This window comes from Pistacia vera, unplaced genomic scaffold (assembly GCF_008641045.1).
Source record: "Pistacia vera cultivar Batoury unplaced genomic scaffold, PisVer_v2 Contig29, whole genome shotgun sequence".
NCBI lineage: Eukaryota > Viridiplantae > Streptophyta > Magnoliopsida > Sapindales > Anacardiaceae > Pistacia > Pistacia vera.
This window is the reverse complement of record NW_022196101.1, coordinates 1-72,089: the sequence shown is the minus strand read 5'-3', so window position 1 is coordinate 72,089 and position 72,089 is coordinate 1. Positions and strand designations below refer to the sequence as shown.

Below are 72,089 nucleotides of genomic sequence, written 5' to 3'. Positions count from 1 at the left end.
TGCATATATGGTGAGATATTATTTGACAAGTCTTCAAATGACTCCTTTTTTATTTCAATTTTTCATTTAGTTGTGTTAACCAAAAAAAAAAGCCTCTTTGTGACTGCATGCATTAATATCGGAGTTTCCATGTATTTTTCCCTCCTATATTAAAGATATGCGATTATTTAGGGTTTCATATTAGTTTAAATCTTTTGCGGTTAATAGTTACTTAATGTGAACGATGGATTAACTTGTGTCGGTGAAGATTTTTTGTTAGAAATTTGAAAGATATTTGGTCCTTGTTGTAGTTATGTGGACCACCGTACTGTAACTTCACGAGATCTTTCGCATAATAACACCAAATATCATTTTGGCTTCATAAACTTTACAAGCTCTAGTTTTGCCATAGCAAGTGGGCTTGTTAAAAGTCTCATTTTGGAGAATCAGATTTACTGTTTATTTTCCCCATCTAATAAATTCATCAATCATTGTTGTTATGAAACTCAAAAGTTGTGGGCATAATGTTATTGACTATTAAAGACTGGTTTGTTTGTTGCAAGTATTGATGTCATGCTTATCCAGTTTCGTCTTGATGAATGATATAATTCTTACGTGGTTGCCTTGTTAATAGGTCTGATGGTAAAGAAGTGATGGTGGATAACAAGTTTCTCAAGGCTAATGATCCTCTTCTGGTAATTTATCTTATTATTTATTGGGTTTCTTTCGCACTGATCAACTTCTTTTTTATACTTAATTTTTCTCCTTAATTGCCAGTTGATCAACTTCTACGAGCAACATCTCAAGTACAGTCCACAATGATTTGATGGGAGTTTTAGAAGGAGTTTGTGAGTGTAGCAATATTTGCTTCAAGCTAGATTTTGTTGTATACAGATGTTATTAGTTCTCTAGTTGCAAGAGATGCCCTAAGATGAAAAATACCCTTTTGCTCCGGCAAATGACAGAAAGCTGAGTGGTAATATTGTAGTACCATTTCTACCTCTATTTGCCTTTTGTCTAATTAGGTGTCAGATTTATCTACCAACTGCATGAGTATTTAACTTGGAGATGTTTAGAGATTCATTAACTCTAGAAGTATACATAGTGTATGAACGATCATTTGTAATGAAACTTATCTTCATCGGATATCTCTCCTCAAGTAATGACCAAGTATTATCTTCTTTATTGCATTGCTTTGATCATCATTGAAATAGTAATGGGTGTACATTACTTTTATAATTATGACTTCGGCTTCATTATGATTCTGTTTTAGCAAATGTGATTGCTCTCTATTCACTTCACCATTTTCTACAAATTTCTAGACTTGAGCCATGAAGCCCTGATATATTGAATTGCTTTTCTGTTTTTGAGAATTTTATGTGGCTGATTCTGCAGAAGTAACTGTTGGCAGATTTGGACATAATTCATGCTCTTTATCTTGATATCATCTCTCACTAATAATATTAAATATATCATTGTTATTCTCATATATAAAATTGTCAAGATTCTTCTAAGTATTGAAGACAAATAGATGATTTTCAATAGTGATAAATTCTCAACTAAACAAATATTGTTAAGTTTTCATCCTGCATAGATAACTTCAAGACAACCTTGAGTTTATTTGTTATTGATTATCTTAATTAAAGTTGGTTGTGGTTGGCCTTCTTCAAGCCAACCTCTACACCATTAAAACAATTTTTGCTTAAAGAAGATAAATTTAGGTTAGCTAATGAATATATAACCAAAGAAAAGAGTCAGAATGCTTCTAAAAAGTCATCTCCATCTGCAACAAACATATTCTTTATCACTTTCACTCCTTTAAATATCCTCAAGGTCGTGGCTCATCCCCCAGGAAGGTGAGACAAAGAGCAATGAGGAACAGAGGGCCATCACCATTAGTACCCTCTTTAATGGTGGTAGTTTTGGGTTCTGTGATCTTTGGTCCTAGTCTGTTATCGATGATGGAGTTTTTTTCGCCGCTGTTTGAAGTTTGGGACTCAGAAGGCACCCTTGTGATTGTGCTGCTTCTGCTTTTAATGTTACTGCTCATACATTTTCTCTCTACATTTTTTCCTACTCTTCGCTTTCCGTCGCGTCGTGGGTTTCATCAGACCAGCAGTTCTGGTTTTGACACTGATGGGTTTGGGTTAGGGTCACTACTTCTAGTTGTGCTCTTCTTTGTTTTATACTTTGGCCTTAACAGTTAGCTTGTGTTATACATGCTTGCTTTTGTAAAATGTTTGTTGTAAAGAAAGGTTTGTGTATGTTGATAATAGTAATAGAAGGAAGATATGTCTAAAAAAGGAGCTTTGAATGTACTAGTAGAAATTTTTGCCCCAACCAAGTGATGTCTCTAGGCTCTTATGTAGTTGTCTTCTGATGAGAGAATGCCCAGTTTCTGGCTCTGGTTATATAGAAGTTGCTATGAGCTCCATTTTATTAATTTGCAAAGCAACAAACGTTTGATACAAACAAAGACGTTCAATAAATGACCAGCAAACTTCAACACAAACAGAAAACAAGCAAACCAAGTTACAAGGCTAAAACAAGCAAGGTTAGCCATGTGCCATGTCCAAGACTGATTACAGAAAATGCATGCCTGCATTTTGTTGAATTCACTATTTGAAAGTATTAAGACATCTTGAGGGATTCAGTCTTCTTCGGATGGTAAACAAAAACAGAATTAAGACACCATAGCTTCCTTCCCTTTAATTGCGAAACCAGAAACATCATCTTTTCAGGCTGAAGCTGAAGATTCGGCTGCTTCATTCCCTTTTAACCCTGCAAACATTTTAAAGCTTTAGAATATAAACTACTGGATGGATCTTGAAGATGAAGTATCACAATTATGAAAGTTATATCTCTATTATACTAACCTCCACCACGAATGAATACGCGATACCATGCTTTATTTTTTTCTTTTGGCAAAGGTGGAGCTTTGATGAAATCAATCTCCAGGTCAGGAATGTGACTGATTTTTTCCCATTCTGGACCTTGTTCATCCTCGTTGCCACATTGTTTCGTCAGTAAAGGACAATTTTGAATGAGCAAATGTTGAAGAGAGTTGGGAAGTCCGTCTTCAGGAAATGACTGGAGGAGAGGGCAGTCCTCAATGTAAAGGTCCTTCAGTGAATGGAAACTCTTCAGCGTCCCAAATGTGCCAAGTGACAGCAAACTAGAGCATGAGCCGATCAATAAACACTCAAGTGCTGGTGGTAGCTCTTCATCTTGAAATTTTACAAGCTTTGAACACCCTTGTGTAGACAGCAGCTTCAGAGAGGTCAAGCTCCGCATTGATCCTTCTCCGGACAAAGCCACAAGATCTTTGCAATCTCTGATGTACAAAGCTTTGAGCCCGGGAAGATCAGGCCATCTTGGAAATGAAGTTATGTTTGAGATGGTGGAAATGACCAGAGAATACAGAGAACTGGTACTTGGTATGGCCTTCACTAATGTTTCATCATGACATGAACTCAAAGCTAAATGCTGAAGACGTCGGCTCATCTCTGGGATAACTAGGGTGCTGAATAACGGACACCCACTTATCTCCAGTTTCTGAGGAGCAAAGTTTGTCGGCAGGTCCTGGAGCTTGGGGCAACCGATGACTTTCATTTCGAGAAGACTAATAAAGGAAAGTCGTTGTTGCACTACTTGTTGCCTTCGATCATTTATGGAAATGAGTTGCAGCATAGCCTCGTTCCAATTTTCCAGGACAGGATTGTCAACAAGTATTAGAAACATCAGAAATGCTGTCACTGGAAGAGCCTTTAACGAGGAACACTTCTTGATTTTCATAACCCGAAGGTTTGGAATGAATTTGGGCAATTCCCTTAGCTTGGGACAGTTACTAATCTTCAGTCTACAGAGAGAATTGTAATCCCCATTTTCCCATTTCTCCAACTCCAGCATGCCTTTAATATAGAGTTCGTTAAGGTGGGGTAGCTCACCGAGGGAGGAGAGGATTCTGCAGTTACTGCAACCCTTTAAGGAGATACCCACTAAGTTTCGGAGCTGCCCATTTGTCATCCAATGTGGAAAGCTATTACCCAAGTAATTGAAAATTTGGAGCTCCTTCAAAGCGGAATGAGGTTTCTAGTAGCCTCTCCTCGTCTGATAAATCATGTGGATTGGCATCTCTGTTGCTCCATTCCAACACTAACTTATGAACACTCTCCTTCTCGTTCAGCTTTGCCTCCTCTGCATTCTCTGCATTTTCGAGCTTCGAAATGTGCAACGTCCCGGTAAGATATGCCTTTTCCTTCAATTCTTCAATCCTGTTTCCACTCTTGCAGCCAATCGGAAATGCATGCAAATTTTGCAGCCTGGTTAACTTCCCTATTCTTGGAGGCAATGTGGAAGACTTGAACCAGAACATATCATCTAGCTCAAGGTTTTGTAGGTTAACCAGGTTTCCAAGGTCCTTGGGCAATTGGGTTAACCAAAGACACCCCAAAAGTTTCAGTGTTTTCAAATTATAGAGGTTACATATCGAGTCGGGAAGTACCTTGATTTCAGTTCGGGAGAGGTCAAGGTAACGCAGCAACTTCAACTCTTCAATTGAGCTCGGCAATACCTGGATTGTGCTAGAACTCAAATGTAACAGCCGAAGATATTTGAGTTTGTGGAAAATAGTTTCAAGGGCCTGCCCAAAGTTCTTCAAGAACTCACTTGGCAATAGAAGTGTGCGCAGCTTCTGAGAATTATCAACAATACTCAAAGCAGGCTGCTCAACATCTTTGCAAAGAAGTGACACATGACGATATTCTTTTGATTGCTGAGAGCTACTGCAGGATTTGTAATCCTTAACTTGGCAACAGTGGCGCATTGAAACTGATTGTGCCAAGTCATGAATAAGATCGTGCATCCGGTATCTCACCTTGTTATCAATACTGGAACGTTGAAAAAAAGTCCTCACCAATAATTCATTGAAGTATTCGATTCCAGTCATGGCTTCTGTTTCTTGTGCTCTAGTTTGAACGTATGCTTCTGCAGTCCATTGTTTCACCAACTCCTCCTTCTCGAAATAATAGGCTTTTGGGAAAATGGAACAATATGCAAAACAATCTTTAAGATGAGAAGGAAGATGATCATAACTGAACTTGAGTGCAGGCATGAGCTTGTTATTTCCGAAACTCCCCTCTTCTATCTCCCATATGTTACTGCTCAAGATTTTCTTCCATTTGTTTACGTCATCATCGCCGCGCAAAAGACCAGCCATTGCTCTTATTGCCAGAGGTAATCCCTTGCATTTACCCACAATATCCCTCCCAATTTCTTCTAGCTTTGGCAGATCTGGGCATGACAAATTGCTATGATTTAATGCAATTTTTTTGAACAATGACCAACATTCATCTTCAGGTAAATATTCCAGAAGATAAGGTGATTGTGTGCCAATCTTCTTTGAAACGTTTTCGTGTCGACTAGTAACCAAAACTCTACTTCCCTTATCTCCTTGTTTCAAGAGATTCTGAAGCGGTACCCATTCCTCGTAATCTTCAGTCCACACATCATCTAGAATAAGTAAGAAACGCTTCCCGACCAAAAAGTCGAGAAGACGGGACTCGAGCAGGTCTACTGATAAATTTGAACCATATTTCATCTTTGAATGAAATTCTATCATCTCTTTAAGAATCCTCGTGAGGTCAAACTCCATCGTGACGCATACCCACATTCTAGATTCAAAATGGTTTTTTACTCTCTCGTCATTGAATAGGAGTTGAGAAAGAGTTGTCTTGCCCAGGCCTGCCATCCCAATGATGGGAATAACACATATATTACCTTCAACATTTGATTCATCCGATAGCAAAAGATTTATTATCTTTTCTTTGTCAGCATCTCTTCCGAAAACATCGGCAGTGTCCACAGATTGTCCTGTCCGAGGGCGGTTTTGAGGCCTCCCATTAGCAACATTGATATTGAGATGAAATTTTTGCTTTTCTTCAGCTATGATATCAAGTCTTGCTGAAAGATCCTGAATCTTATGAGCAACTTTAGATTTATAGGAAATTTTTTTGGCACTGAGCTGTTGCTTTCTCTTAGAAAGAGCAGCTTCAGTCGCGAAAGTGTCGAGTATGTCCTCAGCATCATAGACTGCATCTTTGAGCTTTCCGAGCCAGTCTTTTAGCTCATGGTGATCCACTTGCCTCTTCTCTGCATCTTCCAGCACGGCTTTGATGGCTCTCAAATTGCTTGATAACTTTTCAACATGTTTCTTGACACCACGTACAAGGTCGAACTCTTCTTTGATCAAGGAGCTAGTAATTTCGATAACTTTATCCATAATGGCAGTAATAACAATTGAACCTGGATCCGACATGGCTAAGAATTAATGTTGTTTAGAGAGATTTCAAAAAAGAAAAAAGAAAACTGAGTTTAAGTTAGTTTGATTATCATTTCAGATTTTAGACCCATATTTATAAGGAGATTCGTTGTACAAAAGTATCACCGGTAATTGATTAGAAACTGACTTAGTTAATGTCAAGTTATTATTTGTAATCAACAGAAGTTTCCTCGTACATCAGTGACAAATGTGAAATAGTATTTTATTAGAAGGTTCTCTTGCTGAGTCAAGTATGGAATAGTGGCCGTTTGGTTTTCTAAATAGAGATTCTTCCATCTAGAACATCCTTTGGATTGATTGGGAATTAAGTTTCCTTACCAATTCAACTTGGTTGTACTCAAAACGACGTGGCGCCTACTTGTGTAAATTGACTGGAAATTTCTCTTGTACAAGAGGGAAAATTAATTGCATCTTGAATAGACATAAAAATTGAGTCATCAAACTTGGTCCACACGGTCTTAGAATATATAGTATCCGCATCTTTCTGTGCATCTTCCAGCACGGTTGACTGGGAATTAAGTTTCCTTACCAATTCAGCGCGGTTGTACTCAAAAGGAGTTGGCGCCTACTTGTGTAAATTGACTGGAATTTTCTCTTGCTAAGTCAAGAATGGAATAGTGGCCGTTTGGTTTCCTTACCACTTCAACGCGGCTTGTGTAAATTGACTGGAAATTTCTCTTGTACAAGCGGGAAAATTAATTGCATTTTGAGTAGACATAAAAATTGAGTCATCAAACTTGGTCCACGCGGTTTTAATATATAGTATCCGCATCTTTCTGTGCACTTTCCGAAGAAACTTGTCCTATTCAATATATAACTGAGAAGAATATGTGAATGTTGGTTTTGTATAAAACTCTGGTTTCAAACAATCATGAAGTTGAAGAAAAAGGCAACAAACAACACTGAGGAATTCCTTGAACACAAGAGAAAGGTTGCTCTCCATCTGGGATCAAATTCATGCATCTTCTTTTAATTTTTTCTGCTTTGTTTAATATTGTGTGGCTTTACCATTGTGCAGAAGACATGGGTGGATAAGAAGACAAGCTGCAAATGCTTTATGATATATCCAAGGTCACTCTATATCACTTGGGGTAGTCTTGAATATTGGACTTGGAATTACTTCAAAGATACAAGGTGAACTCATATTTTCATTTTTCAATTAATTGTTTGCTTCATCATTTGAATATAATTTTGTCCTAAATGCAGTGATGAAAACATAGAAGTGGCGAAACTAAGCCATGTTTGTTGGCTTGATGTAAGAGGGAAATTCAAAGTATCAGATCTTTCACCAGGGGCGGTTTATGAAATTGTTTATGTGGTGAAGTTAACAAAAGAGGCGTCTGGGTGGGAACTTCCTATCCACCTTAAACCATCACTCCCTGATGGCACAGTGAAGCAACGTCAAATTAGCCTTTTTGAGAAGCCAAGAGGAGAATGGATGGAGCTCAATCTTGGTAAATTCTTAACAGAAAACGGAGAACAGAATGAAGTTTGCTTTGATCTTTTTGAGCATGGAGGGCATTGGAAAAGAGGACTTGTGATTAAAGGTGCCATTCTTAGGCCAAAAACTTAAAACCTCTTTCAAATTGGGTAATTACTAGTTTGATTGGTGTCATAATGCCCCATTCCAATTTACTTATGACTTACTGGTTGATTTCTTATGTGTGCATGGCCAGGATTATTTCATTTTGGGATGTATCTTTTAATTGTATCCCTCCTATTCCTGATTCAAATATCTTCAAAGCGATTGATAATCAATGTAGTTATCATTCATATATTATTTAGTTTGAAGTCACATACTGCTCGAGGAATGAGAAAACCAGAAAACAAGTTCCACAAGCGTAGGACATAAAAATGGTAGCTATTTGGTGGCTTGGCGTCAACGCCACAACCATCATCTCCTACAATGTGAAGTAGATAAGGCACATGATTATAAAGTAGAAGAACATGAAGAATTTTCTCCCCTGCCACTCGGATCCAATCATAGAGTAGAGGATAAGAGTGTACATGATAGTTTGAATTAACACACACAGTATCTCTATGAGTACCTGGAAAATGAGGGAAAGTAAATTAGTCAAGTAGTATTCAATGGCTTCACATGCATTTTACCTTTTGACGACGTAATATATAATATTAGCTTTTCAGGTTTGGGCTTCTAAAGGAATTTTCCTTGATTATTTGATTCAGTTTCTAATTTGAAAGAAATAAGCTCCTGTTCAATGTTCCATTAGAAGGGGAAAATACAAAAACAAATGTAACTTCAAGAGATGAGATTGTTTACTTGAGCGAATGCATAAGGTAGAGCAGAACACATCCTAGCTAACTGTCCTCTCAATATCAACAACGAACTGCACACCAGTAGCAGCATGCACAGCTCCTAAAAAGTCAATCAGATCTTGCTGATTGGTTCTGTACAATAAATAAATCAAGGTCCAAATAAACACCAAATTATTATATTTTCATCCAGATGAGGAGTAAAACAAAGGCTTCCTTTGTTTCAATTCTCATAATACTACTTTTAGTATTCCCAAAAAAGTTAAACAGTAAAATACCCAAAAACTTTGATTTTTGGGAATACTACTCTCAATATTATTCAACTTTTTTTAAACCCCTTAAATTTGATAATTTAATTAAATACCCCTAAATATTTTTTTAAAAATTACAAAAACACCCCAGTAATTCATATTTACCAGATTCCGGCCACCACTGCCGGAAAATGGCCGGAATCTGTTAGGATAGCGCACTACCGGCTGAATCTGGTCGGTAGTGCGCCAATCTAGCCTTTTCCGGTCAGATCCATGGTGGATCTGACCGGAAAAGGCCAGATCTTTGGCCGTAACAGTTTATAACGACGGCCAACAAATGGTCGTCGTTGACCATCAACGATGACCGTTTGTTGGTCGTCGTTGACGAGCAAATACGGCCAGATCTGACCAGCAAAGGCAATATCGATGCACGACCGGTAAGATCCAGTCGGTCATTCGTCAATACGGTGAATCCGACCACCCTCCGACGGTGGTGGCCGGCTGTCCGTATTTTAGGTTGGGGGTGTTTTTGTTAACTTTTAAGATTTTATTATAGGGGGTGTTTTGTAAATAAACAAATATAAGGGGTATTTTATTAATTTATAAATCTTACATCGTAATACCCGTCCAATTCAACTTTTTTTTTTAACTTTTTTCAAAAAAAAATTTCCCAAAAACTCTCAATTGTGAACCAAACGAAGCCAAAGAAGAACTATGAAAAAGAGAGGATGCTTTCATCCGTTATTTCTTTCAACAAGCAATATACTTGAATCTAACTGATTATTATACAAAGAAATGTTATTGTTGGCTAAATGAATTGTATGATAACATCTAAAATTCTAAAACATTATTTATAGATTTTTTTTTGGCTGGCCCTTTATGGTAACCAATAAATTAAACATAAGGGAAAAGTTAACTTAACGTTTTTTGACCTTCGTCCCAGAAGACAAGACCAAAAAGAAGGCCAATACATAAAGTTAGGATAAACCGAATGATGATATTATATTCAGGGTGTCTCCAGTAAGACCAAAATTGTTTCCAGAAGCAAGCTTTGCTCTGAGTAAAAAAGGGTCGTGAGTATTTGGTTGGTAAGAAGAGATCATTAGAGCTCGGAGCTAGAGTACTAAGCTCTTTGATAAGTTCTTGATTCCTCCTGAAAGTGTGCCAAGAAAGAAATTATTTAGAACAATACTTAAAATTCTAAGCCATATTGAAAAAGTTAAATAGTGGTAAAACTATGTATTGATACACTCAGATTTACTGATATAAAGAGGAGTTGGCATAGATTTCAGCAAAATCCACATCCATTTGAGCCTCGACCGAAGGAGCAGTGACCTCAAGCATCCATGTAGCTGGATTGCATCCATCCTTAATTTTAGGAACCCCTGGGGCAGCCTGAAATAGGTTATAAATATTAGGTCTCAGTGCAATTTCAAATCCACGAATTCATTAAGGATTTTCCTAAAATAAAATGAATAAAACATGTGAGGGACATGAAATTAAAATGATCAGAGTCTATTCTTTGTTTATTTGCTGTTAACATAATCAATCATACAGACAACGAAACATGAATTATTCACCTCAAACTATTCTCTGAGTTTGTGAGAATGGCGACCAAGAGGTCCTGTATAAATGACTTGTCCACCTCGTTTCATCAATAGTAGCTGTAATAACCACAATATCGTGTTGCATGTTAAAAACATGTAAACAAAGAAGAAAGCATAAAACAAAGAAAACACCAAGGGAAGTCTATAAAAGTTGAGCATTACATCGTCAAAGGCTTCAAATATGTTGATGCTAGGTTGGTGTATACTGCATACACAGGTCTTCCCGTATCCGCTGTATTTCTCACCATACGCATGACAATGGTAGCTGCTCTAGCATCAAGACCAGATGTTGGCTCATCCATGAAGATGATAGAGGGGTTAGCAGCCAGCTCTAAAGCTACCGTCAACCTCTTTCTTTGTTCTGTTGAAAGACCATCTATTCCTGGAAGCCCAACTAAAGCATTCCTCAATGGTTTGAGCTCAACCAACTCCATAACTTCTTTGACAAACATCTGCATGATACATTGAGCTGAATTAAATTATAATGGCAACTTTAGCTAATAGTTCAAAGTATGAAGATAGGGAGAAAGTTCCATCAGAGTTAGGAACCTATTATTATACAAGAATTTCAACATACCGTTCGTGATTTTGTATCTATTTCCGAAGGAACATGAAGCCAAGCTGAGTATAGGAGTGATTCATAAACAGTAACCACTCACACGTGCAAATGTTTCTTGGTTCTTTGGGTAGCCAGAAATGCTAATACTTCCTTCAATATACCCTCCGGTCTTCCTTCCTGCCAAGACATCCATCAGAGTTGTCTTCCCCGCACCACTAACACCTACTAGTGCCGTCAATATCCCTGGTCTGAAAGCACCACTAACATCCCGTAGCAGTTGAAGACGATCTTATTCAATCCCTTGGGTCTTCATTCCCCGGTAAGCAATGATAATTAATTCATTTCAGCATATGCTTGTGAGAATCAAAACATTTTCAACAAGATCATTCATTTAAATGCGTCTAACAATTTAAAAAAAAATGTTTAGTTACATGATGGACTTAAAAGAAGCCATTCTAATTTTTCTAGAGGTGGTAAACCGAAAATGAAAACGTTGTACAAATGACAATACATACTGTTCTCGAATGATCTCCTAAATTCCATGACTCTATGCTATAGCACAGAAGAGATCTAAAGGTCAAGCAACCTAGTTATTAGTGTTTATTTCATTGCTCATGCTGGTTTTTGGCACAGATCATCATTGACTAGCAATGGTAAGTGTTAATTCTGTTGTGAAATGATAAGATTTCCAGGCTTTCAACGATATGGAAATTTGGTTATGGTTTCGGAAATGTCAATAATCAGGGAAGCTTCTAGGACAAAAAAAGTCTATTTAAACACTAAAGATAAATATATGCTTCGAGGTGAATGACTTACAACAGGCATATCCGCGTAGTAGTTCACATGGTTGAATACAAGTGAGTGGGGTTGGAAAGGCAAAACCATTCCTCTTTTAGAGTCAGCAAGGTCTGATGAACTTCTCATTGCCAAGTTAATACCTGCAATTGTTTGTCAAAGTCAACGTATTTAGACAGATATAATATCAATGGACTTTACACAGTGCATGAATAAGAGATTTTTCTTCGGCGCATGACATAACAATCTAGAAGATAAGTACTGTTCCATACATGCTTTGGAACGTAACTATTTATATGTTCATCATATCAGTATATTTTTCTATTGAAATCTTAAAGAGGTGGATGAGGGCTTGTGGAAAAACGCTGGAATACGATTCTGATAGAACCTGACCTGCAAATCCACTGACAATACCAACAAGCTATTCCACAACACACAACCAACACTCACAATCAATAAAGAAAATAACCTGTTGTATTAATAGCCACACAGATCATTACAACCAGTGAAGATACATCCAGAAGCCATGTCCTATCAGTACTCAATAAGTAAATAACCTGAGAAAATAAGGCAAGTACACTAAGAAAATGATAAACGAAAAACTTTCGAGCGTCAGTCACCTCCACAAATACTGACTTCGAGGGTCAGCTGCCTCCCTTCCAATTTACTTTTTAATTCTGGATATCCTGTTTCTCTCCCCTCTCTGTTTTTATTCTCTCCTGACACCTTTTGTGATCCTAACCGAATTCCTCCTACATCCACTCTTATCAAGCCATCTGTCCTTCCTAACAAACTCTAACCTTCTACACAACAAATGTCAGCAATTATTCCCGCAATTATTCCTCTACTCCTTACCCCTGCCCTTCCTATGGTATACCAGCCCCATTGGGTGTTCATCATTACCCTCCCCAAGGAGAATCACCTTGTCCTGAAGGTGGAAAGAAGGAAATTGGTGATGAATGGTGTCAAAATCCTCCCACGTGTTTTCTTAAGAAGGTAATCCTTTCCATTGAATCAGCACCTCCCACTATCCATTCAGAAGTTTCCTTTTCTTAAGGACTGCTTCAGGTTCAAGTTGTAAAGTTAAATCCTCGTTGAGGGCTGCCGGTAGAGGTTGGCTATTGGGAATTGGGAACGTTGCTTTCTTCAGTTGCGAAACATGGAAACGTCATGAATACAAGCTGAAGAAGGTAGGGTCAGTCTGTATGCCACGGCCCCAATTCTGTCCGTGATTACAAAGGGACCGTAAAACCGTAGGCTCAATTTCTCATTATAGCGATGAGCTAAAGATCGTAATCGGTATGGTTGTAACTTCAAATATACAGAGTCCCCTATCTCAAATGTAACCTCTCGGCGATGGCGATCAACATACACTTTCATGCGGTTTTGAGCCTTGAGAAGATTTGCCTTTAACTCCTCAATAATATGGCTTCGTTGCTGAAGTTTCTGGTCAACTTCTTCAACTGGAGAAGCATGGTCCGCATAGCGTAACACTGTTGGAGGTTCACGGCCATAGAGAGCTTTAAATGGACACATTCCCGTGGAGCTATGATAAGTGGTGTTGAACCAAAATTCTGCCCATGGAACCCATTTTGGCCACTTTTGTGGGTGGCTATTGACAAAGCACCTGAGGTATGTCTCTAAGCAATGGTTTACAACTTCTGTTTGACCATCCGTCTGTGGATGGTAGGCTGAACTCATGTGCAAATGGGTCCCGGACTGTTTGAATAATTCAGCCCAAAAGTTGCTCATGAAAATCCGATCTCGATCTGAAACAATGGTTCAGGGAAACCCATGCAACCTGACCACTTCTTTGATAAACAGATCCGCTACCACTTTGGCTGTGTACGGGTGTTTAAGAGTGACAAAATGGCTGTATTTTGTCAAACGATCGACCACCACCAGAATAGTATCAACCCCATTCGATTTGGGCAGCCCCATAATGAAATCCATAGAGACATCATCCCACACATGGTTAGGAATCGGTAATGGTTGAAGCAAACCGGCTGGACTTAATGCATCGTATTTATTTTGTTGACAGACGCGGCAAATAGCTACAAATTCCTTGATATCTTTCTTCATTCCCTCCCAAAACACCACATTCGAGATTCGCTTGTATGTTCGAAAAAATCCAGAATGGCCCCCAATAGGTGAAGTATGAAATTCCTGTAATATTTGATGGATGTGAGGCCCTGATTTAGGTAACACTAACTTGTTATGGTACAGCAGATGGCGTCCCACCAATCTGAAAGGAGAATGGCTGTTCGGGTCAATCAGGAGTTGTTGTATAATCCTACGTAATCTGGCTTCTTGCTGGATTGCATCTTCTAAACTGTCTAGTCCCGAAAAACAGCCCACAGAAAGAACATGATGCTCGACCATATCAGGCATCCTGGAAAGAGCGTCTGCTGCTTTATTTTGCGGTCCAGGCTTATATTGCATACTGAAATCTAGTCCCAACAGTTTGATAACCCACTTTTGTTGACTTTCACTTAATAATTTCTGGTCGGTTAAGAAATGGAGACTCCGCTGATCTGTCCGAATAAAAAAATGTCTTCCCAAGAGGTAATGGCGCCACTTTTGCACAGCCAACACTACAGCCATTAATTCCCGCTCATAGACTGATTTCAGTTTAGAATTGAGAGACAACCCTTTGTTGAGAAATGCGATAGGCCGCCCCTCTTGCATCAACACAACCCCTAACCCTCTGCCCAAAGTATCGGTCTCTATAATAAAATCCTGAGTGAAATTTGGCATCCGCAGGACAGGGACACTGGTCATGATTCTTTTTAACTCTTCGAAAGCCCGTTGAGCTGCTGTATTCCATACAAAAGAGTCCTTCTTTAATAGGGCAGTGAGTGGAAGAGCTATTTTACCATAATCGCGCACAAAGCGACGGTAGTATCCTGTCAGCCCAAGAAATCCTCTGAGTGCCCTGATGTCCTTTGGTTCTGGCCATTTAGTGATGCTGTCTATCTTTGAAGGATCCACGGCCACACCCTTAGCTGACACTACATGTCCCAAATATTCTAACTGGAGCTGCCCGAATTGGCATTTCTTCTGATTTTCCACCAACTGATTCTCCAATAATACCTGCAAAATAATGCTTAAATGCTTCGCATGTTCGTCCATCTCCTACTGTAAATCAGTATATCGTCGAAGAATACCAATAAAAATTTTCTTAAATACGGCCTGAATACATCATTCATGACTGCTTGAAAAATTGCCGGTGCATTGGTAAGGCCGAAAGGCATTATGAGAAATTCATAATGCCCTTCATGTGTTCGAAAAGCAGTCTTGTGTGTGTCTTCTGGTTTCACTCTGATTTGATTATATCCGGATTTCAAATCGAGTTTAGAAAATACTGTTGCCCCTTCTAACTCATCAAACAATTCGTCGATAGCGGGAATCGAAAATTTATCTGGAATTGTCACCTTGTTAACTGCCCGATAGTCTATACAAAATCGCCACCCTCCATCCTTCTTTTTCACCAATAAAACAGGGTTGGAGAATGGATTGACGTTCGGTTTTATAATTCCCGAAGCCAACATTTCCTTGACAATACGCTCTATTTCATTTTTCTGATAATAAGGGTACCGGTATGGCCTGAGGTTTGGTGGTTGTGTTCCCGGAACTAACTAAATGGCATGGTCTTTTGACCTGGCAGGTGGTAACCCCGGAAGTGGCTCGAAGACTCGGCTAAAGTTTCTCAAGACCTCCAGTAGTCTGTCATCGATACTCCCAATTTTTTCACACTGAGTCTGTATCTGCCAAAACTCTATCAAACAGCCCTGTCTTTCACTCTGCAATGCCTTAATCATCGCCTTGAGGGATACCATGGTTTTGCTAAGAGACGGATCCCCATGCAGACCAACTGTCTGGTTTCCCAACGTGAACCTCATAGTTTGTTTTCTCCAATCCGTAATGGTCTCGCCTAAAGTCTTAAGCCATGCAATACCCAGAACTACGTCAGCACTGCTCATATCAAATGGGAAAAAATTTTGAACAATCGTCATCCCTTGTAACTCCATACACACATCCCGACATTCTCCTTCACACCTCACACTATACCCATCACTTACTCTGACCCCGAAAGACTGAGTCCCTACCACTGGTATTCCTAATCGTTCAACCACCTTTGAACTAATAAAATTGTGGGAAGCCCCACTATCAATCAACACAATCACTTCCTTACCTTGGATTCTTCCCTTGAGCTTCATTGTCTTCGGACCTTGAATTCCTACCACTGAACTAAGAGAAAGCTCCACATTTTCCTGCTGTTGCTTTGTTCTTGTTTCGACAGTATCTCCACCCCCAATAGGATCTGAATCATGTTCCTCGTCGTCAATCAAAATGATCTGAAATTGTTTCTCCCCACATTTGTGCCCAATCGAATATTTTCCATTGCACCTAAAGCAAATCCTTTTCTCTCTTTTCCTCTGGATCTCCGCATCTGTCATTCGACGGAAGGGAAATTCTCGCCGTTGGAAGTTCTGACGTTCGAACGGTCGGAAAGATGTCGTCGGTGGGTCGCGAGTGGAAAAGTTGGTCGAAAAGCCTTGCATGGACGATTCTGGTGATCGACGATTGAAATGGGACGTGAAATTAGTGTTTAGGGATTCGGCTGAATTGGGAAATTTTTGATTAGTTGGGTTATGTTCAAATCGGGTCACACTCCTGGATCCTTGGTTGTTGGACCCATAAGATAGCCAAGGCCCAACTGTGCGTGAAGCCTTGTTCGATCCCACTTGGGCTTCTTCTAAAGCCCGATTTCTGTCTTCTATTTATTGGGCTAACTCCATTATTTGGGTTAAGGAATTTGGTTGGGCCAATCTGACTTCAGCCCTAATCTCCACCTTCAGCCCATTCACAAAGGCAACCTGCAGTATTTCTTCCTTCTCCCCCACCAACAGAGCTGTTACTACTTCAAACTGACGACGGAACTCCATGACTGAACCAGTTTGTTTTACCGCCATTAAGGATTCATATGGGTTGAGTTCTTGTGATCCACCAAATCGTTGAAGTAGTGCCAACTTAAACATGGCCCACGAGCTTGCCAGAGTTCTGTATTCAGTCCATTGGAACCAATTTATAGCTTCACCTTCCATACAAATGGCTGCTGCCGTTAATTTTCCTTCCTCCGATATCCCATTGAGATTGAAGTAACGCTCTACTCTAAAGATCCACCCATAAGGATCTTCACCGGAAAATATAGGCATTTCCAATTTTCGTCCCCCCATTTCACTGCGGCTTTGGCCACTGTTCCCAGACCCACTGGCTCCGTTTGGGTTTTCTTCTTGGTGAGACTGTACATTCTCCGCTGAGCGCATCTCTGCTCTACCAGCTTCTTCCTCATCTTTTCGTCGCACCCAAGACTGTAACTCAACTAAACATTCTCTGCTGGTACCCATTTCCACTCCCAACTTTGAAATCTCTCTCTCAACATTATCCATTCTTGCATCCATCCTTGTCAAGACCATTACCCAGACGACAATGCTCTGATATCAATTGATAGAACCTGACCTGCAAATCCACTGACAATACCAACAAGATATTCCACAACACACAACCAACACTCACAATCAATAAAGAAAATACCTTGTTGTATTAATAGCCATACAAATCATTACAACTAGTGAAGATACATCCAGAAGCCATGTCCTATCAGTACTCAATAAGTAAATAAACTGAGAAAATAAGGCAAGTACACTAAGAAAATGATAAACGAAAAACTGGCTTTGAGGGTCAGCCACCTCCACAAATACTGACTTCGAAGGTCAGTTGCCTCCCTTCCAATTTACTTTTTAATTCTGGATATCCTGTTTCTCTCCCCTCTCTGTTTTTATTCTCTCCTGACACCTTTTGTGCTCCTAACCGAATTCCTCCTATATCCACTCTTATCAAGCCATCTGTCCTTCCTAACAAACTCTAACCTTCTACACAACAAATGTCAGCAATTATTCCCGCAATTATTCCTCTACTTCTTACCCCTGCCCTTCCTATGGTATACCAGCCCCCTTGGGTGTTCACCAGATTCTTGATTGGTATTGGTAAATAACATAATTCTCCAAGATACATACTTTTGCTAAAATTATTAGCCCTACTTAATGCAGTTTTCACTTCATGTTCATGCATTTGATATACCAGCTTTAATTCTTGTACAAATAAAACTTGACTTTGGTAAACTGAAGGAGAAAAAGTTGGAAGGAATCAGTTGAGAGGCAGACAGATGAGAATGTAAGACAAGTTCCTCCATCATCTAATAGAAAACAATTTGAGTGTAGAAAACTCCTAAAATCTCCTAGCAAGGCTAGAATCCCTATGGGAAAAAAGAAAAAGACAGCTAAAAAGTTTTATACCTACAGTGTTGCTACATACATATAATATCTAATTGAAAAATAGAATAATTGCTGGCCATTCTATGATCCGCATTTTAACAGGATTAACAAGGCTCGCAAGGAAAAATAGGAAAAACATAAACCTTCTACTCCATGTTCCTCAGAGGCTTGCTTATTCTTCTTGTCTCCATTATCCTCTATGACAGTTGCTTTTGACTCACCAAAAGCTGAAAACAATTTCCAATACGAGAAGAGATGTTAATTAAACATTGAAACTTGAACTCTGTACAAGATATCCAGAGATGAAATTAGATACAATAACTTACAACTCAAATAAGTCAATGCGCCAACGAATAAAATGTTGAAGAGAAGAGAAAATCCAAAAAGTGGTACAATGCAAATCCAAAACCAATACTCATTGGTGAAGAAGCCTCTAGCCTTAAGAAGTGCTTCCCCAACTGTAGGCGCATCAATGCTGGTGTCGTCGTTGGGCTGCATGAGATTGTAACTTGTAAGATCTTTTTGATGAATTAAGGACAGGAAAACTAGATACACCATAGTTTAGCTAAGTGAAAATTGCAATGCGAATCAAAAAGAAGATGATCAAAGCATAATAGAACTTACTGTGTCTCATGTTTTATCAAGAAACTCATTCACAGCTAGTGCATTCGGTCCATACATCATAGGAGACATATAGTAGCCCCACATTATCCATGGCTCAAGGTCATCTTCAGGAAAAAAAGCAAAAGATTTTTAAAATGAATCATTGTTCAAGGAAAAAGTATGTCTAGCAATGAACCTAATTATTTAGTAATATTTACCATCCAATACTAGGCATAATAAATTGGATTATAAACAGGTTTTGCTTAAAAAATAAATTAAAATGGCAAAAAGGGTTAAATTCTCACTTTTGGAAATAATAAATCCTCCAAGCAGAAAAACCATTAGCAAGGTGAAGGTACCCAGCAACTTTGATACAACTTCTGTTCTTCCAAGAGCAGCAATGAATCGAAAGAGGGACAGAGCCATCTGGTGTACACCAAGTAATGCCAAGGATTGTCGGAAAAACCTACAGAAGAAAAAATAAAAGGATTATTAGCAAAAGAACTCTAGTAGCTGATCTAGTTCTAATTACAGGTATGACAAAACCCATTACATAGAAACAATAATTTCAAAATATAACATCAATAGTTTTCAGCAGGTGATTATTATGGACTGAATGGAACTAGATGAATTGCTTTACCTGCTAGGAGGGAGCAAAACCAATTGTGAAGTATGTCAGAACGATCCATATAGCTGACTCCATAAACGATAAAGGGATCCTAAGAACCCATATAGGTAAGGCAAAAGCCCATGCAGGATAGAATAAGTGATCCCTTTGTTTATAGGAGACAGGAAGCTTCATAATAGTCATTGCAAGTTCCGCCATCCCATTAAACATCACATTAACTATACTGAAGAACAATGCTCCAAAATACTTATTTCCACCAAAGAAAGTGTCAGGTTTCATTTCTGATCTAAAGAACACGGACATGGCTATTAATGACATAATCGGTATCTGGGTAGTCTTGAATATATAAACAAAAGAATTACGCTTCATTGGCAGCCACTCCCTTGCAAAACATGCCTTGAACAATTCCCGATTTAGAATGCGCCATACTTTTCAATCACCAATGCAGCAGTGTGGGCTCTGGATGTGTCAAAAGGAACCCTAAGATCTAACTCAATCTGTCGGCTAATGTGGAAAGAATTGAAACCGAAACAAATCTGTATAGTTGGTTCTTCCTAAACCAATACTGTTCCTAGTCCCTTCTTGGAAGTTACTTCTTGCAGAAAGTCAGCAACTCCTTTTCTATCTGGGCATTTGAAACCCATGTATTCAAAGAATTGAAGGATATTCTCTCGTGGACCTTGATAGACAATTTGACCTTCTGAAAGTAGGACAACTTGGATGTATGCTTTGTTTTACCTTGGGCTCATCTTTTACTTCTACGTTGCCAGACTGGCAATGTAATTTGGAGTAGACTCTTCACTACATTTTTTATTAGGATGTTGAGCGCCCAAAGCACAGTAAAGAGTGCTCTCTATAGTCACTCTTACATCATCACATGTGTTAGATATTAAGTTCAGTCCTTGGCAGATTCTAATTTATTCTCTACTTGAGCAGGTTCCAGTTCCTTCTCGATTGGAGCAGGCTCCAATTCATCCTTTACTTGAGGTTCCAATTCATTATCTACTAGTGCACAGACAACTGTTCTACTCGGTGCATATACCAAGAAGGAACGAGGCCGGTCATCATACCACCCTTCCTGCACAAGCACGATTGAAGTAAAATCACATCATTAATAAAAAAAGTAGAAGAACAGATGATTTAAAAATATCCTCCGCAAGTGAAATTTCTTACTGAGCTGAAGTACTCAGCATTATGGTCAAGCCAGTTAAAGCCTCCAAAAAACTGATCATCTGAATCCAAGACAACCTGGAAAGAAGAAAACAAATATAAGTTAAATCACAAAATTAGATAGAATAATGACAATAAATTTAACTATTCTAAGAATATATACAATATGAAGTTTTAGTTTAAAGATAAATTCTGTTTGACATAGAGTAATTAATAAAATATAAATGTGGAGCTATTATATATTTTCTTACCTTGATTAGAAACATGATGGCTTAGTTTGGTTCAAAATTTTGGGTTTTTGGGAAAAGTTTTATGAAAAAAGTTTAAAAAAAAGTTAAATGGACGGGTATTACGATATAGGATTTATAAATTATAAAATACCCTTTATGTTTGTTTTTTTTACAAAATATCCCCTATAATAAAACATTAAAAGTTAACAAAAATACCCCCAATCCACCCTCAGATATGGACAGCCGGCCACCACCACCGGAGGGTGGCCGGAGTCGCCGTATTGGCGCATGACAGGTTAGATCTTGCCGGTCGTGCGCCGATATGGCCTTTTCCGGCCAGATCCACCGTGGATCTGGCCAGCAAAGGCCAGATCTACGGCCAGATCTGGCCGTTCCGTATTTGCTCGTCTACAACTGGTCAATGACGACCGTTTGTTGGCCGTCGTCACAGACTGTTACGGCCAAAGATCTGGCCGTCAACGGCCAGATTTTCGGCCTTAGATCTAGCCTTTTCCGGCCAGATCCACCTTGGATCTGGCCGAAAAAGGCTAAATCGGCGTACTACCGGCCAGATTCAGTCGGTAGTGCGTCATCCTACCAGATTTCGGCCATTTTCCGGCAGTGGTGGCCAGAATCTGGTAAATGTGGATTACTGGGGTGTTTTTGCAATTTTTTAAAAAATATTTAGGGGTATTTAATTAAATTAATAAATTTAAGGGGTTTAAAAAAAGTTGAATAATATTGAGAGTAGTATTCCCAAAAACTCTGGTTTTTGGGTATTTTACTGTTTAATTTTTTTGGGAATACTAAAAGTAGTATTCCCAATTGGCAATCAAACGAAGCCAATATTAAGTTCATATCTCATGAATATATGAGATAATAATATAAGAAAAATGCTATCCTTACAAAGACCCATACAAAGAGGGCCACTAAGTGACATCATCCAAAAGAAAAAAATAAAGAAAAAACGGAAAAAGAGAGAGAGAGAGAAATCATGAAAATCAAGGGTGTGGATTATCTTTGTATGCCCCTTTTGTATGTGTCTTTTTAAAACTAGCATTACTCAATACTATAATTTACAATATTAAATGCAATTAAATTCAGTTTTATTACTCGATATGTGAAGCTTAGGTTGACAAAATAGTTCTAAATTAAGATTAAAACTTTCTCTACTAAAAGAATCCATCAAGTCACTGTGAGAGAGGTACGAAATGACAGAAAAATAAAAGGTGTGAATTAAAGCATAAATTCAAGAAGCCTAGGCTTCGTTTGGTTCAAAATTTGGGGGTTTTGGGAAAAGTTTTTTGAAAAAAGTTAAAAAAAAGTTGAATTGGGCGGGTATTACGATGTAGAATTTATAAATTAATAAAATACCCTTTATGTTTGTTTTTTTTTAAATTTTCCTTTATAATTAAACATTAATAGTTAACAAAAATACCCTTAATCCATCCTCAAACACCCCCAGCCGGCGACCACCACCGGAGGTGGCCGGAGTCGCCTTATGGGCGCATGACCAGTTGGATCTTGCCGGTCATGCGTCGCTATGGCCTTTTCCGGCCAGATCCACGGTGGATCTGGCCGGAAAAGGCCAGATCTACGGTCAGATCTGGCCGTCAACGGCCAGATCTGGCCGTATTTACTCTCAACGACGGCCAACAAACGGTCGTCGTTGATGGTCAACGACGACCGTTTGTTGGCCATCGTGACCGAGTGTTACGGCCAAAGATCTGGCCGTCAACGGCCAGATCTTTGGCATTAGATCTGACCTTTTCCGGCCAGATCCACGGTGGATCTGGCCGGAAAAGGCTAGATCGGCGCACTACCGGCCAGATTCAGCTGGTAGTGCGCCATCCTACAGATTCTGGTAGTGGTGGCCGGAATCTGGTAAATGTGGATTGTTGGGGTGTTTTTGTAATTTTAAAAAAAATATTTAGGGGTATTTAATTAAATTAATAAATTTAGAGGGTTTAAAAAAAATTAAATAATATTGAAAATAGTATTCCCAAAAATGAGAGATTTTGGGTATTTTACTGTTTAACTTTTTTGGGAATACCAAGAGTAGTATTCCCAATCTTGAACCAAACGAAGCCCTAGAATTCGCACATGGTACTTGAAATTTAACTTGATTAAAATCCTATTGAACCGATTATTAAATACATTTCATTGACGCAAATGATATTAGAATACGCTACACCTTAATAAGTAAAAATGAATTCTAGAACAAAGAGAAAAGTTAATCTAAGATTCAAACTTTCTATTTAAATAATTGGATTATCACAAAAAAAAAAAAAAAATAAAAAAAAATAAAAAAATAATTGGGTAAGAAAAAATAACCATATGCATAAAATATTTATAAGTATCAAAGCCAAAACATAAAAAAGTGAAAAAAATTAAATGCTTACTTTATACTTTCCTGGCTTTAAGCAGCTGATTCGGTAGTCAAAATCGCTGTTACTCCAACGAAAATTGAAGACAAAAACAAGGGCTCCGTTTGGTTGCCAATTGGGAATACTACTTTTAGTATTCCCAAAAAAGTTAAACAGTAAAATATCCAAAAATTTTGATTTTTGGGAATACTACTCCCAATATTATTCAATTTTTTTTAAACCCCTTAAATTTGATAATTTAATTAAATACCCCTAAATATTTTTTTAAAAATTACAAAAACACCCCAGTAATTCATATTTACCAGATTCCGGCCACCACTGCCGAAAAATGGCCGAAATCTGTTAGGATGGGGCACTACCGGCTGAATCTGGCCGGTAGTGCGCCGATCTAGCCTTTTCCGGTCAGATCCACGGTGGATCTGGCCGGTGGATCTGACCGGAAAAGGCCAGATCTAAGGCCAAAGATCTGGCCGTTAACAGCCAGATCTTTGGCCGTAACGGTTTATAACGACGGCCAACAAACGGTCGTCGTTGACCATCAACGACGACCGTTTGTTGATCATCGTTGACAAGAAAATACGGCCAGATCCACCGTGGATCTGGCCAGCAAAGGCCATAGCGGCGCACGACCGGCAAGATCCAGCCGGTCATGCGCCAATACGGTGAACCCGGCCACCCTCCGGCGGTGGTGGCCGGCTGTCCGTATTTGACATTGGGTTGGGGGTGTTTTTGTTAACTTTTAAGATTTTATTATAGGGGGTGTTTTGTAAATAAACAAATATAGGGGGTATTTTATTAATTTATAAATCCTACATCGTAATACCCGCCCAATTCAACTTTTTTTTAACTTTTCTCAGAAAACTTTTCCCAAAAACACCCAATTATGAACCAAACGAAGCCAAGGTTTCCCCTCTCAAAGACAATAATCCTGTCTCCTTCATCTTTACGTGATATGTATTGATGCTCAGAAGTCATAAACTGCATCAACAGTTAACTAGTAAATCAATAAAAGGTGTGATTAAATTCAAGAAGCCTAGAATTTGCACATGGTACATGAAATTTAACTTGATTAAAATCCTATTGAACCGATTATTGAATACATTTCATTGACGCAAATGTTATTAGAATACACTACACCCTAATAAGTAAAAATGAAATCTAGAACTAAGAGAAAAGTTAATCTAAGATTCAAACTTTCTATTAAAATAATTGGATTATACCAAAAAAAAAAAGAGAGTAAAGAAAAAATCACGATATGCATAAAATATTTACAAGTATCAAAGCTAAAACATGAAAAAGTGAAAAAAATTAAACGCTTACCTTATACTTTCTTGGCTTTAAGCAGCCGATTCGGAAGTCAAAATTAGGGGTGTTCGGTTCCAGGTACCCTGCATTTTTTTAAGGAACAGGAATCGAAATCGACGGTTCCTTGAAATTTGGAACCAGAACCGGAATCGACGGTTCCGGTTCCTAGATACCAAGAACCGGAATCTATAACAACGGTTCATGTTCCGGTTCTGGGTACGCTATAAAATTACAATGACCCCCCCAAAGTTTTTAAAATTGCAAAAAACCCTTAAAAACTTACAAATACCCCCTACCTGACACTTGTTAACAAAAATAAAATTACAAACTTCATTGCTTTGTAAAGGTAGATTCTCAAAAGTCAAACCAACTTACTTTAAATGTTATGAAATATAAATATAAATATATTCACATTATTTTTTCTACAAAAGTTTTTATTAACCCCCTACTCTTTAATTTTATTTTATATTAGTCTCGGTTCCCGATTCCAGTTCCGGTTCCTAACTATAGGAACCGGAACCGCACAGTAACGGTTCCAAATTCTGGGTAAGAGCAGGAACCAAACCCCAGGTACCCGTAGGTTTCGGTTCCAATCGGTTCTTTTGAACACCCCTAGTCAAAATAGTTGTTATTCCAATGAAAATTGAAGGCAAAAACAAGGTTTCCCCTCTCAAAGACAATAATCTTGTCTCCTTCATCTTTAAGTGATATGTATTGATGCTCGGAAGTCATAAACTACATCAACAGTTAACTAGTAGATCAATTTTTAATTCTAAAAAGTCTTAAAGGTGTACTGGTCATTAAAATAAACCCTATAATTTATGAGAAATGTCATTAATCTATTATAATTGCCTTCATATAACTCATAAAATACCATAATAAATATTTAAATGATAAAAATGGATATATACCATAACATTACATAATTCCAAAAAATTTTAACATTAATTATACAACTAAGAAATGTTGTTCAATTAGAACTTACAGTATACTTCTCTTCAAGATGGTGCATCCCCTAATCAAATTCTTGCATTCTGTGATATCTTAGGGTGTATTTGGTTCATTATTTTGGACAGGATTTTGGGAATAATACTGGATAGTTGAGTAGGGTTATGGTTACGAGAATAGGATTTGCAGAATATGTGTTTAGTTGAGTATTTTGACCTTGATATTTGTGTTGAATATTTGATTGATATATTTTTTTATAAATGATTTATTAATATAATATTTTGTTGCATTTTGTTAAAATAATGTATTATTATATATATAACTTATCAATTTACATTTTAATAATATTAAACATTTTATTGGTAATTTGTCACTTGTAAATATTAAAAAACAAAACTCATATTAAATTCAAGTACTAATCCAACTGTTTAAAACATTACATTAATACATATATGACAAAAGTACTAATTATCAACCATTACAATCATTCTTACGTGTATACTCCATTAACAACTACGACATGGTCCACTGTGCTACCCACAGTACATTTGTTATGTTATCCTGGACAGTCATCATATTGTCTATAATACCTTGTTGCGGTTGACTCGGTCCTTCTCCATTTCGGCCATATTCTGTCCCGTTTTGACGATCACGATATACTTACTCATTACCTATACTATTATTGGTTTGTTCGAAGATACGGTCGTCCATATTGTACATTCTGATAAAATTATGAAGTACACAACATGCCATAACAATCTTCCCTTGTTTGTCTAATAGGTAATTGTTCATTCCATTCAGAATACGGAACTGTCTTTTCAAAACACCAAAGGTTCTCTCGACAACATTGCGAAGTGAAGCATGTATGTAGTTAAACAACTCTTGTGGCCCCCTTCGGTTACGGCGGTGATCAGAAATATGGTAAGCCACTAGCCTATGAAGGGCGAGGAACCCATCTCTATTTGGATAACCCGCATCAACCAAATAGTATTTCCCTGTAATAATATCAGACATTTTTTTTGAATTACAGGGCCTCAACAGTGGAGCAAATACGCTATAATATATCAAGAAAATACTTATACCTGGTGGAGGATGTGGGAATCCAAAATTAGGATCATCAAGAATTGAATTTAAAACTCTTGAATCATGCATAGATCCTTCCCATCCAGTAACGACATAAGTGAACATCATCCTAAAGTCACATACAACCATTGCATTATGTGACAACGTTCCTTTACGATTCTGGTACCTATCAACAAATTCATGTGGAACCGAAGAGTATACATGTGTGCCATCAATGGCTCCAATACAGTCCTATCATGAAAATTGAATTTTACTCATATTAACCAACTACCAAAATTAATAACACAATGAACTTAACTATCCACTAATAGAAAACATAATGAACCAATACCTTAAAGAAAGGGTAATATTTTCTGTTGGCTGATATTTCCCATCGAACATCATTGAAGTCAGGTGATCTGATAAACCCTGTCTTCAACTCACATATAGTGTCGCAAACTGCGCCAACATGTCTAGAGATCGTCTCACCTGAATGTTGGAAATCCTCTATCATCGTTCGGATTGTCTCATTTTTTCCAACGATTGTTAGAAATATCATAACTTGTTCTTCCAAACTCGTCTTCCTGATTAGTTGCAATTTTCCTTGATCGGACAAAATTTCATATAAATATATAAAATAGTCTTTATCTATGCGGCACTTGTCATAGATCCTGTCAAGATGACCATTAAGTACTTCCAACATGTTCTCATGAGCAGTTAATATGGATGTATGTCGTAGTTCACACCCACTTACTTCTAATGCGGCAACACTGCAGAGTGCAATGACTATATCTGTCAGTATTTCTTCTTCGTCATCTGTAGCACGTCGTCTTCTTCCTGTATGGCTAGATGACGCCATTTAAACCTACACATTTGCAAAACATTTATCAACAATTAACAATTGTTGTACTACTTAGCAAAATATAACAATCAATATTTAATTCTAATGACAATCCAAAATGGTGTTTAAACATGTAATATCACATAAAACTGTACCACAATTAATAAGTTTATACAGTAGCTTTATAAATTGTAATTGTAATGACAACTGCCCACTGACGCATACAAAATTGTTGCCAAACACATAGGAAATATAGTGTCATCTACTTATTGGGAAAGTTGTTATAAATCCAGTTAGCCTTTTCCTCGAGCGGGAGTTTCACAAATATCTCCCGTCACCCTGGATTTTCATATAAGTATTGGACAACCAGCAGGTAAAACTGTGTCGGTACTTGCATGGCTGTCATGATGTCAATACAATTGTTCATGGAAAAAGGATCAGATGGAGCACTGGTGTTCTCTTCGTCCCTCTCATTTGTACTGCGATTGCTAGCCCTCGATCCCATAGTCCGCTTCTCCACAAGCTCGTCCGTCAATCTACCAATGAAATCTGCAAGTGATTATCCCAAGCGGCTTCTATTCCTCCTATTTCTTGCTCTTCCATGGCCAGATGTGTTTGGCCGTTTTTCCCCTATCGTCCGATCTGGATCAGGTTCAAAGTCGCTATCATTCATGGGAACCGCACCCTGATTGGAATAAGTGGAGGTCTCCACCGGTTGAGATGTAGATATGTACGCAGATCTCCTAGTGACAGTTTGCTTCTCAAATATGATTTCATAAAGCTCCTTGTGAGGAAGTCCCTTGGTAAAATTGTTGCACCAGTGGGTTTTGCTGGTAAGTTAAAAGAATAATATATTAATATTTAGCAGTCCGAAAAAAAAATTCAAATGATTACGGTGTCGTTGAATAATATTAGTTAAAAAATATGAAAATTTACCTTGATATATTCTTGCCAAACCTCTACGGGACACGTTGGACTTTGTGACTCGTGATCCTTCCGAAACCCCATGTGTTGCAGCAATTTCTGCCATGCTTGATATACTCTTCGTAGGCGAAAGAACTTAGAGGTTAATTGTGTGATGTTGAGTCCCCTACTGCCACTGATGATATGTCGTCTAACATTTTCTGGTAATCTGCTACTTTTATTGCAATACTGTGCAAAGTTTTGGCTCGCTTAGATAACAGGACTAGAAATTTGTGGGTCATCTCAACGGACCAGGCCACAAAATCACTCATCTAAGGATAGTACTGTGAGGGACAACCAACATTGGGACACGATACGAATCACCAATCACATTACAAAATATAATACTAACATGTGGTGGTAATCAAGTAAACACAGATAAACTTATACCTCGTTCGATTCAACACTGCTTGATGACGTCAATGTAGGGGCAGATACAGACAATGTCGACCAACTGGGTGTATGACGAACTCCAACTCTGGAAAAACGTCGAAACGTTCGTCTCTGCTGCAAGTAGTAATCAACCCTGCGACATCGAGACAAATTATACTAACATCTATGCATATGAGCGTAATTTGTTGTTACGATTAAAGAACGATGTCGAATCTACAGAACAAATATATCAGTTAGTGAAATCCGAAAAAAGTATTTCTAATAATCCAATAATTTTTTACGCCCAAAATTTTTCCATTACATACAACATGTTACATTCAGAACATATGAAGCTGCACAATTTTTTGACGCTTGTGTTAAAAGGAAAAAAAAGTACTAACAATGGCAAAATTAAAATAGAAATAAGTACAATTGCGTTGGGTGTCTTCACAGAAGCTAACTGGATTCGTAAAAGCCAACGGGTCTCTTTACAACAGATTTATAAACCTGCAAAAAAAAAAAAAACAGATTAAACTCATTCGCAAACTCTAGCACCAAACAAATTCACGCGCTCATCCAACATGTACAACACATTTACAAACCTGCAAAAAAAAAAAAAAAAAAAAATTCAAACAGTCCTTTCCCTTCTCTAAATAATTCACACTATAACAAATTATAAACCTGCAGCAAAACAAAAAAAAAAAAGAAACCACACATTAAACTCTTTTGCACCGCCACACCAAACAAATTCACGCGCTCATCCAACTTGTACAACACATTTACAAACCTACAAAAAAAATTCCAAAACAGTCCATTATAGTTCACGTTGTTCCCTTCATTGAAATCAGATATTTCCAGTGACAGATCTGATAGTTTGACAGGTTTGTGGCTTAACGGTGAACGATCGGAGGTTTTGTGGCTTGACGGTGGGTATTCGTGGTGGTCCGTCGGTGGTTGCGGTGGGGTTGTCACGATCGGATGGTTTTTGGCTTGACGGTGACAGATTTGAGTTGTTTGTCGGTGGTTGCGCTGGGGTTGTTACGATCGGATGGTTTGTGGCTTGACGGTGATAGATCTGAGTCGTCCGTCGGTGGCTGCGATGGGGTTGTGACAATCCTTTGGCAACTGAAATGGTAATGCAAACTGACGGTGGTCAAACAGTGAAGAAGCTGGTTATACAAACTGAAATGGTGAAGTAAAGAAGCAGTGAAGAACCTGATAATGCAAACTGAAATGGTGAAGTGAAGAAGCAGTGAAGAAGCTGGCATCGCAAACTGAAATGCGGAAGTGAAGAAGCAGTGAAGAAGCTGGTAATGTAAACTGAAATGGTGAAGTGAAGAAGAAAAGTGAAACCGTGAAAAAAATGGAGGACTGAAACTGTCGTAATGTAAACTGAAATGGTGAACAGATGAAGCGAAGAAGCAATGAAAGAAGAAAAGTGAACCCTTGAAATAAAAGGAGGACTGCAACTGTCTTCAAACGGTCATAAAACTGTTAGGAAAGTGTTAGGATAATATTTTCAAGATTCTAATATTCTATTGTGTAAACATTCAACCAAACACTATCTCCAAAATCTGGTTCAAAATATGGATAAAAATACCGTACCAAACGCACCCTTAAATATTCTGCATCTCCCTGGTTGTATCCAACACCCGATAATATATAGTTACTTTTAAGAATTATATGGATGTCATCAGTGAAAATTACTCTTCAAAATGTAATATGGCCGTCAACAACAAAGCTTATGGTCGTAGATCTGGTCTTTTTCGACCACATCCACGGTGGATCTTATTGGGAAAGGTCAGATCGATGTACTACTGGTGAGATCCAACCGATAGTACGCTATTATGGTAGATTTTGGCCACCTTCCAATAGTGGTGGCTGGAATCTGGCAAATATGGGTGAGTGGGGGTGTTTTTGTCAATTTATAAACTTTTATTGTTAGGGGTGTTTAGTTAAATTAACAAACCTAGGGGTTTAAAATAGTCTAAATATTTTGAGTTAAATAGAATAAGATTAGATTTTGAGAATATTGAAACAAATGTATTTTTGGGTTTTTATGATAGGATAGTTGGAAAGTAGGGAAACAAACGGAGCTTGTGCGGGTGACCCGCGGGTTGATCGTATCCACACGGGCAGGTACAGGTCATGCATTTTCCTACCTGCGAAATTTTTTTACTTGTGGACCCATGCCAGTTTTACCCATTACCTGTAACCACCCGGCTCGTACCCGCCCGTTTGCCAAGTCTAGTGGTAATTGTCCCTCATCCATCTCTACTCTTCTACCTTTATGTACTGTACTAATTAAAAGATGATTGAGAAGTTTGATATATATATATATATCAAATTTTTTCTTTTATTGTTTTATCATCAATAATTTATTTTATCTAATTTGAAGATAAATTGTAAATGCATATAAACATTTTTCATCGTATTTAAAATTACTTTTCATATAAGGCCGTTTGGATCGGGGATAAATAAGATAACGGAGGTAATCTTTGTTTATTTTGTAAGATTCCTATGTTTGGTTTGCAAGTAATAAAATATTACGGTAATCTTTTATTGTAAATGATGTTTACTGTTGGTAATGTGGGGGGTAATTTTATTACCTTGTTAGGGGGTATTATTAAAACATTATCGGGGTAGTTTGATTTTTCTACTCATTTTGCTCTTAATTAAAAACCATTTCGGACACAATTGCCCTCATATGTCTACCAAATAACAATTACCCAACCCCCTACATTTGAAAAATTAGCTAAAACACCTCAGCCACAAAAAAGTTTAAAAGTTAACAAAATACCCCCAGCCACTCAAGACCACCGCCGGCTGTGACTCACCACCACCGACTGTTGGCATCAATCACCGTAGTGGTACATAACCGGTAAGATCTGGCCGATCGTGCACCGTAAGGCCTTTTCTAACCATGAATCCATGGCAGGAAATGGCCAGATCTAGCGTTTCTATGGCTGTTTCACGGCCAAAGATATGGCCAAGAAACAGCCACAAATCTGGCTGTGAAAAGGCCAGATCTTTGGTTGTGAAATGGCCATAGATCTGGCTGTTTTCTGGCCATGGATTTGTAATCCATGGCCATTTCCGGCTTTGCCGGCGCACAGCTGGCCATATACGGTCAGTCGTGTGCCATTTCGTCGATTGTCGACAGCAACCGGTGGTGGTGGCTAGTTGTCATTAGCGGCTTGGGGTGGGTGGGGGTGATTTTGCTACAAATTAAAGTTTAAATGGTTGGGGTGTTTTAGCAAAATTTCAAGTGTAGGGGATTAAAAGAAATCATTCAAAAAATAATAATAAAAAAATACTATCATATTAATATTTAAAAGGAGGGCAATTTAGTAATCTATATAACATACCCACTCAGTTATCCTCCTAACCAAGCATATTATTAACCAATTTATTTGAACCAATCAAACACATTTTAAAACATTCTCAGTAATCTTTAAGGTGATATTTCTTTCCGTTAATATAATATACCCTTATGGTTGCGTTTGGTTCGCGGTAATATAAGATTAATCATGTAATTTTTGTTTAATTTTCAAGATTCCCTCATTTGGTTGTCAAGTAATAAAATATTACGTAATCTTTTATTGCAAATAGTGTTTACTGTTGGTAATATTGGGGGTAACCAGATTACCTTCCCAAAGGGTGTTAATATAAGATTAATGAGGTAATCTTAATTTTGACCTTATTTTGCCCTTAATCTTTTTTCATTTAGGACACATTTGCCCTCACATGTTTACCAAATAACAATTAACCTAGACCCCCTATATTTGAAAATATAGCTAAAACACCCCAGCCATAAAAAGTTTAAAACTTAACAAAATACCTCCAGCCACCCAAGACCACCCCTGGCCGCTAGCCACCACCGCTGGCCGCTGGCGAAAGTCGTCATATCAGGGCAAGACCGACAGAATCTTGCTGGTAAGGCTGTTTCTGACCATGGATTTGTGATCCATGGCCGGAAACGACCAGATCTAGCTGTTTCACGACTAAAGATGTGGCCATGAAACGCCATAGATCTGGCCGTGAAAAGGCCAGATCTTTGACCTTGAAATGGCGGCCATTCCATGGCCAAATCTAGTTGTTTTTAATCCATGGCCGGATTAGGCCTTACTAGTGTACGACCAGCCAGATCCGATCGGTCGTGCGCCATTACGGCTGCTGTCGACAATGGCTTGGGGTGGATAAGGGTGATTTTGCTACAAATTAAAGTTTTATATGACTGGGGTATTTTAGCTAGATTTCAAATATAAGGGGTTAAGAGAAATAATTTTAAAAAGTAACCGAATAAAATAATAATAAAAATAAAATAATATTATATTTATTTGAAAAGGAGGGCAATTTAGTAATCTACATAACATACCCACTCATTTATCCTCCCAACCAAACGTATTATAATAAGATATCCACCAATTTATTCCAATCAACCAAACACATTTCTCTAAAGATTCCTTGATAATCTATCTTTCTAGTAATACAACATTCCCCCATAATACAACATTCCTTGAACCAAACGTACCCTATAATAAAACATTATATGATCCAAACACCCCCATATAGTACTAAAAGATACCTAACTCCTCTCAAAATGTCAAAGGATGCACAGATTCATCATCTATTTTGGTTGTCTTCAATTGGTTTGGAGATATTGTTGGTGATCCAATCCATTCTTATAAAAATTGAAGTCATTATGTTTGGTAGGTTTTGATAGTTTAGTTGTGAAATCATTTTTATATAGATAATTAAATTTAAAATAACAAATATTTAAGATAGTGACTCTTAGGTGTATTACTCAAGAGGTCATGAATTCGAGTCCTTTCTCGATTGCTAATAGAGGTAGCCATTGGAGTTCTTATCTGATCGATAGCTCAAGAGTTTTAGAGAATTAGTTGATGTGCATGTAAACTGGTTCGAACACCGCGATCATAGAAAAAATAAATAAAAAAAATTTAAGATAGAAGATAATATTATTTCACTCCATGGAGATCAACCCAACAATTTCAAAATGAATAAAATACAAAGACCTAACAACCAAAATTGAATAAAAAACAAAGAGGGATCATTGTCATTAAAAATTAATTAAATGGCGGGAGTGTCATAGGATCCAAGACCATGCAAATTTATATATAATTATATAAACAGAGCCGGGTAAGGTCAGAACATCATAGCAAAATTTCGTTTTCAAATTCTTGTTTCATTTCTTTATTTTAAATTCTTAATGCAACAGCTGGGATATATGATTTTAGAGTAATGCTGTAGTTACTGAAGGATGCGTATCGAATTCGTGCATCGAATGACGTGACACAATCCTGACCGTCGATTAATTATGAATTAATATTAATCAATGGTCAAGATTGTGTCACGTCATTCGGTGCATAAATTCGGTGCGTATCCTTCGGTAATTGTATTATTTTCCATGATTTTATGGGCCACACAAAAAGACTCCCATACAATTGTTTTAGCAACTAAGCTTTTATTTTATTTTATTTATAAAGAAAGCCTTAATTTTGAAGTAACCAAAAATACCTTTCTTTTTAAGGATATTTCCTTCCTAATTTTTTTTTTGTTTTTCTTAACCAGTGTCTAGACCAACTGCGTACACCTTAACTAATCTCCAAGGTTCATTAAATATCTTACAAATCCAATAGATCAAGCAAGTTACAAATATTAACATGAGTAAACGACATATTCCCACCCAAGGTTTGACGAAATCCCAAGTGAGTACCATTGGTTCCATTTATTCCAGATTCCCACCCTTAAATTAACAGTGTTATGAATTTTTAGGGTTTAGAGGGTGCAATTACCATAATGCACTTAACCCTAAATTAATAAATTATGTTTTAACCCCTAAATTAGTATAATTAAAAAACTTACCATTTTATTTTCAAATTATATCAAAAACACCCTTGGTCACTATACACCTTCACCAGAAACAGCCCGATCTGGGCTGTTTCCGACGACGTCGAACCCCTTGGTCACCTTTATCACCTTCCCCCTAGTCTGTCGTCCAAAACCCCTCTGGTTCCCGACTCATTTGCCTCTCCAATCGCCGGCACGGATAGGCTTAGGGTTTCGGTATTCTTCACCAGATTCCGGTGGTGAAAATCCAATTGGACACCACCAATGCAACCACCGTCCCAAGATCTATAAAACCCCTATGTCCCCAGTAACCGTTTTGTCGTCATTCGCCAGCCGAGAGTTCATGTTCATCAGCCTTTTTTCATTGCTGTGGCCGGAGATCGGCAAGTGATGAGGGGTTGTGAATGGTATGGTTTTGTAGAGAGGAGGATGGGGGTTCAAATGGTGGTGACAAGGGTGATTTTGAGTGGAAGAATCGCCGAAAAAGAGCAAAAAACATCGGGAACGACGGCTGCTAATGTGCGCCGGAGGACTGTTAGAGGTGGTGGTCTGCTAACGTGCGCCGCCCTTGTAAAATGACCAATTTACCCCTTTACTGTTACATCAAACGTTTTTCCGTCACTTTAAGGGTGAAAATCTAGAATAAATGGAACCAATGGTACTAACTTGAGATTTTGTCAAACCTTGGGTGGGAATATGTCGTTTACTCTATTAACATTAACAAACTCATAATTCAAAACCCTGGACCATGATCTAATTAATTGATCAGAACCTAAGGAACATCTATAATTATTATAAGTCAATAAACATTGGTGGAACTAAGTTATTATAATTTCAAATTTTAAAAATACAAAATTAAAATTTTCTAAAAAAGAATATAAAAAAAGGCCACCTAAATAGTTAATAGAATTTGAGATGCAACTTGAAATTGAATGGAAAAAAGCCAAATAAGAGTTGGAAGCATTGTTTTAAAACTCGGTCCGGCCGATCAGTTGAACCGGTTCGACCAGGAGCCGATGGCTAAACCGGGTCAGTTCACATAAAAATCGAAATCAGTAATTGACTCTCTTCAGATCGCGGTTGGATTGGTGTTTTCGTGACGAACCACCGGTCAAATCGGTATAAACCGCGTTTGTTATAGTAAAATATAAAATAACTAATTAAAATAATAAAATTAAGACCCATTTCTCCCGGGAGAGTTTATTAAAAAGACATTTGAAGTTTACATTTAATTAAAAGGCTATCAGTTTTAAAATGTTAACTAAATAGTTCGGTTGTCAGAGATTGATGTATTGACGTCAAGTCCAATGACGAAAGATAAGATCACCCACTAATGATGACATTGGAAAAGTGAAAGAACGTCTCCGTTTGATTGGCGTTGACTGGTTTTGAAATTTATAATTTTTTTTTAATTTTTATAAATAAAATAATATATTTTTTATTATTATTAAATAAAAATGTATTTAGTTATATATAGAATATGCTATTTCAATTTAAATATTTTATGAATTATTTTAAATTATTAAGTTATTTTGCCTAATATATTTTCAAGAAATTTTATTGTCTAACGAAATAAATAAATAAATTTTATTAGAACCACTAAAAATTTGTAATGTATGTGTCTAGTTTTTGCTGCCTTATGGGTACAAGAATGTCAGTCGTCAGATGCATAATTTGGGAAAATAAAAAAATAAAAAAAGGGTCATTATATTATAGAGTAAACGCCTTCTTCCCAGCCAAGGTTTGGCCTAATGACACTTTCCCACCCGTTAAGTTTCAAAATAACACTTTAGTATGCATGTTAAGATTCATCCATTAAGTTTAACTGAAGAAGGATATAGTAGTAAATTCAAAAAATTGTTAAGGGGTAATTGTGCCATTTTATCCCCCATATATAAATCCTAAATCCTCTCAAACTGCTACAGTGTCACCGCCACTTTTGCTGGTTGTTTCAAGCCGATTTCGGCTGGTTTTCTCATCAAAACCGATAGAGATCTTCACTTCTTCATCCTTTGAGCCTTATCCCAGCCTAATTGTCCAAGATTTGGCCGGATTAAGTCGTTTACCACGGAAAAAACCCAGCCCTCGCACCGCTAGTCCAGGCCAAATCGGCTTGTTTTCGGTGTCGTCGACCTCCCTCGACTCCACCAAAATAATCCCCTCACCTCCCTCATCAAAACCCCTACCACCGCACACTTGTTTAGCTCGCCTTTCTTCGATCACCGTGCTTGCCTTGTTTCCAATGCCCCAAGCTTTTCCAGTCGATCCTGTCATCGGAAACTAGCCCCGACACTGCCAAACACACCATCGGTACTTCCTCTCCAAAACCCCTAACAAACTCAGTCATGTTTGCCCACCGAACGCCGTCAATCACCGCCTCTTTTCCTAGGGTTTTTTGCTTGATTGATGATTTGGATGTAATTTTTTGGAGTTGTTTTGTTAGAAATCAACTAGAGAAGTTGGTTTAGAAGTGCTTGTGGTTATGTGTGGTTGTTTTTCCAGTCGCTGGATTAGAAGTGTTTGTGGTTGTGTGGGATTGATTTTCCGGTCGTCGGAATCAGAGGTGGCAAAAGAGAGAAGAAAAGAGGAGAATAAGGGAGAAGGGTGTTTTTGTCCTTAGTCCTTACAGTGTTTTTATCATGTTACATAACAGATTTTTGTAACAGAACATAACAGTGGGTGGAAAAGTGTCGTTTTAAAACTTGATGGGTGGGAAAAGTGTCATCTGGAAACTTAATGGGTGGGAATGTGTCATTGGGCCAAACCTTTGGTGGGAAAAAGTCGTCTACTCTATATTATATATAGAATGATTTTCACATATAGTATTACAGTTGTTGATGATGGGTCAAGTACGACATACTCAAATTCAGTGTGGTTATGTGTGAGTGTGACCACATAAATTTTCATGGAAATAATACTAGTTTTATTTCATGGGTAAGCTTCACCGGTTTCAAGTGTAATTTATATAAAATTGACAATTTGGACAGCCTACCTAACACTGTACTGAATGTGAACCAAACATCTGCGGGTGTGTTTGTTTTTCTATTTTGAAATCCTACCAAAAAAATATATTCGTTTCTTGTTCTGAAAATCATATTCTATACTATTTAACTATTTTTAAACCCCATAGATTAGTTAATTTAACTAAACACCTCAAACAAAAAAGTTTAAAAATTAACAAAAACACCCCCACCCACCCACATTTGCCAAATTTCAACCACAACCGCCGTAAGGTGGCTGGAATCCAGTGTAATGGCACACTATTGGCTGGATCTGGTCGGTAGTGTGTCGATCTAGTATTTTTCAGTCAGATCCACTGTGAATCTAGTTGAAAAAGGCTAGATCTACAGTCAAAGATCTGGCCGTACAGCCAGATCTTTGGCCGTAGCTGGTCATCAATGACGACCAATGTTGGCGACCAAATGTGGCCAGAAAAGGCCATATCGGCGCACAATCAACCAATCCAGTCGATTGTGCGCCATTATGATGACTTCTAGCCATCCTTCGGCAGTGGTGGCCGACTGTTGGCTTTTAATAGGTGGGTAGTGGTGTTTTTGTTAATTTTTAATATGTTATTGTAAGGGTGTTTAACAAAATTAACAAATTAAGGGGTGTTTTTGTTAATTTTTAAATCCTACCCGTAATAACCACCCGACTCAGCTTTTTCAAAAATCTTACCCAAAATAATAAAACACACACACCTGAGTGTGAATGATTGCATTAATGATGATGAAATGTGATATAATATTCTTATTCAAATAAACTTATACCGTCTGATAAGAGATCCCATTTTTACATCACCCACATTTTTTTTCCTTATTTATTTACAAACAATGCTCAGGTTCAAGTGGTAATATGAACCTGAAAGGGCGCATTGCTACCACTTCTGGAAGAGAAAATAGTGTTAAATTGATTTAATGAATAACCGCTGTACAACACCATAAATCAATGATGAATGTAGAATACATTCGATTATTAATAAGCTCTCCCATCAAGGTTAATCAACCCTACTTTTACGGAACTTGGATTGCTTTTCTCTTATTTTTTTTCTATTCAATAATGCTACGGACACCGGGATTCTTACACCAAAATCTTATACCGGCATACGTGTCCCGTGACTCACACCAGACACATTTCACGTTATTAATTTTTTTTCTAGTGAACGGTCGTTCATCAAATATGGACGGCCGTTCACTTACATGGACTCCCGTCCATATTATATGGACGGGCGTCCATCAGTAAATGGAATAAAAAATATAAACAAAAATTAGGGACGGCCATTCATAAGTTATGGACGGTCGTCCTTAAATATTGGACGGCTGTTCATATGTTAATGGACGCTCGTCCATTAGCAATCGTATTTAAAAATTAAAAAACATTTAGGGACGGCCGTTCATCAGTTATGGACGGCCGTCCCTTAATTTTGGACGAGCGCCCTCAAATAAGGGATGCCCGTCCATAATGTAAATATAAAAATTAAAAAAAAAAACTTTGGACGCCCGTCCATAACTTGTGGACGGGCGTCCGTAAGGAATGGACGCCGGTCCATAATGTTGTTTTAAAAAATTAAATAAAAAATTTGGACGCTTGTCCATAAATTGTGGACGGGTGTCCCTAATATGTGGACGAGCGTCTGTAAGGAATGGACGCCCGTCCATAATGTGGTTTTAGAAAATTAAATAAAAACTATGGACGCCCGTCCATAAATTGTGGACTGGCGTCCCTAACGTGTGGACGGGCGTCTGTAAGGAATGGACGCTCGTCCATTATGTATGGACAACCGTCCGTAAGGAATGGACGGCCGTCCCTTATGTAAAGGATGGTTGTCCACATAATATGGATGACCGTCCATAATATAATAAAATGTTATTTTTTTTTTTTATTTGCGAAAAACACTAGCTTCTCCAAAAACCAGTGCGAAAAATCTTCGAGCGAAAGAAAAAAGAAAAAACTTCATTTTATACCTATCGCTGCCTTTTGCTTCATCGTTCTCGTCTGTTCAAAGCGTTTGCATTCTTCTTGAGTTTCTTCCTCAATAGTCGTTTCTTCCTCATTTTTCAGCTACTGTGACAAGAACGAAAGCTAAAAAAATTCGTCAAACAATTGTTTACAGTGGAAAGGGAGATAAAGAAGATCAAAATTTGTCCAAATTAGAAAGATTTGTTAAGGTTGTTAACTAGTTTTTATTTTACTTATGCATTTATTTAGTTTTGTATTCTATTTTGGATTGAATATATGTTACAATAGAAAAAAACTGATAGAGAATATTTGTTGGTGATTGTTGTGAATCAGATTCGTGAACGCGAACACTACTATTGGTTTTGCATTAAATTACAGAATATGGAAGAGTCTAGTTTGCCTCATTTCAATGATGTTGAGGTAAATTGTGCTCGAAACCTTCACTTTTTCAGTAACATGATTTTAAATTTATTGTATCGTATTGTTTCTTTTGATGTGTTGTATTAGTACATTCTAATTTTGTCTACTATAAAACTATTAAATTATCAGGAAAATGAACGTGATGAATTAGAAGATATGGGATGTACACAGGAAGAAGTAGAGCCTCATATTGGAATGGTGTTTGATTCAACTGATAGTCTGGTGAAGTATTACAAACGGTATATTAACAAAATGGGATTTGAAGCAATGATTTGTACATCAAAGAAAGGCAAAGATGGAGAGATGAGATATGTGACAGTGGCATGTTCTTGTTCTTGTTATGGGAAGGAGAGATGTAAGTCTAGAAATACCTTGAAAAACAACCTGTTGCCAAAACAGATTGTAAGAGTCGGATTCGTGCAGCTTTGAATGGTGAATGCAAATGAGAAATTAAATCAGTTGTACTTGAACATAACCATGATCTTACAAGTCCGACAAAAAGAAGATATTTCAAGGTTAACCGAACTATACAACCTTATGTGAAAAGGCGACTTGAAGTTAATGATGTGGCTGAGATTAGACCGTGTAAAAATTTTCAGTCATGTTTAATTGAGGCAGGAGGTGTAGAGAATTTGACGTTTCTACAAAAAGATTGTAGGAACTACATTGAAAAAGTGAGAAGGCTACGACTTGGAGTTGAAGATGCTTCGGCAGCACTTAAGTATTTTATGAAAATGCAAAAGGAGAATTCAAATTTTTGGTACATGATTGATGTAGATGAAGAGAGTCGATTACAGAATGTGTTATGGGTTGATGCTAGATGTAGGCCTGCATTTCTTAAAGATACTTTCTGGGCAAGTATATCTACTACCTAACGTAGTGAAAGTATGTATACAGTTTTTGATGGGTATGTAAATTCCAAAACTACTTTGAAATAATTTGTGGAACAATATGATAATGCATTGCGAGATAAAGTGGAAAAAGAAAGGGAGACTGATTTTAGATCTTTCAAATCTTGGATACCATGCATAGCTAATTATCCTATTGAGAAACAATTTCAAAGTGCATACACAACTGCAAAGTTTAAAGATTTTCAAGGAGAGATTGCGGGGAAGATTTATTGTGAGTTATCTTTTCTGAATAAATGTAATTCATACAAGGAGTATCAAGTTTTGGAAGATGTTTGGTTTGGAGATAGTAGTCACTGTGTTCCGTTTGCGGTATACTTTGAAGAAAGTTCATGTGATATTCATTGTACTTGTCATTTGTTTGAGTTCAGGGGGATTTTATGCAGACATGTCATTACGGTATTGATTCATAAAAGGGTTTCACACGTTTTGGAAAAGTACATTTTACGGCTTTGGAGGAAAAATATAAACAAATGTCATACAAAAATTAAGGTGAGTTATAATAGGTGGAGCACCAACATTGAAGGACAATGTTTTGATAAGTTGTCTAATTTAATGCTGACACTAGCCGATATGACATCAAACAATGAGGAAGATTATAATATGTTGACAGAGTTTATGATTGACATGAGGAAAAAGTTGGAGCAAAAGGAAAGTGAGGGAGGGCTTGGTACAAAAGTGAACATCTCTTCCACAACCGGTTTGAGTAATCAAAATGGGGACAGTCCTCCGAAAGAGGGGAATAGTCTAATTATTAGTCCACAAGCAGTTCATAGCAAAGGTCGTCCTCCATGTAGAAGAAAGCAATCGAAGGTTGAAGAAATTGTACGTAGGGTTAAAAAGAAAAAAATTACAAAAACCAAGAATTTGTATGAGTTATACACCGATGCTTACATGATATTTTTTTTTGAAACATTATTTACTTATTTGAAGTTTAGAATAATATCGACTTGATTATTAATGTGTTATGCTACTTTTTAGGAAAGGGATCATTAGTATAGTGACAAAAGGAACAATTTCTTTCTTGTACTTCCGTGGCCGATGCGGAAACTCAAGTGTTGTCAAATGATGTTGTTACTACCCAGGTATGTGTTATGTATGTTGTATAATTGTAATTGGCTTAATTTTTCTATAACGTGTGCTAAATTGTGGTTGTTAAACAATGACAGATATCCACTGGTCCGATTTAGAATCTCGTAGGACAAAGTAATTTCTATACTAGACAGGAGTTTGTAAATGATGAACATGTCTCGTTGGGAGATGTTTGATATTGTTGATAGGTTGAAGCATATAGAATTGTATTTGGTAGATTTCATGCTTTGGTTAATTTCTGCCGAATGCAGTGAATTCATGATAATGACCTTAATGTAACTTATTATAAATGTTTTCAGTATATATTATCATCACATTGCAGACTGCGGTTGTAGATGAAATTTTGGATATGCATTTCATTTGAGATTTGAATTTTGATGCCTTTGGGTATGTCTAGTATTACATATACATATGCATTGAAAAAAGTAGTTCAGATATGTATAAACAAAAAGCAAATCTATTTATAAACAAAAGACAATCTTTATCAAGAATATCCGCTAAAATCAATCTATTTATAAACAAAAGGCAAATATAATCTTTGTACATAAAGCTAAGTATTTGAAGTACACATTATCATAATTAACATTCATAGTGCGTTCCCCAAGAATGTTGACAAGGAGGAGGCTATTGAGAAATTCTGCATCATGGTGCAAGAGGTAGAGGTTGATTGGAGGAGGAGGAGGCTGTTGAGAAGTTCTTCATCATACTAAAAATCTTTGTCATGCGTTCCCCAATGATGTCAACTGTTTCGTTTATTCTTGATGCAAACGTGTTGAAATCACTTTGCAATTGATCATGTTGTTCTTGCATTTGCCTCTCAATACGTGAAAAACGCTCTTCTTGAAACTTTTCCATCCGCTCAAATCTGCTTTCTATTTCCTCTAAAGTATGAGAAGACATATATTCTACATTCTCAAATGATCTAGGTTCAATACTCGTTCTTCGTCTTTTGCGTACATAGACTTGTCATTCATTAACCCCTTCTGGAACACTGACACCTTCCTAAACCGTTGCATCTCCCTTCATTTCATCCCTAATCACAAACCATTGTCCTGCCATATTCTTTTTAATCAAACCCATTTTATTCAATATCACATCCTCTAACACATTATTTGCAGAAAACTTAATTTTATTTGCTGCATCATTAGGGGTGATCTCAATACCCAACTTTCTCACATATTAAAGTAACAAGCATCCCCCAATATATTTCTCCTTTTTCTGCTTGAATCTCTCCCAACTTCTTAATCAATAACTTCGCTGAATTAACTTGCCTCCCTGCTACTACTGCTTCCATGGACATTAAATCTTTAGCCGTCACATTTCCATTTGTCTATTTCCTACCATTAAATGTGTAAGTCAGATATCTGTGAGATACTCTCATAGCAGGATTCTTTAACTTTGTAGATTTACACCTATATGGTGGTAAGTCCCTATCCCGGAAACATCAATCCAAGCTTGTTTGGAATCCCAGGTTCTAGATACGTTTTTCAAACCTTCAAAATCAAATCCTATCCAGGTTGCTAAATCTTGTGGTCTCACTACAAAGTTCTGATTCTTTAATCTAAAAAACATTGTATACGTCGGAAACTCATCAGTATCCGTCTCCACAACTTCCAAACTACCAAAAAACTCATAGATCAAATTCCTATATCCATCATATCTAATACTGACCAACCGCTCCCATTTCAAATTATTAATCCAACCATTCATTTCATCACCTAAACCTAAACTTGTTAGAAGTCCTAAATCCAAACTTCTTCCAAGGAAAATATTCCCAGATCTTTGTGAAACACAAAATGATAAACTAGCATGTCCCCATCCATCACTAACATTTTTTACTTAACTATGCCTCAAAATTCAATTATGATCATTTCCATACCATTTCTCTACATCATCTGCCAATCTCAAAAACAAAATGCGCTAACTATCTTATCATATATAATGTGGAAAACAGAAAAAAAAAAAAAAATTACAGAAAAGGAATGCTAATACAAATATGGTTACATATGCAAATCCTTCCATAGTAGGGTGTCTAATCTTGATTGTTAATGTAAGGCATCTATTTCAAAGTTAGATTCTATTCTAATTTCAAAAACAACATTCACTTTTTTCAAAGGAAAAAAATGTAACTATTTCAAGGTTCTGAATGCACCAATTCCAAATTTTAATTAAATTTCCATTTTTTATCATCCTTCATGTTTCTTTCTTCCTATGCTAGCAACTGATTATGCTTCCAAATTGTCCAAGAAATCCCTATTGTGATATCAAGACTAGGTTCATCAACAGAAGTAGCCTACTCCATGAAGTAGAGACCAACTAGGCAGAATCTTTAATTAACTCTGAAAAACACTCGCACATAATTTTGATTTTCACAGAATTTAGGCACTCCACTAGTTACAGAAACCTTATTTCAGTATGAAAATACAATGTATTTTGAGAAAATGTCACAAGAATCATGTTCCCTATTCATGAACAGAAAGATATTAATACTACCTTGCCATCCCTTATCACGTTAAAGATTCCTTTAATACTGAATTTCATAGTGCATGATACAGAAAACCACACAATTGTAGCTTTGAAATTTAATCATGAGATAAATTATCGAATCTCAAGAGGGTGATAGCTACACAGATGTCGAGGTTTAATTAATTAGTTCATCAATCAATTAAGAGCATTTAACTATGACCAACTAAATCAGGTAGCAAGAACATTAATCCCCTTTCAACCCATTGATTATGACAACACAAAAACTTCAATTGAACTCTTCTTAATCCTAGACTAGGAAATGAAGTACAAATGAATTTGACAAAAGAGCCAATCAACCAATTAAGTAAACTATCAATGTGCTAGATTAGCAAATAGTGAAAATTCTTATACAGTGCTCAGATGCATAAAGCTATCTAATGAAAATTCAACATAAGAAAGGTAACATAAATTTTATATTATTGATACAATGCTCAAATACATGCATTATCCAGGATTTGATCTCATTCGCCAAGGATGGGGTAGGAGGGGTCCCAATGTGTTACAAGAGGGTTATGGGACTACAACCATCTTGCCTGAGCAAGGCATATACCTAGCAGCATCAATATACCGGCCTGTTCTTCAAGTCTAGAACTTAGGCTCATGCTTCCAAACATGATATATTGCCTGTTGAACTTAGGTTTTCTATTTTAGTATTTTCTGATCATATGTGCACTACAGTGTATAGATAAGGTTGCTTCGATGCTGCCAAAAAAGTATTCCCAGCTTGGGTGAGTCCGTCATGCTATTTTCAAGTTTAATAATGTGAATGGACTGTTGGTTCACCTTGTACCACAATTCTTCTCAAAAACAAAATTTGTTCTCTTATCATTTAAAAAAGCTAATGATGTGTGTGGATGGAAAAACTCATTTTCCCGGAACAATCCAACAATATGAATGGCTAAAGACAAGCTATTAGGTTGTGAAAGTTTCTCTTAATCTTTCCTTTCTCTTTCATTTTTTATATCTCACCTTTGCTATGGCTGAAATTTAAAGTGGATGGTTGAGAATCAAGACAAACATGAATATATTTCGCCTTATCCCAAAAGGAATATCAATATATAATGCATGATATGCTTGTGTGAGAAAATTTTATACCAAATTGATTGTCATATCAACAATAAATTTTCATTTCACTAAATATGAGAAAAGTGAATTAACCTTTTTTAGTAAGTCTGGATCGCCAATCCTACCCTTATGCATTTAAAATAAACTAGAATGAGGCATAAGACAGAGCATTCGAAGTATTTAAAATACACTTTCAAATTTCCACTAATATTCTTCCTTTAACATTTGAATCTCTTAAAATATGTAGTTTATTTAAAATTAAAAACTACAGGTAAAGGAACCAAAATGCCACTAATGTGCACCATTCATAAGAGCCTATACAAACGGCCTTCAAAGAGAGCAGATCACACAACCAACAAAAATGTAAGCTTTTTCCAAGCCAAAAACACTCAAAACAGAACACTTCTATCTATCAATCACACAAATCAGTCCCACCAAATTGACTAGATTTCTCTTTATCAACTCAACTCCATTCAACACAAATGTAGAATCCAACACATTCATCCAACATAAAAAAAAAATAAAATAAAATTGAAAAACGAAAGTGTCTAATTACTAATGGCAGATGATGAAGACGAAGAACAAGAGCACAGATGAGGAAGACGAAGAACAAGATTGCAGATGAGGAAGACGAAGAACAAGAGCGCAGATGGAAGACAAAGAACAAGACCGCGGCTGTGTTGTTTTAATTTTAAAAACTTCCCCCAAAATTTTTTAACCTAATATATTACTTTTTCTTTTAATTACAGTACGAACGCCCGTCCAAAACTAAAGGGCGGCCGTCCATTCCTTATGGACAGGCATCCATTACTTACGGACAGCCGTCCTTACGTAACATAATAGGTGATCTTCGAAAACCGTATTCCGACTAAAAGCCTGAGTGAAATCACCGGATTACTTGTCCAAAATCTTGAACGGAATGGACAAATATCTGACGCCCTTAACGTATATGAAAAAGCCAAGCAAACTGGACAGAGATTGGCGTCTAAAGTTTCCATGACTCTTTTTGTAAGTTTTCTATAGAGATATTTTATGTTTTCTATTTTGTTAGTGCAATGACAATATCTATTCTTATCTTAGAACCACATCCATTTTGAAGAAGATTTGCATATATCGATTCTGTTATTAGAGGAATGGGATGATTCATCTAATTGGGAAGAGGGCTGCTATATATTAATCGTGCGGTTAGTTCAATTGAAGTGCTTAAGGTCCAGATATAAAACTCATTTTTTTTTCTTGTTTAATCAATTTACTTAGCCAGTTTTCTTATGTTGATCTTCTTTCATTCTAGCCGTGCGATACCTTTGTTTAAGCAATTCAATGATAAAATGAAACTCAAGGATGATATAGAGTCTATGAAATTCCTTTTGACTGAGGTTTGCTCCTATTCTTTTCTTGTCCCATTTGTAATATAGTCTACTTGTTCTAAATACATACATTGTTAGTCATAGGGTTATTGTGGTTGGTTGGAAGACATACTATAGTAATAGTATATGCAAACTTTTAATACTTGTTCGATTCCATGTTTGTCAATGAGTATGCAACTATCATGTGTCTACTTAGAATATTGTAATATCTAGATTTTCTTTTGTATATTTATGGTATGATTATGAATTAATGTGATGGACCTTGTATTTTTTCCTTTCATTATAACTGTGTAGGCATGTTGCCGAACAGTGAAATCAGAGCCTACCGACTCACAAATTGCCATAGATTTGCTTTCGATCATTAAGAATGAACTTGGCTTTGCTCCAACATGTAGACCTCTTAATTTTCTTTTCAGTACTTGTATGAATGTGAAAAATCTTCAAAATTCTCGTTTGATTTGGAAAGAATACGAGGCAACAGATCTACCTTACAATGCTTTTACTTATTTGAGGTAAGATATGCTTGTTCCTGTTTTTATGTTTATGTTTTTTTTTTATGAATAATGAGAGTTTTATCTTTCTTCATAACTTATAATCGGATGTTTTTCCAATTTTTTGCAGGATGTATGTTGCCCTTTTGGCTTCAGGTGATCATCAGTCTGCAAGGAAAATACTTGGTAAAATTCCAAAAGACAATCACCATGTCCGCAAGCTGATCAAAGAATGTAAATTAACTTACAACCCAACAGCTTGAAACAGGAAAGAAGATTAAAGCATGTAAATCAACTTGCAAGTTTTTCCTTTACAGTTGTACTCTCAAACATGTGAATATAGTTTAATCTGTGCAACTAAAAAATGGAGAAGCAGAGTTTAAGGCAGTGATTCCCAGAATATTTTGTGTAGCGTCAGCCCTACATCTAGCATCAACCCATAGCACATTTGGTAATCGACTCTCTTCATCTACATCAATCATGTACCAGAAATTTGAATTCTCCTTTTGCATTTTCATAAACTACTCAAGTACTGTCAAAACATCTCCAACTCCAAGTCGTAGCCTCTCACTTTTTCAATGTAGTTCCTACAATCTTTTTGTAGAAACGTCAAATTCTCTACACCTCCTGCCTCAACTGAACATAACTGAAAATTTTTACATGGTCTAATCCCAACCACATCATTAACTTCAAGTCGCCTTTTTACATAAGGTTGTATAGTTCGATTAACCTTGAAATATCTTCTTTTTGTTGGACTTGTAAGATCATGGTTATGTTCAAGTACAACTGATTTAATTTCTCATTTGCATTCACCATTTAAAACTGCACTAATCTGACTCTTAAAATCTGTTTTGGCAACATGTTGTTTTTTCAAGGTATTTCTAGACTTACATCTCTCCTTCCCAGAACAAGAACATGCCACTGTCACATATCTCATCTCTCCATCATCGCCTTTCTTTGATGTACGTATCATTGCTTCAAATCCCATTTTGTTACCATACCGTTTGTAATACTTCACCAGACTATCAACTGAATCAAACACCATTCCAATATGAGGCTCTACTTCTTCCTCTGCACATCCCATATCTTCTAATTCATCATGTTCGTTTTCCTGATCATTTAATAGTTTTATAATAGACAAAATTAGAATGTACTAATACAACACATCAAAAGAAACAATACGATACAATAAATTTAAAATCATGTTACCGAAAAAGTGAAGGTTTCGAGCACAATTTACCTCAACATCATTGAAATGAGGCAAACTAGACTCTTCCATATTCTGTAATTTAATGCAAAACCAATACTAGTGTTCGCGTTCACGAATCTGGTTCACAACAATCACCAACAAATATTCTCTATCAATTTTTTTTCTATTGTAACATATATTCAATCCAAATTAGAATACAAAACTAAATAAATGCATAAGTAAAATAAAAACTAGTTAACAACCTTAACAAATCTTTCTAATCTGGACAAATTTTGATCTTCTTTATCTCCCTTTCCACTGTAAACAATTGTTTGACGAAATTTTTTTAGCTTTCGTTCTTGTCATGGTAGCTGGAAAATGAGGAAGAAACTCGAGACGAATGCAGACGCTGTAAACAAATGGGAACGATGAAGCAGAAGACGGCGATAGGTATAAAATGAAGTTTTTTCTTTTTTCTTTCGTTTGAAGATTTTTCGCACTGGTTTTTGGAGAAGCGTATTGGAGAAGCTAATGTTTTTCGTAAATAAATAAAAAATTAATTAAAATAACATTTTATTATATTATCGACGGTCGTCCATATTATGTGGACGACCATCCATTACATAAGGGACGGCCATCCATACATAGTGGACGGGCGTCCGTACCTTAGGGACGCCAGTCCACAATTTATGGACGGGCGTCTATAGTTTTTATTTAATTTTTTAAAACTACATTATGGACGGGCGTCCAAATTTTTTATTTAATTTTTTAAAATAACATTATGGAAGGAATGGACGCTCGTCCACACGTTAGGGACGCTCGTCCACAAGTTATGGACGGGGGTCCAAAGTTCTTTTTTTAATTTTTATATTTACATTATGGACGGGCGTCCCTTATTTGCGGGCGCCCGTCCAAAATTAAGGGATGGCCTTCAATAACTGATGACCGATCGTCCCTAATTTTTTTTTAATTTTTAAATACAATTGTTAATGGACGGGTGTCCATTAACATATTGTCCATTAACATATGAACGCCTGTCCAATATTTAGGGATGGCCGTCCATAACTAGGGATGGGCGCGGGTCAAGTCGGGGCTGGGCTGGGGACCCCATGCCCATGCCCCGACCCCGACCCCGTCCCCGTTACCCCCTCCCATGACCATCCCCGGCCCGTGGGAAAAAAATCCCTCCCATCCCCGTCCCGGCCCGGCCCGATGAACGAGGATTTTTGCCCCGTGTAAATCAAAACTTTCCGTAACAATAATATTTAATTATTTTAATTGTGAAAAACTAGCACATTGATAGGTATTATATTTGACAATTTGACTGTTTAATTTCAATAGTTAATTCATTAAAAAGCCATAATTTAAGGTAAGAAAATATAAAGTCTAACAATTTCTTGTAAAATTTAAATTAAGATTTAAAAAGCAATACATAACTACTACCATAAACTAAATTAATTGTTACTTAGTAACACGTTTTCTATATAATATTAAATAGAGGGAAATTCGATTCTATATTATGATGCTTTATGTTGCTAAGGCATTGCCACATTTAATGTTCTACTGAAATAGTCTCATCTCCTAAAATTCGTAAAAAAATACCTGAATGAAAATTTCGCTGAAAATTGATAGAATAATTGAATATGGTGAATAATAACATTTCTGGCAAAAATTGGAACATGCTTATGGATTTCAAAGCAATAAAATATAAACATCCTTCAGGTGCATGTAATAATATAAACATCCTTTAGGCTGCATTTTAAATTTATTTTTGGGCCATGTCCATGTATTATATTTTGTGAAATTCACGAAGTAATAATACATATATTTAATTATAGACTCAATCGTTTAAATATTTTTCTATAAATTTAAACAAACATTAGAAAATATTACAAAAGTAAATATCATAAATTAGATACATTACTTAAATTATGATTTAAACTTTAACTTTATAAAATCCGTAAAGGGAACAAAAAAAAAAAAAAAAAAAAAAACATAAAATTCTCAAAAAAGCGAGGCGGGTAGGGCTCCATGGGCCCGGGACGGGGATTGCACTATCCCCTTCCCCGGATGTGGGGATCTTACTAAGGACCATCCCCTGCCCTATCCCCATTTTTTTCGCGGATTCCCTGACTCATTCAACCCGAGTTAGGACGGATCCCCGCAGGGCCGGGGCAAATGCCCATCTCTATCCATAACCTATGAATGGCTGTCCCTAATTTTTGTTTATATTTTTTATTCCATTTACTGATGGATGAGCGTCCTTTAAATGGGGACGCCCGTCCATAGTAAATGGACCCCTGTCCATATAATATGGATGTGAGTCCATGTAAGTGAACGACCATCCATATTTGATGAACAACCATTCATTAGAAAAAAATTTAATAACGTGAAACGTGTCAGGTGTGAGTCACAAGACACATAGGCCGGTATAAGATTTCGGTGTAAGAATCCTGGTGTCCGTAGCAGGGGCGGACCCAGGCCCTTTGAGGGTAGGCCCAAGCCTGCCCTCAACTTTTAAAAAAAAAAATGCGTAAAGTTTTTTTTTTAAAGTTAAGAAAAAGTTAAAGTTAAAAAAATGTAAAAGTGAGGTTTTGTCTTTTTTCGTATTCCACTTTTTCTTCCCCAATTCCCAACTTCTCTTTTACTGTAAAAGTTCTACAGACTATATGTGACGGCTAGGTTCAACTTACAACCAGAAATTAAAAAAAATCTCCCTCTCAACTTCTCTCACTCACGTCTCCTGAAGGTTAGTCTACTAAAATATTGAAGTTTTAAGTTTAAATAAGATTGATGTTATGTAAGATTGATGTTAAAATTTTGGGTACTTTAAGCTATAAAATGCAAAGAAAGGTCCGCCCCTGTCCGCCACTAATTGTGGCTACCTGAATTTTTGAAGTCATGTAGAAATTGGTTGTTGAATATAGTTTTTTCTGTTTTCAGAAAACTTGCTTTTTTATAATAAATATTTGTCTCCTTGACTTTACTTACCCTTGGTTTGCCAGTGCGGCAAGGATGCCTAGTTGGTTTTTAACCAATTGTTTCAGTCTTTGCTTAAGAGAATGATGGGGCTACATGGTGGCAATATTTGGATTTTTGAAGTCTTGTAGTAGGAAATTAGTTGCATACAGTTGGATTGGTTATTGAAAAATCTGCTTGTTGCATAATTAAGAATTGTACCCTTTTCCCTTTTTGGAGGATGCTTAGTCAATTTATAAACATTTGTTTGATTCATTGCTTAAGATAGCAAAGGGACTATTTATTGTTGAAAAAGTAAGATCGACTGGTTGGCTAGAAAATATGGGAGAACAAAGGAAGCAATATTTGGAATTTTCAAGTGTCACAGAAAATTACAAAAATTTGTGAAAACTTTGCTGGTGTAATTAAATATTAGTCTCCTGATTTTTAAAAGATACACACTGACACATATCCTTTTGATTATGAATTTATTTACCCTTGGCTTGCTTTTCTGCCAAGATACTTGGCTGGTTTGTAACAAGTTGTTCGGTTCTTGTCTTTGTGAAGACATGATTTACCCTTTGGTTTGCCTTAGTGGCCAGACATTGCTCTTTTAAATTTTAAATTTATTTTAAAACTTCCTTTCTAAACCTCACAAATTATGGGCGCCTAATCTATAAAAACGAATGGCCTCCATCTCTCATTGGATGCAATTAAATATTTAAAGTATCATGTATGGTGTTTTAAATTAAAATATGTCTTATGTATTGTGTATCATGTATTTAAATGTAGCATGGTTTGTTCATGTGTCTTATGCCTTAGTTTTTTTTTTTTTTTTTTATTATTATTATAGGAATCTCTTTGACTCTTATTTTTAGGATCCCATTTTGGTACTAACTCATTATATGTTTATCGGATTTGGAATCCAAAGCATTCACAAATAAGATTATGATATCGAATTATTTCAAGAGACTGAAGAAAAGTCCAGCAAAAAATGTTGATGGAGACTCTACTGATATTGAGGTTAATCAACCCTCGTTACAAGAAGAAGCCCCACAACAGCGACAACAACACCAAGTAAAAGAAGCTCAACCTTTAATAGGGGTGTTCAATTTAGATGAGCTTGTAACTGACCCAGGATTGAGGATACCAATTAACGAGCTTTGTTGTACTGACAAACAAAAAGAGGAAGTTCCAAGAGCATACTTTTTGAAAGGTCTTTGCCAACCTAAAGATCATAACTTTCCTTTCACTCTTTTTGGAGATAAAAAGCTTAGGTTTACATCAGAATGGTACAAAGAAGGTTCACGTTGGATGGAATATAGCGTGGCAAAAGATGTAATCTTCTATTTGAATTGTTATCTTTTCAAACCCAATTATGGTGACCAAGCAAGTGGTGAAGTTTTTGTGAATAAGAGATATAATAACTGGAAAGATAAAGCAAATGTGAAAAAACATGTTGGTGATCATTTGAATACTCATAACCAATGTCATGCCAAGTGTGTTGATTTGATGAACCAAAGGCAACACATTGATGTAAATCGTGCTTGTGTGTCAAAAAAGAGCAAATTGGACTATTGTATTCACTTGAATGCATCAATTGATTGCATTAGATTCCTTTTATATCAAGGATTAGCATTTCGTGGTCATGATGAGTCAATTGAATCTGAAAATCAAGGTAACTTTATGGAACTATTGAAGTTTCTATCCAATCACAATGACGACATAAAGAAAGTTGTGCTGGGAAATGCTCTGAAAAACCATCAAATGACAACCCCAAAAATCCAGAGGCAACTAACTAGTGTTTGTGCTCATTTGATGACCAAAAAAATTATTGTAGAAATTGTGAGAGATAAACAAACGTTTTCTTTACTGGTTGATGAATCTCGTGATGTGGCAGTGAAATAATAAATGGCCATTGTTTTTCGCTATGTGGACAAAATAAGTTGTGTTATTGAACGTTTTATTGGGATTGTGCATGTTAAGAATGCTTCTGCAAAGTCTTTGAAAATTGCAATAGATGCCCTTTTTGTAAAATATGGATTGAGTTGACAAGTTTACGGGGGCAAGGTTACGATGGAGCAAGCAATATAAGGGGTGAGTTTAATGGTTTGAAGACTTTGATATTGAGAGAAAATAAATTTTCTTTCTACATTTATTGTTTCTCTTATCAACTCCAATTGGCGCTAGTCAAAGTTGTAAGTAAACATTCAGCATTGGGTGAATTTTTTCAAACTCTTTCTATGTTATCAAACACTGTAGCAGCATCTTGCAAGCACAGAGATCTTCTACGTGATAAACAGTATGAATATGTGATATCTTTGATTTCTAACGGTGACATTCTGATGGGACACAGGTTGAATCAAGAATGCACTATTAAACGACCAGGAGATACAAGTTGGGGTTCACACATAGGGACAATTCATAGTGTCATAAACTTATTTTCTTCTATTGTTGGTGTGCTCAGAGTAATTGAGATTGAAGGAGATGATTGGCAAAACAAAAGTCAAGCAAGGAGTTTATTACGAATCATGGAGAATATTGAATTCGTCCTTTTGTTATTCTTGATGAAGAAAGTATTGGGAATCACATATGAACTGTCACAAGCATTACAAAGAAAAGATCAAGATCTTCTTAATGCCATGCAGTTTGTACAAATTTCGAAGCGTCGATTACATAAATTGAGAAATGAAGACACTTGCTTTGACATATTGTTGAAAGAAGCTTATGATCTGTGTAAAGATAATGACATACCAATCTCGGAGAACACGGAAGATAATTTTGGGAGGATAAAATGAGGGATTGCACCAATTACGAATAAACATCATTTTAAGGTGGAATTGATGTACACAATTTTAGATAACATTCAAGAAGAACTCAATAATCGTTTTGATGAAGTAAATATGAGGCTGCTTCAGTGTATGGCATCTCTTGATCCAAGTAACTCTTTTGCTGCATTTAACAAAGACAAATTACTTGAGTTTGCAAAGTTCTATCCTGCCGATTTTCCTCAGCATGATATTTGGTGGCTCGATAATCAACTTGAAAACTATTATGAGGATGTTAGCACCAACGCCAATTTCACTCATGTTGATGGGATTGCCGATCTTGCAAAAAAAATGGTTGAGTTTAAGAAGGATGTTGCTTACGACAAAGTTTTTTTGCTTATTAAATTAGCACTGGTTTTGCCCGTGGCTACTGCAACAGTTGAAAGGGTGTTCTCTACAATGAATCTTGTTAAGAATACTTTGCGTAATCAAATGGGAGATGAGTGGATGAACAATTGCTTAGTAGTTTACATTGAAAATGAAGTTTTTGCTACATTTCAAAATGAAGATATCATTGAACATTTTCATAACATAATGAAGCGAAAAATCATGTTAAATTGAAGATCTTCAGGTATACTATTCTAACTTGCTTTCATTTTTATATAATCAATATTCATATTATTTAGATCTTTAGGTATACCATTCTAACTTGATTTTTGGGTCAATACGCAGAAGATGTGTGGATCTTTAATCTAGACGGTTGAGTTAGGATGTTAACATCTGGATCTGGATTTAGAGTGATTGTAATCCATCTCTTTATAAACCTTTGTGTATTTTACTTTTGTTAGAGTTGTGATTGCGCTCTAAATTTGTGTAGAATATTTTTGGTAGATTTGTGGTTGTTGTAAACTCTTTTGATTATATTGGATTTAAGTGGATCGTTAGATTCTCGTGGTTTTTTTTATCTTTTCACATTGAAGAAGTTTTTCCACATAAAAATTTTCTTGTGTTTTCTTGTGAATTGAATGTTATTTTCTTATGTTTTCACTAGTTGATTGGCAAACAGTGGCGGAGCGACGGGGCCCCCCTTAGACAAAAATCCTGGGTCCGTCACTGGTCCGTAGCATTATTGTTTTCTATTCTGTGCCTTATATAAGAATTTTATATGTTGAATTTAAGGGAAATATTATCTATATTAATCTAGTCACATGACTGAATCCACTTAAATAAGGCTATTATTATTATTATTTTTTAATTTGTGAAAATATATCTCTCCCAAGAAGTCAAAAACCGGATACTCACCCTAGTTCTCCGAATCTCCGTAATTTCACAAGTAGTTATAATAATATTGAACTTTGAAAACTATGCTATAAGGTGGCAGCTGGTAGCTTCAGTCGACACCTTTTTGGCTTTTGCTTGATTTCTTGTGTTTGATATATTTATACGTAAACGTAAACAGAACTGTCCATATACAAACAAATATTAAATATTAGGAATTTTCTCCGAATCGAAGAATTTCTGGCATGATTTTGGTGACCCCACAATATGTAACACTTGTGGCTGCAAACTTCAATTTGGTGAAAATTAGCTATTGTAGGGCCCTTTAACAGTGTTCACCATCTGGGGTGATTGTCAATTGAGATCCCCTTTTTATGGATATAGCCAAGTAGCTTTGAAAGCACGATTGCACATTACAGGAGAAATTTGAAAAAAACGAGCCGTTTACGTTTAGCAAGAAATTGCAAATTTCCAACTATACATTTCTCTTAAAATGTATCATCCAACCTGTCTGATTTCAATTTCTTTCTATGAACATGGTTAATTTTAATTTGGTTGAATTAATTTCCAAGCCATTACCATTTTTTTTTTCTTACAAGCTAATGTACCTGCGGCCATAAAGCTAAGTTGGGTTGAACCAGATTCATTTAATACTAATCCAACTTTAAAACAAATTAAAACCCATGGATCTAAGTGATACTGGTACCCAACTTAGTTCATGCATTCATGTTAAGCTTCCATACCCAATCAAATATATTTAATTTTATACTTGTTAATAGGGGGAGTATATTATCATTTTAATTAATTAGAATTGAAAATAAGATGAAATATATAAATCAATGATTAGTACAGCTTTTAAGACACGGTTTGGTAGATATTCAAACATTAATCATTCACACAACACAACTGTAAGAAAGAGCTTAGGATTCTTTTTGGTTTTTCACAACTAATAAAGCAAACGTTTACTTGTGCAAAGTCTTTCACTCTTCAACATGTTCTCAGGAATTTCTTTAATTAATTCACAAACTAAATCCCAACAAAACCCCAAACAAAAGTCTCCTGTCTTTATGTAGCTGGGGCCCTACTTTCTTAGTTTAAACACATTTATCATATTACCACAATGACATTAGGCTTCCAGAACGGCTAATTTGTTTGCTCATCTCTATATTCTATAAATAATTTATTCTTAGATTTAAATCAATATAATAAAAAGATAAGCAATTTCATTAATAATTACAATATAGGATACTGCAGATCTAAAATGTGAAATTAAAATATACTTCTCGTATATAGCCGCAAAAATAATATTATGTTAGTTGCATAAATATTTTCTACTGGGCAACGGCCAATCAATATAATAAGGCAGGGGTAGATTTGGAAACAAGAAAAGGTCGAACATGATTGTTGCCGCGTACAGGTATAGACCCTACCCGTGTAAGCCACGAGGTTGCTTCCCCGCAGTTCACATTTGCTTGCTCACCAACTGATCTAATATTTCTCTCTCTCCGCGTATCAAATTCTACTTGTATAAATAGCTTCACTCTCTCCATCTTTATCATCATCTCAAATCTAAACACCAACTGCGCTTATATCTTTCAAACACCAACTTTTAAGTTTTGTTCTTTCTTCTCCACAGCAGTATTTATTGCAACTCTCCAGTGGCAACTGGCAAGTAGCAATAAAGCCAAGAAAATGCCGAAGAAAAACAGTCATGTTAATCGTAAAGCGTGGAACTTATTACGTCTAGCATTGTTATGGGCAAGAAAAGGAGGGGTGTTTAAAAGACGTTTGATGATGGAACTTCGTGTGTTGCCAAAGTTCATCAAAAGTTTAGGACACAACACTCCACGGGATAAAATCTATTATGGAGAGCGGGAGCTTTCCTTTGACAAGACACCTATTTTCAATGTGAAGATGCATCGTCCAGCTTCCATGAGATTTCTTATTCCTTGCATAGCCCCGCCAGTTGATTTTGATTATGATTTTGATGCTGATGATCATTATCATGATGATAGAGATGGAGGTTATGGTTATGGTTACGATTATGGGAGGAGTTACTTGAAAAACGAAGAAGAAGAAGAAGAAGAAGAAGAAGAGGAAACTAGTGAAGAGAAAATTCCATTGGAGGAACAAGGAATTGATTTGAGAGCGGAGGAGTTCATAGCTAAGTTTTATCAACAAATCAAAATGCAAAGACAGATTTCATATTTGGAGTACAATGAGAACCTAAATAGAAGCACAACTTGAGTTGAGTTCATCTGTTTCTAGTAATTTGCTTAAATTTGTTCATTTATGTGTTAGAGGTAATTAATGCGGCATTTTGTAGATACTATAAGCTTTTATTAAGTGTTTACTATTTTACAAATAAACCATATGGTTTCATCTGTATCACAATACATATATGATATATTTTTGAACAAGTGAATATTTCATTCCCTTTGACTCTTTAATTGTTAATCAACCACAATTTCAGTCTGCAATGCATTATCAAACCAAACCATATTATGGAATACTTTCAAATTTCTAATGCTTGGTAAAGGGAGAAAAACAAGATTTATGGTGACAATTGCATAGTTAGTGAATTTGCAATTAGCAAATCGTCCAATCCTTAGTATCAGTGTTCAGAAGGCTTGAACATCACACACGCTATGCCAAATTTATATATATGGGGACAATACTAATTCAGCCTAAAGTACAACAAAATTTTCTTAAACACACTCCGATGCTTCATCCTGGGAGGTGGCTTGCATGTCCAAATGAAGGGAAGGGAAAAAGAACTCAATAAATTTGATCACAACCTGCACATTAAAAAAAAAAAAAAAAAAGAATCAGCTTTGTGCTGAAAGAGCAAGAAGTGCCATAAAGTTTGCTTCTAAATGCTATTGCACAGAAGGATCAACTTCCATGCACATTAATCCACCATAAAAGATTCATCTCATTGAGCTTATCAACAGAGATTACATTTTGAATACAGATGACACGATTGAGCATGTGTTTCTTTCACCCGTACACCGTTCTAATAAAAGAACTATGCATGGCATTGAGACTTTCAAGCCTTAGTTGCAGCCATGCTAAATTATGTGCAAGAACACCATAGAAGACTAGATTTATGAATTATTAAAGCCACAGATAACTACTTCCATAGATGCTTAATCATATTATCAGAGTTGAAAGTCTTAAGATGTTTGAAACCAAATGCTTAAGCATAATATTAGAGTTAAAACTGAACGATGTCTGAGACAAACCCCTTTCACATACATAATATAAACTGAACCTGACCACTGCTAACTAAATTAAACCAAACTTTTAATTCTGTTTAAAAGAAGCCAGAAAGTGCATCACACATATATGCAGGTGTGCTACTTTGTATCTAAGAATTCCTCAGTTTGTCCCTTCAGAACTAACCTATCTAGTAATTGTAAGAATGATGTAGAACATCTAGATGGTAAAAACTTCTAGATTAACTTCCATTCTGATGTGTATTAAGATATGCTTCCAACTGCTTTGTTGCCGCCAATATTAAACCTGCAATTGCAACGACATATTGTTAACTGAAATGTAGATATTTACACTGCTCTAAATAGAACCATATCTAAAGGCACAGGTCATCACGTCTTCTTCAACTATCACCCATGTTCTCTTTGAATGCTATCAATAACAAAATTGGTGATTCTCAATAATCTTTTGATTGAAAGGAAGAGAAGTGGAAAATTGGTCCCAAATTTTAAAGACATATTATTACACTATTTTCGCTCTAAATTATTCTTTCACAATATCTCATATTTTTAAAGGGAAAGATTAGCGGTCGAATCAGAAGAAAAAAATGCTTCCAACCACACAAGGGAGATAACCTTCACGGTCTCCCTTGTCCCCTCTCTTATCTACAAATGAAATATAAGATATAACTTGAAGACATTGTGATGACATTCTGTACACCATGGAATATATGTGGGTTCTAGGAGAGGATGTAAAATAGTATGAAGAAGGCTCATGCGTAGAATAAAAAGTACCTAAAAACATAGGAGAGGGCCTCCCGGGTCGCGATTTGAACTCTGGATGGAACTGAGATCCTACATAATATGGATGACCTGGAAGCTCCAAAATCTGCAGAAAAGAACAGAAGAACAGAACTTCAAAATTGAATGATTTGGGTAAGTGCAAACTAACTTCTCAATCTAGCAAAACGACCACGAACAAGATATGCCCAAGCCCACCTCCATTCGTTTTCCAGTTTCATCCTTCCCTACAAATTTTAGCCCAGCTTCTTCAAGAGCCCCAATTACCTCAGGGTTCACCTGCAGCATACAGGACCAAAGGATCGTCATGTACACTAGAAATTATGCACGCCAAATATTTTGCCTCCATAAGAATGAATTTTAAAACTGACCTCATATCTGTGGCGATGCCGTTCATCCACATACTTGGGATTACAATACCTAGCAAGCAAGAGAAAGTTTAATGGGGATGCATAGCAGTACATGGGAACACATCATAGTATCCTCTTTGGATAGCAAGTTGCTGGCTGATAGGCAGCAGAAACTGGACAAGAAGACTACCTTGTGGCCTAAGAACCACCACATTGGTATAAAAGAATAGTCACCCTAACGTCCAATTACGGCTCTACCATGCATTGATGTAGAGTAATACATAAATATGGAGCAAAATGAATTGTAAAAGTTCTATATTGCATTAACAGACAAACTTCATGTACTCCTGAAATTGAAAAGTAGATAAATCACATACAATTTCGAAGAAAGGCAATCATGGGTCTGGAATATTGTTTTTCGAGAACCTAGTCTCATTGTGCTTCCCATATGTGTTCTTGAACCCTGCATATGGATGTGAAATGATAGATGATATAGTTTGTGTTTATGTGTAATTTATCACAACAAATAGTAAAACAAGGCAGGCAATAGAATTCAAACCTCAGGCATGAAAATTACAACATTATCCGGACTCTCGGTATCAAACTCTGAACTGTTTGCCCTTTCTAAACCCAGAACCTAAAAACAATTAACTAGAGGCAATCAGAGAATGGCTACAATATGATCTGAAAGTGAACACTGAAATGAAAAACAAACCACCCACGGATCTAGCAAACTCAATTACAGAAATCTGCATGCCCAAGCAAATCCCAAGATAGGGTACATTATTCTCTCTAGCATACTTTGCAGCCAATATCATTCCTTTCACACCACGATCTCCAAATCCACCAGGAACTAAGACACATTCTGCATTCTGCAATGAAATTTTACCACGCTTCAAAATCTATTCTAAGACCATTACACAAATAAAATTATATTAGGGAGATTCTCTGTCTGAAAAAGGAATTATAAAAAGGAAAAAAAACTAGCAAAGCTTGAAAATCTGAATGTCTGTGTATGCATAAAGCTTTCTACAAAAGTGATCAACAAAACCAAATATGGCACGATTTTGGGATTTTGATGCAAAGAATCATCTGATTGGTCCAAAAATATATAATCTGATGGTAGCAATGATGAATAAAATAAGCAAATAAATAAATTGAGTTACCCTCAAAGTCTCCCATGCAGCCGCATGAGCTTCTGGTGTCTGCAAATGCAGACAAAACAATTAAACAAGGCAATTTTTTTTCTCAAAAATATATGGGAAAAAAGACCAACATGAATGTGATAAGCCAGCAGTGCATAAAGTCTACACCCTTAAAGGGCGTAAAAAGCATTAGAATGCAACTAGGACAGTTCAGTACCAAGTTCGCACTATCATCTTCAAGATCAGAAGCTGCAATCCAGTCGATTGATGGCTTCAGGGAACATGCGATGCAGGCATGCAAAAGGGCCTGCACTAATAAGCATAACCATAACAGAAGTTGGCAATGTAGAAATTATAAACTAAGCAACCAAACCAGGTAAATTTTTTTATTTTATTTTTTCCATAAAGAAAAGGCAGGTACTCATCCAGTAACAAACATCTAATTGTGAAATGAGCTAAACTATCATGATTTAGCGTTGCATCAGATAAAGTATCATTTATTTCTTCCAAAAAAATCAGCAAATAACAAGTATTAACCAACACAAAAGCTTAAGCTATTAGGTTGAGAACACATAGTAAAAGTACTCTACTCAAATCTTATATTTACATTTAATCTTACAAGGGTAGATTAACACTTAAAATGGGCAGTTCTTCTATGCATCAGGCTTATTTTGATGGACATAAGTTCTTCTGTGCATCAACATATTGTGTTCATAAGCAATCATATAATTAGTAGGTTTGATCAGTTAGATGAAAGATCACTAGCAGTAGTTTATTTTAAAATATTAACAGGACTATACCTTGATTTTCCTACCTCCTGGTTCAAAGTAGAAAAAGAAAAGCAAAAATAGAAAGCACACCTTCACAACGGACAGATACGAGTCAGTAAGGCCAACATACTTCCCAACCATAGCAATCCTCACCTGTCATAACAGCATGTTTTTATCTCAAGTATAAAAGAAGAATATTCAACAAGAGGATTACAAGCTAACCATAAATATACTGATATATGGATAAGGTTGTCCTCAGGAAAAAAATAATTAAGTAAAGTATTACTAACAGAATTCGTGATATTATCATAAGTCTCGGCCATCTTTGTCCAAGCTTGTAAATCTGAAGGTGCAGCAATGCTGAAACAGATAATTGCAGTCTGTAAGTTAACAAATCAACCATGCGCCTTAAGTATCGAGTTCTAGAGACAGCGATGTCTTGCTCTTTAAAGGGTTAGTTAAGTTCAACTGGTGTCAATCTAAACATGGTAACAAATCATGGATATAATCAATGCAACAACCCATGGTCGTATTTGAACAGGGACAAAAACAGATAGGTACATTGTTAGACAGCATCATATAAATTGCTTCCCTTAGATTCATTTCTCTGCAAACTTCTGAGGTCGGTAAGGGCTCTGATCTGAAACTTGAAGCCTTATTATGCAGAAAAAAGTTGAAACAAACACTAACCTCAGCAAATTTAGCTGTTGTAGAATTGAATGATGAGCATTTTGGCTCTGAAACAAATATTCATGTCAAAAAATATTAACAGGATGATGATAAAATAAACAAGAAAAATTTGAGTTTAGGAGGAACCATAGAAAAGTTAGTAAATGCACCCGAAGTAAGAGAGGAATGTGCCAAATGTTTGGAACGTCATGAATGTTGAGAATATTAGCAATCTGAGAGAAACCATGACAAGATATATAAGATGAAAAATCAATTAAACAGGTTCTGATCGAAGGATAAAAGAAACAAACTTCACAACAATTTACCGGGACATGGCAGAATTGAGAAAGTTTCTCCTTTGTATTTGCCAACAGAGGCTGCAATATGATTGCCAATTAAAGAAAATTGAAAGTTTTAACCATCGTGTTCACCATTGAGACCATTTGAATAGAACACATAAAATTTAAATCATATTAATAGCTTTATTCCAACCTATAACTTGGGCAGCACAATAAATTGCTGCATCTAAACCACAATCTAGAAAATGGTTGGTATCAATATAAAAGATTCCAAAACCAAAATTTTGCCACCCCTTTCCCTCCCACATGCATGTAGGCAACAGATAAGGAGAAAGATGAACCTGGGCAGAGCGACATGCCAACAGATGAGGTGTCAACCCTAATGCTCTCAATTCCCGAACACTGTGCTGTGTAGGCTTAGTTTTCTAGGATAAAGGAAAAAAAAGAGAGTAAGCAAGAATAATAAAGAGAATGAAGCAAGAATGAGAGAATAATCAGCCAAATAAAAGAGAAAAAAATATATATACAATGAATTTCAAGTAATATTATCAACCTTGGTCTTTAACAGCAGGCCACAATATGTAGAACAAATAAAATATTGCATATTTTGGTAAAGGTTTATAGAAAAATATGGAGTATTACTTGCTCGCCAACAACACCCAGCACAGGTATCAGGCTCACATGAATGAGACAAAAGTTATCTTGACCTGAGGAGGCAATAGAAAGTTGAATTAAGGAAATACCACAAAATATGTAGGGAATTACACCACAGTGAATATGACAAGCACACCACATCAAAGAAACAATGGCTCAGTTTCCATTATATTAGGTAACAGGAAAACAATGCATAGATATATCTTAAAAATTGCACAGATTGATCTACACAGCATAGAATCATGCACATATAACAGAAACCCAATTATTAAACTGTTCAATCAAATTCAAATATACCATAATGCAAATAACACATACATTAACAAGGTTCTTCATTAACCTTCTTAAAAATGCCGAGGACATAATTAATTGTCCATATAAATCAAATAATACAATGACATAGCATAATAAGTGCAACTTACCAACTGAAAATGATAGTTGTCGCAAAGCCTCAATGAATGGCATTGATTCAATGTCCCCTAACGCAAAACAAGTGTCAATCAAAAAAAGAAATCACCAATTCTTTGTGCACCATAAGTCTCTATTGTATCAGGAAGCTCTTACCAACAGTTCCTCCCAACTCAATCACACAAACATCTGCTGGGCCCTCTTTACCGTCCACAGGAATAGCAGCAACGGACTCAATCCAATTCTTAATGGCGTCTGTGATGTGAGGAACCACCTGGGATCCACCCAAGAGTGGCAGAAATCTAAGTCACCAGTGTTTTCTTTACACAATTAAGATCTAACAAACATTTTTCAGTATAAGAAGCATTACCTGAACTGTCTTTCCAAGATAATTACCTCTCCGTTCCTTCTCAAGGACAGACTGTTTAAAAGTGAAGGAGATTGATTATTTTTAGTAACACAAACAATTGAATGGACTTCATATATTCACATTTATATTTATAAATTCAAGCACCTGATATATCTTTCCAGTGGTGATGTTGTTATCTCTCGTGAGAGTAACATCCAGGAATCGTTCATAGTTACCCAAATCTAAATCCACCTGTACAAAAGAAAAAGAAAAAAAACCCAAATAGTAACTTGTAGCACACTGCTTGACAGACTACATACATGACTCCTAAAGTTATTATATATGCAAGAATGTATATTATGGCAACTTCTTCACAAAGTAAAATTTATATGAACAGATAAAGAAAAAACCTCTCCACCATCGTCAAGAACTCCCTTGTCAGAGCTTGGGTGCTGAGAAAGACGGTCTTGACATCCTTCAGCATGAATGGGCTCTACCGAAATTTGAGCAGCGTGCTGAAACAGTTTTGAGAAATCTTGTTGGATGAACAGTCCTGAGTGGTCCTCAAATGAATTTTAATCCATTATCAATGGATCTATAGCAGTAGCTGTGGAGTCAGGCAAGACCTGATGGTTATAGTTACTGAAAGAAACCATTGTTGTAATTCTAAACTTACTTTCAAGTTTAATTAATATCACTGAAGAAATTTTCCAGATTGCTAGTTGTATCATCATGTTTTGTGAAATCGTACATCTTTTTATTTTTCCAGATTCCTCTGCAGTAAGTTTCTGATATACTTTAAGAGAAAAATTCTATGATACATGATGTTTTTTAAGATCATCGGACGATGATGAAAGGGCTATCGAAGATTCTATTTTGTTCAAATTCAATAGTAAGGACTTCCTGGACGAGATGTTGAATCCAGAATGAGTGAATGATTAATGAATTCGAAAGGTCGAATCCACTAGTATTGACTTTCTCGATTAGATATTGTATCAGAATCATAAAATGAAGTTCATATTTTTTCTTTTCTTAAAGGTAAATTCTTATGAAAGATTCAAAAGATGATAAGATTGATTGAATCATAGCTTTAGTTGGAATATATCAAACATTGATTGATGAGAGCGAGACCCCACTCCATGAGCAGTGTTTTAGAATTGAAATTGATTGCTAAATTCAAGCAGAAAAAAGAAAAAGTAAGCTGCCTTGCCTACCAAAAGAAAGAAAAATCATACAAGAAAGAAAGTGATTTGCCGAGTGGTCGCAGTACTTATACAACAAAAGCAAAATTGCCGCCATAAAAGCTTAAAATTTTCCATATAATTCATAGCAGACCAGACCAAACATTTGATTATGACTTCTTTGTCTTGTGCTTAATGCTATTTAAAACCCTACCCTCTCATTTCAATCTCATTAATTTTCTCTCTTTTCTTTAGCTGTCTAAGTAGCATAATATTTTATATCATTAGAAATTTTATTTGTCACGTCTATTTAGTAAATTGTTATTGTGTATATATGTTATAGTACTTTCTACTCTCTTGAGCTAACTTTTGAGGATGAATTCTACCAAAACCTGTTTATTGTCACGTTTTCCTTGCTTTAATTTTGAATGAAAATAAATAATGTTTTTTATTTTTTGTATGATTGGGGATATTCAGGTTAACTTGTGCGCACCTCAACTAATCTCTCAGGATCAATGTTTTAAAACTCGGCTTGGCTCGACCGATTTAACTGGTTCAACTGGGATCAAAAGCTTCAACGGGTCAGGTTTATACTTTTTCTATTCACCCAAAACCCTAGGATTTGGGAGGATGATCGGCAAACAATTGGTGGCTGGGATGTTGGGCTTTTGAAGAGAAAGTGCCGGTGAATGCAATGGTGGTGACGGAGTTGATTTTCGATGAGTAAATTGATCGAAAATCGATCGACTTTTGCCAACTATTGGCGAGGCTAACGGGGGTGGGGTGAGGTGGGTTTTGGTCGGGAGGAAGAGGGAAGTAATTTCTGGGTGATGGGGAGGATTGTCAGCGCCAGTATCAATGAGATCTGGCCTGGAATGCCAACGCCGACGTCGATGAGATCTGGCCTAGAATGCCGACACCGACATCGGTGAGATTTGGCAGAAATCGAACCTATTTTGGCTAGATCTTGGGTATATTTAAAGGGGAATGGGCTCAAGGGACGATTAGGGTTGCATTTGGGGTGTTGCCGTCACCGACCGATTTGTATTTGGGGTGTGTTTGTCAAATTTCAAACCTATAGAGACTTAACCATAATTTTTAGAGATGTATTTGCTGAATTTTAGTTGTTGTTGTCAACGGGTCAACCTAGGACCCAACCCTGGGTTGGGTTTTAAAACATTGTTCAGGATCCTAAAACTATCGGCCAGATAAGAGCTTCAATGACTACCCTTATTAGTAGTTAAGGTGAATTAAATTCATGACCTTTTCAATAATACACCTAAGAATCCTAATTGATCACTCGATCACCCAATAATGGTTATTGAGACTAAATGAGATGTATTCCTTGACAACACCGATGATCGCATGACGTTGTCCAGCACATAAGCTACAACAGGATCAAGACGACCGCAACAGTCGAAAAAATAAATAATGTTACCAACACAATTGCCCCCTTGAAAGAGTAATTACAATGAGCCTGTCCCATGAATAAGACCATAAATCAACAAAACATTCCACCTCCTCATCACTGGATGCAGTTGACGGGCCAGGCAGGCCCGACCTTTATCAACTTTTCCTAATAAAGAGAAAGTTATAAACTGTAAGCCATCTCCATCAGTAGCAATGTGCCCTAAACCTAAAAAATAATAAGTGTTAAAACTATTATAAGGACATGTCCTTGTCCCTGTTTTAGGGCATTCCACGTTCCATGTGTTAGCGTATCAAATCGACAATCCATTTGAGGAATGCACAGCTCAGCTAGACCAATCAAATATTGGGCCCATCTCACCGTCCAGTCTTTCCCCTACCTTTTAACTTTACAGACAGTATTAAGGTACGGTAAAGTTTTTGATGGACACGCATGGCCAATTCTAGGATTAATTGTTCAATTTTAAGTATAAATTATCTTAACACCTAATCATGATTAGTGCATACTTAATACTTTAATCTAAAAAAAACTATAAATTTGATTCTCTTCAATCCCACAAAATATAATATACATCGGATATATTCGCACCGGTTTGAATAGCAAATATAAAACAATTTACTCGGGAAAAAAATTTCATCGTCCCTTAAAAAATCAGCTTTTTTTTTTTATTTATGAAGAGTTTTTGATATTTTCAAGAATTTTTTTTTTTAAATTGTTCATTGGTGATTCTAATTTTTTATATAATTTAAGATTTTTTTTAATAAAAATAGAATTGAAAATAGTATAAATAGGCGTACAATTATAGTAAAGTGAGGATAATATGGATAAGCGTATGGTTTCATTTTTACTTCTGAGTATCCGAGATTTAAGTGAAGATTGTAATGATGAGTTGTTATACTAATTTTTTTTTTTTAGATACGTATAAACTGATCCGACGTTTGATTATTAAAAAAAAATTATTTTTTTCTTCTTAAAAATGACAAGATTAGTACATGAAGACACATAAATCTATAAATCATCATTTAAGTCCAAAATTTCAAGTTAACCTATGTATTATAATATTAATCCTGCTACCATAATGCCAACATCATCCTCGGATCTCTAATCCTAGTAAGTAAAATGACAAAGATGCCATTGTTATTTTGCATGAGTATGGAATTGCCTTAAGGGTAATTTTGTACATGCGTTTTGAGATTTTTTCTTTTTCGGTGGGCTGGGCTGGTAGTGAGTGAGGATATGATCAGAGAGACGACTAAGATCAAGCGTGGCAAATCAGACGGCTGGAAGTGGGTCCGGTGTCACGAGAGTCCTACCTGGAAAGCACCTGAGGTGGGACCTACAAAAGGTGAATCTTTTAGAAAGGTGCGGTTTTCAAAGCATAGAGAGGCTGCCTGATTGATTTGGACTAAATCAAGGGTGGAAAGTCGTGCCACGTTCGCAATTTTCAAAATAGAGTGGGGCCTGATCAGTGTATTTTTGTGGTAATGATCGAAACTGGTGAGGCATGGGTCCCATTTCGCCACCGGCCTAGTACTGTTGTTACCTTTTGTTTGGCTGATAATCACCTCCATTAGTTGTTAATTAATTAATATATTATTTTGAAATTAAAAAAAAAACCAAAAGTGAAAGGTCAAAAAAACCTTAAAAATACCAAACATATGATTTTGACCACAATAGTAAAAGTAACCCCTTTCATATAATTTTTGGGCTTTTATTTTATTATTAAATAAAATAAATAAATTTCTAATTTTTGGGCAATGATACTCTCTTTGCGTCCAAAGAAGAATTAAACCTAGATGTCCGAGATAATTGATGTGCATCTCGATTATTCCTTAGAGGAAGCTATCCCACAATAATCCACTGCCACCGTGGCCCTCTAGATAAATCATAGGTAAATGTATTACTTTTACGTCAAATAGGGAATCAAACTTGGGACTTCAAGTCTTCAACCTCCTTGGTTCACCCTAATCGTTGGGCTACCGATAGACGGGTTAATTTTTTATTTATTGGCCTTTTGAAACCGAAGAGGGTTCAAATTGAATGAATAGCGGTTTTCAAATACACAATTAATTAGAGCAAGAAATTGAATATATGTAATTACTTTCTTTGACTATAGAAACGCTCAAAAGGGTTTAATTAAAGTGAATTAATACATGACATTATATTTATAATTACTTGTAAGAGTTACAAATTACAAAAAAAAAAAAAAATTAATTGTTCATTTATTTAAATTATGAGAAATTAAAGGCAAAATGGGAAATCAAATCGAAATTGAAGAACATGAACGCATGATAATAACAACTCAAAAGAAAGATATGATGGTGATATGGGAAATGGGCACAACCATATAATATAAATTAAATTAAAATTTCCATTGATTAAAAAAGCACTAATAATATTTAATGATAATGTAAATCAAATAATAATATTATTATATAATAATAATAATTTAATTGACAAAAAAGTTACATTTACAACTAGACAAAGGGCAATTGCCTATGTGTCACTGACAGATTCTTCAAGTGCTTCATCACCATTCTTTTACACCTCTATATATACCTCTCTTGTTCATCATCTTCTCCTCACTACACACTCACAGAAGCCCTAGCGCCCTTCCCTTTGCTTTTTCCTCTATATTTCTTTCTGTTAATTATACCCTTTTCTTTGCTTTCCAAATGGCCAGCGTTGAGGTATATATCTATATATATAATACGTTATATCTGTAGCTGATTATGGAGCAGCGAAATTCTTTTGTATATAGAGTCTGTTTTGTGTCAACTTAATGTTATCAGGATCGGTTCTTCAATATATAGTTCAAGTTTTTTTATTAAGTTGTACTTTGATCGATCCTTTTCAATGGTTTGTTTGGTCTTCTGTAATATTTTTAGAAACTCATCCAGATCTATCTCTAATATGATAGATCAGTTCTCTTTTTTGTATTTGTGACATATCTGATCATCAAGATTATGTCATGGGCATGCATGGTGATCCTGATAAGTTTTTCTAATGTTTAACTTGGTAAAAATGATCTTATATATTAAAAGAAAATAGGAAACTGATTAAAAAATTGAACTAAAGGCGATCTAGCCAGCAACAGTGATCGATCAATCCATCTTCCAAGCTACCTAGATTTCAGTAATTCTTGTGTATGCTCTTCTTGAATCTTCAGTCTTTTATTGCTTATATATATGTATAATCTAATGCGATTTGGCTGATAATCTTGCTGTAAGTGTCATATATATGAGGGTTTTGATTATTTTCATACGTTAAAATGTTTTGGATCTTGCAGGTTCAACAAGCTGCTACAACATTGCCCGAGAATGAGACACCTGAGGTGACCAAGACTATTGAGAAAACCCCAGAAGAGCCAGTGGCAGCACCACCAGCCTCGGAAAAAGTAGCTGAAAAACCAGTGGAAGCAACTCCTGAGGCCCCAGTTGCCGAGGAATCCACTGTTACAAAGCCTGAAGCTGCTCCAGTTGAGGTTAAAACCAAGGAAGTTGTAGAAGAAGCTAAGGTTGAGGCTGAGCCAGCAGTGGAAGAGAAAGCAGAAGAGACTCAAGAAGTGAAACCTGAGGAGCCTGTTGTTGAGGAGACTAAAGAAGAGACCGCTAAAGCCGTGGTGGAAGAAAAGCCTGCAGCTCCGGTGGAGGAAGAGAAGCCAGCTGAGAAGGAGGAGAAGCCAGTTGAAGCACCCAAGGAAGCAGCAACCACAGAAGTTCCAGTTGAGAAGATTGAAGAGTGAAGAATAGGTGGCAGTTTTAGCAAAGCTGGTGGGGGGCTTTATGCAAAGTTGTCAAGTTTTAATTAGATTTATATTCATCTTAGTCTTGTTTATTATGATTATTATTAATATTTACTATTATTAAGGTAAGGGTTTGAATGAGGTTTGGAGTATTACGGAATTGGGACTAGAGATAGTATTAAGAAATTATTGGTCCACATCAGCCGGTAGACATGCCACGTGGCTAATTATATGATCAAGCTACATGGGATTGCTATTGCGAATGTGGGTTCCAAGAGGGTCATTGTTTTGATATTTTTAAATGGTGTGATGAGCTGTGTGAATGTGAATCTCTAGGTTTGAATAATAATATTTTTATTTTTATTTATTATATAAGTTGGCATTATTCTATGTTGAAAGCTGTTGTTCTTAGACCTAGAAGGAATGTTTTTCATATTCTATATAAAATTGGTAAAAATTTTTTTTTTTTTTTTTTTTGGGTGTGTCTAGGCCAACTTGAATCCTTCAAGACCTTGAAATTAATGATCAGGTAAACTCTCCAATTGTCACTCTTATTAATAACCGAGAGAATCGAATTTAAGACCTCTAGAATAATACATCTAAGAATTCATATCGCCTCACCTGACAGTGGTTAAATATGATAAAACTAGTTAAACATTCCATAAAACTAATAGGGAAAAGTATTTTTCCCACCCAAGGTTTGACGAAACGACACTTTCTCACCCGTCAAGTTTCAAAATGATACTTTCCCACCCTTAATTAGTTTATTATATCATTCCAGAGAATCCAGACTAGGCAAGAGTCAGATTTTATTGGCCAATCTGTAGTTCTTAGCCCTAGTGAGGATCTGAGTTCAAGTAGAGCAGCTTGCTCATTGGGTCAACTCACGGTCTCAAGTGGCTCAAATGTAGACTCAAATAATAGCAACAATATAAAAATAACAGCTACTGCACTTTGTTGATCCACCATGGCTCATAACATAAACTTCCTCATATTCTTTCTCTCATACTTGAGTGCAATCTTTCAAGTATATTTGACAGAAAATGAAAATGAAATCTAACAAAATACAAAACACCCAAATGACAAAAACACATTTTTCACATACTATTAAAGACTCTCAATTCCTTTCTCTTAGAAAATAGAACTAAAAACTCTTACCTGAATCACAAGTTTTTTTTTTCCCTTTCTGTTATTTGTATATCTCCTAAATTTCTTCTTCCTTGAAAAACACTTGTTTCTGACCAGTCTATGTGCTATCGTTTGCTTCTGTTCTCTTCTTTTCTCTGTTTCTCTCTACCTGCTCTGCCTCTCTCTCTCTCTCTCTCTCTCTCTCTCTCTTAATCCGTCGGTTTCTTTGGTTGACGAAAGAGAGAGAAACAATGATCTGCAAATTAAAATAATAATTTTAAAGAGATCAATTAAAAAAAAGGTGGTCAAGACTCAAGAACAAAGAACAACTCTGAAGTGGATTATCACTCTTTCCTCTCCTAACTCTTAACACAAACTTCTTATTCTAATTCTAAAATA

General features: G+C 36.3%; 6 protein-coding genes and 3 long non-coding RNA genes across 9 annotated transcripts in view; 4 read left to right on the top strand and 5 right to left on the bottom strand.

Annotated features, from left to right (window-relative positions):
* The window catches only part of LOC116134628 (chromo domain-containing protein LHP1), a 5,415-nt gene extending 4,290 nt beyond the window's left edge, over positions 1 to 1,125 (top strand). Inside the window, exons 5-6 of the mRNA XM_031420308.1 lie at positions 614 to 674; positions 757 to 1,125. Of these exons, the coding sequence (XP_031276168.1) occupies positions 614 to 674; positions 757 to 801 (106 nt within the window). The 3' untranslated portion in view covers positions 802 to 1,125. The remainder of the gene's footprint in view (positions 1 to 613; positions 675 to 756) is intronic.
* A 1,334-nt stretch (positions 1,126 to 2,459) lies between these two features.
* On the bottom strand, positions 2,460 to 6,340 carry LOC116134636 (putative disease resistance protein RGA3). Its single transcript, XM_031420314.1, is given in 3 exon segments — positions 2,460 to 2,760; positions 2,856 to 4,069; positions 4,071 to 6,340. Coding segments are annotated over 3 exon segments (3,483 nt in total). The 5' UTR covers positions 6,296 to 6,340; the 3' UTR covers positions 2,460 to 2,716.
* An 815-nt stretch (positions 6,341 to 7,155) lies between these two features.
* On the top strand, positions 7,156 to 8,059 carry LOC116134610 (protein PHLOEM PROTEIN 2-LIKE A1-like). The gene is made up of 3 exons (XM_031420293.1): positions 7,156 to 7,250; positions 7,338 to 7,453; positions 7,526 to 8,059. Exons 1-3 carry the CDS (start codon positions 7,191 to 7,193, stop codon positions 7,890 to 7,892), a joined length of 543 nt encoding a protein of 180 aa, XP_031276153.1. The 5' UTR covers positions 7,156 to 7,190; the 3' UTR covers positions 7,893 to 8,059.
* A 2,363-nt stretch (positions 8,060 to 10,422) lies between these two features.
* Positions 10,423 to 11,317, bottom strand: LOC116134611. The gene is made up of 3 exons (XR_004128768.1): positions 11,029 to 11,317; positions 10,614 to 10,903; positions 10,423 to 10,508 (listed from the first exon to the last, which is right to left on the bottom strand). It is a non-coding gene; the product is annotated as an uncharacterized LOC116134611 (long non-coding RNA).
* A 600-nt stretch (positions 11,318 to 11,917) lies between these two features.
* Positions 11,918 to 18,532, bottom strand: LOC116134613. The gene is made up of 3 exons (XR_004128770.1): positions 18,470 to 18,532; positions 18,287 to 18,370; positions 11,918 to 11,948 (listed from the first exon to the last, which is right to left on the bottom strand). It is a non-coding gene; the product is annotated as an uncharacterized LOC116134613 (long non-coding RNA).
* Positions 18,533 to 18,820: 288 nt separating this feature from the next.
* On the bottom strand, positions 18,821 to 20,264 carry LOC116134612. The gene is made up of 3 exons (XR_004128769.1): positions 19,387 to 20,264; positions 19,052 to 19,212; positions 18,821 to 18,871 (listed from the first exon to the last, which is right to left on the bottom strand). It is a non-coding gene; the product is annotated as an uncharacterized LOC116134612 (long non-coding RNA).
* A 36,902-nt stretch (positions 20,265 to 57,166) lies between these two features.
* On the top strand, positions 57,167 to 57,889 carry LOC116134569. Its single transcript, XM_031420247.1, has one exon. The coding sequence runs from the start codon at positions 57,240 to 57,242 to the stop codon at positions 57,792 to 57,794; it is 555 nt and encodes a 184-aa protein (XP_031276107.1). The 5' UTR covers positions 57,167 to 57,239; the 3' UTR covers positions 57,795 to 57,889.
* A 793-nt stretch (positions 57,890 to 58,682) lies between these two features.
* On the bottom strand, positions 58,683 to 64,863 carry LOC116134567 (CTP synthase-like). The gene is made up of 22 exons (XM_031420244.1): positions 64,834 to 64,863; positions 64,618 to 64,722; positions 64,373 to 64,459; positions 64,229 to 64,279; positions 64,015 to 64,132; positions 63,873 to 63,929; positions 63,439 to 63,503; positions 63,138 to 63,221; positions 62,824 to 62,874; positions 62,668 to 62,730; positions 62,519 to 62,565; positions 62,119 to 62,188; positions 61,919 to 61,981; positions 61,276 to 61,365; positions 61,080 to 61,118; positions 60,636 to 60,785; positions 60,473 to 60,550; positions 60,291 to 60,376; positions 59,935 to 59,983; positions 59,762 to 59,842; positions 59,558 to 59,651; positions 58,683 to 59,072 (listed from the first exon to the last, which is right to left on the bottom strand). Exons 1-22 carry the CDS (start codon positions 64,861 to 64,863, stop codon positions 59,008 to 59,010), a joined length of 1,623 nt encoding a protein of 540 aa, XP_031276104.1. The 3' UTR covers positions 58,683 to 59,007.
* Positions 64,864 to 69,352: 4,489 nt separating this feature from the next.
* On the top strand, positions 69,353 to 70,583 carry LOC116134622 (major latex allergen Hev b 5-like). Its single transcript, XM_031420302.1, has 2 exons — positions 69,353 to 69,507; positions 70,107 to 70,583. Exons 1-2 carry the CDS (start codon positions 69,493 to 69,495, stop codon positions 70,560 to 70,562), a joined length of 471 nt encoding a protein of 156 aa, XP_031276162.1. The 5' UTR covers positions 69,353 to 69,492; the 3' UTR covers positions 70,563 to 70,583.
* The last annotated feature ends 1,506 nt before the right edge of the window (positions 70,584 to 72,089 follow it).

Coding starts and splice junctions, on each gene's coding strand:
- LOC116134610 (XM_031420293.1), top strand. CDS start 7,191: ATGAAGTTGAAGAAAAAGGCAACAAACAACACTGAGGAATTCCTTGAA. Junction 7,251..7,337: donor TCCTTGAACACAAGAGAAAG/GTTGCTCTCCAT, acceptor ACCATTGTGCAG/AAGACATGGGTGGATAAGAA. Junction 7,454..7,525: donor AATTACTTCAAAGATACAAG/GTGAACTCATAT, acceptor TCCTAAATGCAG/TGATGAAAACATAGAAGTGG.
- LOC116134569 (XM_031420247.1), top strand. CDS start 57,240: ATGCCGAAGAAAAACAGTCATGTTAATCGTAAAGCGTGGAACTTATTA.
- LOC116134567 (XM_031420244.1), bottom strand. CDS start 64,863: ATGGTTTCTTTCAGTAACTATAACCATCAG. Junction 64,723..64,833: donor TCAGTAACTATAACCATCAG/GTCTTGCCTGAC, acceptor AAACTGTTTCAG/CACGCTGCTCAAATTTCGGT. Junction 63,222..63,438: donor TGGGTGTTGTTGGCGAGCAA/GTAATACTCCAT, acceptor CCTTTATCCTAG/AAAACTAAGCCTACACAGCA.